Source organism: Primulina huaijiensis, chromosome 1 (genome assembly GCF_012295235.1).
Source record: "Primulina huaijiensis isolate GDHJ02 chromosome 1, ASM1229523v2, whole genome shotgun sequence".
Lineage (NCBI taxonomy): Eukaryota > Viridiplantae > Streptophyta > Magnoliopsida > Lamiales > Gesneriaceae > Primulina > Primulina huaijiensis.
This window is the reverse complement of record NC_133306.1, coordinates 17,687,764-17,759,852: the sequence shown is the minus strand read 5'-3', so window position 1 is coordinate 17,759,852 and position 72,089 is coordinate 17,687,764. Positions and strand designations below refer to the sequence as shown.

At 33.8% G+C, this 72,089-nt stretch overlaps 4 protein-coding genes, 1 long non-coding RNA gene and 1 pseudogene across 7 annotated transcripts; 2 read left to right on the top strand and 4 right to left on the bottom strand.

Moving 5' to 3' along the window:
- Positions 1–14,687: 14,687 nt before the first annotated feature.
- On the bottom strand, positions 14,688–18,018 carry LOC140971855 (cation/H(+) antiporter 14-like). Its single transcript, XM_073434389.1, has 3 exons — positions 17,773–18,018; positions 16,460–17,461; positions 14,688–16,056 (listed from the first exon to the last, which is right to left on the bottom strand). The coding sequence occupies exons 1-3, from the start codon at positions 18,016–18,018 to the stop codon at positions 14,821–14,823; spliced, it is 2,484 nt and encodes an 827-aa protein (XP_073290490.1). The 3' UTR covers positions 14,688–14,820.
- A 3,513-nt stretch (positions 18,019–21,531) lies between these two features.
- Positions 21,532–23,084, top strand: LOC140971848 (uncharacterized; annotated as a pseudogene).
- Positions 23,085–39,963: 16,879 nt separating this feature from the next.
- Positions 39,964–41,451, bottom strand: LOC140971842 (uncharacterized). The gene is made up of 4 exons (XM_073434364.1): positions 41,297–41,451; positions 40,978–41,248; positions 40,336–40,857; positions 39,964–39,990 (listed from the first exon to the last, which is right to left on the bottom strand). The coding sequence occupies exons 1-4, from the start codon at positions 41,449–41,451 to the stop codon at positions 39,964–39,966; spliced, it is 975 nt and encodes a 324-aa protein (XP_073290465.1).
- A 10,376-nt stretch (positions 41,452–51,827) lies between these two features.
- On the top strand, positions 51,828–55,519 carry LOC140982169 (uncharacterized). Of its 3 annotated transcripts, XM_073448594.1 has the most exons (10): positions 51,840–52,142; positions 52,243–52,328; positions 52,436–52,483; positions 52,572–52,660; positions 53,181–53,234; positions 53,741–53,808; positions 53,925–53,974; positions 54,094–54,182; positions 54,829–54,960; positions 55,296–55,519. In XM_073448594.1, the coding sequence occupies exons 1-9, from the start codon at positions 52,084–52,086 to the stop codon at positions 54,928–54,930; spliced, it is 645 nt and encodes a 214-aa protein (XP_073304695.1). In that variant the 5' UTR covers positions 51,840–52,083; the 3' UTR covers positions 54,931–54,960; positions 55,296–55,519. The 3 variants fall into 3 exon arrangements, with proteins under 3 accessions (XP_073304700.1, XP_073304695.1, XP_073304691.1); XM_073448590.1 differs by lacking the exon at positions 55,296–55,519 and having other exon boundaries at positions 51,843–52,142; positions 54,829–55,270; XM_073448599.1 differs by lacking the exons at positions 53,181–53,234; positions 55,296–55,519 and having other exon boundaries at positions 51,828–52,142; positions 54,829–55,275.
- LOC140982188 (uncharacterized) lies at positions 52,394–53,171 on the bottom strand. Its single transcript, XR_012176217.1, has 2 exons — positions 52,770–53,171; positions 52,394–52,718 (listed from the first exon to the last, which is right to left on the bottom strand). It is a non-coding gene; the product is annotated as an uncharacterized lncRNA (long non-coding RNA).
- A 5,805-nt stretch (positions 55,520–61,324) lies between the features above and the next one.
- LOC140971835 (3-ketoacyl-CoA synthase 12-like) lies at positions 61,325–66,510 on the bottom strand. Its single transcript, XM_073434351.1, has 3 exons — positions 65,112–66,510; positions 61,510–61,770; positions 61,325–61,425 (listed from the first exon to the last, which is right to left on the bottom strand). The coding sequence occupies exons 1-3, from the start codon at positions 66,484–66,486 to the stop codon at positions 61,325–61,327; spliced, it is 1,737 nt and encodes a 578-aa protein (XP_073290452.1). The 5' UTR covers positions 66,487–66,510.
- Between the last annotated feature and the right edge of the window lie 5,579 nt (positions 66,511–72,089).

The following is a 72,089-nucleotide window of genomic DNA, read 5'->3' as shown; positions in this document are numbered from 1 at the left end:
ACATTCGAATATAAAAATTTCAGTCATGGATTATTTTTTTTCAGGATTTCGAGATAATAGATCTATTGATGCACATGTAATTTTAGATCTAAAATTTTTTTCATCTTTTTCGAGTGTTTAATCTTCACGCCGAAACTCATGGCGTGTACAGATGCATACTCAAATTTTTGATCTCAGAAAAAATCTTACTGTTGTATAATATAGTTAGATTTATCGTCGATATTTCTGAGTAAATATTTAATGTCATTTTTGTTTTTTTTATAATTATTTTGACTTCTTTGCGTAGGATTATATTATTTTCGAAATAAGGATTTTCAGATATGTTAAAGAAAGCTTTAAATCAAAAAATAGTTGTATTAAAAAACTCATTTTATCCGAAATAGGAATGCTTTAAAACATGTTTTAAAGCATTATTCATCCTTTTTCGAAAAGGATCTAAAGATCTGTTTCTGGGGCATAAGATCTATTTAGATCTGGTCAAGTTCCACCCAAATCTTCATGGTTATTATTTCTGTACCTCAGAAAAAATGAAAACGGTGACTAATTTATTTAGATCTACTACCAAGTTTTCTGATAAAATATTCCTATAATTTTATATTTTTTTCTTAACTTTTGACATTATTCCGAAATTTTTTTTCGGAATAATTATTTTCGGATCTCGCAATATTGATAAAAATAGCACTTAGATCTGAAAATGTTTTTTTGTCAAATAACACTATTTTTTTGGTTAAAATAATCTATAGATCTGGTTCACGGGATACCATATTTTGACGTTCCTTGTTAGGATTCCATAAAGTTTGGAATCATATTTTTTCAGATCAACTCATAGCGATAAAGATATCGTTTAAATCCGAAAAGTGTTATAGGAAAATCATTTTTTTCTTGAAATAGACCTATGACTTCAGATGTTTTTAACGTATTCTATATTTTCGTTATTTTTGCATATTAAAGTTTTGATAGTAAAGTTAATTTATCTTGAAGGTGAAACTACAGTATGACAAACATATTATCAAAGGCTAAAGGCACCTTCTCCGAAAGAGTTAAATCAGGGTGGGTACTTTCAGATCATTATAATTTGTTAAGAACTTAGAAAATAAGGTATACTACATCTTTGCCACATTTGCTTATTTTTTTTTAATTAAAAGCATGATAAAAAAAACCTTTTGCTTGGTCGTCACTCTTCTGTCGCTTGCCACTTAGAACACTTGATTTTGTCAGTCGCTTCATTGTTGGTTGGAGCCTTCGAAATTCAACTTTTGTATGAAATATTTTGAAAGTATGTGTTTGATTGTTAAAACTATGAGTGGATAGGATTTGTGATTCTGTTTTGAACAAATTGGATTTCAGTGGGGAAATTCAAACACTTGATTTTGAGAATGAGTGGATTCAAAGAAAAAGAAAGATGGGTAAAATATGTTGTAAAATAAATCTTGAAGTATAGTTTTGAATTTATTATAAAGCAGCAATCAAGCATCTTTCATTAATGTCTATATTTTGAAACTTGAAATTAGTTTTGCTAATAATGAAAAACAGTTGCATTTACTTGTTATTTTTTAGTTTTAATTATCGATATTGAAAAATCAAATATTAGATAAGCATAATTTAATGCCGTATATTATACAGATTTCAAAATTTTAATAATTTTATTTTGAGAAAAATGTATTAGTTGATGCAGTATATAATTAAGTTTTTTTAATTAAGAGATTTTAATTTTACAAAGCAATTATTAGTTAATCAGGTAATTGAAAATATAATATTGGGCTGTATGGTATAATGTATACAATAGTTGAATGAATATCGGTTAAGTTGATTGATATGCTAGAAGTTAAAATATGATATTTGTATCTTAGAGAATTGTCTTGAGTTAATTTTAATGGCATTAATTAAAAATTTATCATTAGTAGCTCTTTTGAAACTCTAAAGGCAGCTATATATTTTAATTTTTGAATTTTTAAGCCTTTATTTCGAAAAGACAAATATTAGTTAATGCAGTACATTAAATTTCAAGAATCTAATTTTTGGAATAAGGAAAAATTTGATTGTTTGGCCTGAATTTTTGAATTTATGTTCGATTTATTTGATATCAATCTTAATTGAAATATTTTCACCATTTTATTTTTACTCGCCTTCTTGTTTTTTTTAATGTGTGTTTGAGTATCTACCTAATGCCTTAATTGGTAATATATTGCTTGATTATATGTGAAAAAAAGTATTTAATATGTTTTGGAATATGGGTTGATTGTGGAACCATTTTCCAAAAATAGGTTGATTGTGGAACCATTTTCCAAAAAATATTAATATTTGTTTTTTGGCTGACATCAATCTTAATTTAAACGCATGCATAATTTTATGTTTGCTGGTCGTGTTCCAATTTTCAATATATACTCAAGTACCTCAAAATTTTAGTAGTTAACATTTTTAATATAACAAAAATTATGATTATGAATTGTATTGCCTTTTGATAGATTGTAGTCACAATTTTTTTTAATTACATCACTAAAAAATATTTTTTAATATTAATTATTTATCTGCATTAATTATTATATTTGTAAATTTTGTGAAGAAAATTAAAATATTGAATATGAAAATGATAAATTTCGAAACACATTCAATCGAACAATGAAACTTCATTCTAATAAAGTCGACAATAACAATATAATTAAAATTTAACAAAAGCAAATGTTTGAAACCAAGACAAAAATGTCTCATGAAATCTTAATTCTTAAATAATACTTAGAATAATATAAATCATAGTATTATAGAAAACATATTTCAGTCTCTCTCTTGCTTGATGATAGTTTTAAACTTTTTATCTAGTGCAGTTGATGAGAACTCATCAATAAGGATTCTCTTCAATGTAGAATCATTTAATACATCTTTTGATGGAACTTCCTTGATGGTAGACTTTATAGGTGTAGAGACTTTATCTCCAGACGAAATAACCTAAAAAGAATAATTTAACTTGGTTTTTTACAAATTCATATAGAATATATATTTAATTTCGTGATATTTACCTCAACATCTCTTGTGTCAATGTTGTTGAGTTTGGAGAACAAATCAGATTCCTGTAGTAAACGAAAAATTTTAACCACCCATATATTAAAATTTAAATAAGGACATCAATGTAATAGACAATATAATACCTGGCTATCAAGAAATTCTTTACTGTAATTTTCAAAAATAGTAGGGTCAGAAATCAATTTAATGATAGTGTATGTCCCATTATATTCGCGAATCTGATTGGATGTAACTTGAACTTTGAATAAAATATTTTGATCTACTAAATTTTCAAAATCTTTCGGAATTTCTACCGATTCCGTACCCTGAAATATTATATAGATGATTAATATTTTATATAAAAATAATTTATGTATATCATGAAAAACCAAGAAAGAAAACCTGATTTTCCATTTCAGTCTTCAATTCCAGTGCAATTTTTCTGATCAGTTGAATAGACTCTCTATCCCAAAGTAAGAAAATTGCATTTCCAGTATTGTCTACAACTCTAACATGAATCTTAAACCTAGAAAACAATTTTTTTCAAATATTTTAGGTAAATAAATCATAAAAAAATAAAATAAAGAAGCAAAGTCCCTTGTACATAAAACACACCTAATATTTCCTGTAGTATCAAATTTGTCACAATTTTCATAGTAAAATTTATCACCCACCACAATCATCTTCTTGGGACATTTTTTACATGACAAATACCACCAACTTCCATGAGTATCAACAGATACAATTCTTGCATAAACCCAAAAACTCCCCACCTGGAAATAGACAAAATAATTTAAGCAAGTATCAATTGTATATACTGAAATGAACAAAATTTTTAGTGAAACTCTTATTAATAAAAAAGAATATAAAAAAAATATACCTCATTATTTCCTGAAAATGTTCTATGATCTTGAAAATGTTCTTCGCATTCGAAACTTCTTACATGATAATTGGGGCAGATTTCACTAAAATGGTGCTAATTGAATTTGTTGGGGTCTTGCAATCAGAATTCAACCTAAATTGGAAATGTTAAAATAATTCAATAATGAGAAAAGATAAATTAATTTATAAACAAAAAGAAGTAAATTTAAATACTTGTTTCGAAATTCAAGAAATTCAACTACGTTTCCATTTATTATCATTTTGGTGACAAAAAATGTAATTTGAACTCGCACTTCACCCCTAAATCGTCTTGCACGACACATTTGAAGAATCGTAACAACTGGTTCATCACCGATAGTGCCCAAATATGTCATGATTTCATCAACAAAGTTTCCCCAAAAGTACATGGTAATTTGTTTTTCTAACAAACAATAAATATATAATTTGAAATGCCAAATCGAGAAGTTTTGTAGCACGTCCACTAATTTCTTTATTTTGAGGTGAGTCTCTTGCTATTATTTCTCCAATGACATCTAGAAATAAATATAAAAAAATATAAGTAAACATAAAAATAATAAAAAACTTGATAGATCTCTAAGCAAATAAATAAAAAATCAGCTTACCAAAAATTTCATTCTCATCAATTACATCTTCATTCTTCAAATTTCTAAAGCTTTTGAATTAAAACATACTTGATGAAAAAGTATCATCGAAAATCTCGCAGACGTTAGTTTTATTCACAAACATGAGTTTGTATTTATGTGTTGTTGTCTGGTATTTCAGACGATTATCTGCAAAAATTACGTTTTTAATTCCAAAAAGATGACCTTCTTTGAGAATTGGTTTCATTTTCTGTATGAGGCCTTCTTTTATTGTTGCATGTATGCGCGAACCCTAAAAAAACTAGAGAGAATCTATATATTATATTTACGTGTTTAGAGGATTTCAATATCAAATATAAGAAAATTTGTTACCTCCTGATCATGAAAGATGCATTCGAAAGTAGGTCCACTGTTTCTATATGGAGGAAGATCGTAACAACGAATCAGCCGTAGTTTGAACGTCCACTGTCAGGTTGAAGATTTCATTTCACGAACATAACTGAATAAAGGGATCATTAGGTATGAAAGACTTATTGGCTACAAAATGAATTTGAGCACGGTCCTGGAATTTGGCAAAATATTTGCAATCTGGCTGTTGTGTTTGATGATAATATATCTTGCAAATTTATATATGTATTTATAGATTAAAAAAACATTAGTTTTCAATTAATAAAATGATTTCAAACGAAGCAAAATTTTTGGAACATTTGTCAAATTTCAGAATTCAGATGTAAATTCTGATTTGTATTTGGTTTTTAGTGCCGACTTGTATTAGGTTTATAATTCCCAAAAAAGAATTTAATTTTTGGATTTGAAATTTGAAATGTAATTTAATTTGGTTTGTTATTCCTAGAAGAGATTCAATTTTCAAGTATTATACATACACATACATTAATATACAGTTTTAATAATGAATTAAATATCTTTAATCATTTATTATAATAACATTTATCGATTATTTCCTTTTTTAGAATGTCTATTTAGGTGAGAAATTACTTAAAATAGCAGACAACTCTGTTTTTATATATATAGATATGATAAATTTCCGAAAAGAAGAATGCATACTCTATATATATATTCAAATTGCTTTTTGTTTTGATTAAACTTAATTTTTTTTTAAAAATATGATAAATTTCCGAATTGCTTTTTGTTTTGATTAAACATAATTTTTTTTAAAAAATATGATAAATTTCCGAAAAGAAGAATGCATAATATATANTTCTGTATGAGGCCTTCTTTTATTGTTGCATGTATGCGCGAACCCTAAAAAAACTAGAGAGAATCTATATATTATATTTACGTGTTTAGAGGATTTCAATATCAAATATAAGAAAATTTGTTACCTCCTGATCATGAAAGATGCATTCGAAAGTAGGTCCACTGTTTCTATATGGAGGAAGATCGTAACAACGAATCAGCCGTAGTTTGAACGTCCACTGTCAGGTTGAAGATTTCATTTCACGAACATAACTGAATAAAGGGATCATTAGGTATGAAAGACTTATTGGCTACAAAATGAATTTGAGCACGGTCCTGGAATTTGGCAAAATATTTGCAATCTGGCTGTTGTGTTTGATGATAATATATCTTGCAAATTTATATATGTATTTATAGATTAAAAAAACATTAGTTTTCAATTAATAAAATGATTTCAAACGAAGCAAAATTTTTGGAACATTTGTCAAATTTCAGAATTCAGATGTAAATTCTGATTTGTATTTGGTTTTTAGTGCCGACTTGTATTAGGTTTATAATTCCCAAAAAAGAATTTAATTTTTGGATTTGAAATTTGAAATGTAATTTAATTTGGTTTGTTATTCCTAGAAGAGATTCAATTTTCAAGTATTATACATACACATACATTAATATACAGTTTTAATAATGAATTAAATATCTTTAATCATTTATTATAATAACATTTATCGATTATTTCCTTTTTTAGAATGTCTATTTAGGTGAGAAATTACTTAAAATAGCAGACAACTCTGTTTTTATATATATAGATATGATAAATTTCCGAAAAGAAGAATGCATACTCTATATATATATTCAAATTGCTTTTTGTTTTGATTAAACTTAATTTTTTTTTAAAAATATGATAAATTTCCGAATTGCTTTTTGTTTTGATTAAACATAATTTTTTTTAAAAAATATGATAAATTTCCGAAAAGAAGAATGCATAATANCGTACATAGGATTTACAACAAGAGTTACGTTCGTTTATACCGGCGTAGTTGGAGCCAAGTGAAAATTCATTAAGGTAAAATTTTTAAATATCATATGTATGTTTATTCGATTAAAACCATATGAGTACACAAACAATATCTTGAATGTCAAGATTTAAAATTTTTAAAACTTCCGCGACGTTTGTGCACGAGAAAATATGATTCACAACAGTGGTATCAGAGTCAAGTTCTCTATATCGTATATTTTTAAATATTGAATAATATATTCTGACCACACAATAAAATTTTTCAGAAAATTGTTGCACCATAAAATTTTGATTTAAAAAAAAATCGGAACAATTCTGGGCAGAGAGCACGCGCAGCGCACTGCGCGCACCGTGCGGAGCGTTCGCATGCGGTGCACACCTGTGCACAGGACTCCTGCGACTGCCTGAAACGTTCTGGCAGTTGGCGGGCAACGCGGGCAGCTGTCCAGGAATGTCTTGGGCACTGTGTTGAATAATGGGTTTGAATTGTTTGGGCATATGGTACGATTTTCTGATTTTTCAAAACTTTAGACAAAATTGATATTTTATGAAAATAAGTTCAATTTCTCTTTTGAAAAATTAGTTTTTGAAAAATTAATAATTTTCTTGTAAATTAAATAATTAGAATATGATTTTAATTATTTATGGTAAAAGTGAGTTTTACAAGAGAACATTTATTATTGAATTAATTAGAAATTAAATAAAATGTGTTTATTTAATTTATTAAATTCTTTAATAATTGTGGTGGTTAGTGATAATATTATTAGATGCATAATTTATCAATTAATTAAATTTGTTTAATTAATTGATGTTAATATTTTATATTAAATGCATAAAAGATGATCAAGAGCCTTGATCAATGTGTTATGTGTATGTTAGGATATTTTACTGTTTTATTCATTTTGTTAATATTTGATATTATCAAAGTGGACCTAGTTTATGGCCCGTTCCCACCCCATGAGATGTATCCCTTATGCGACATGACTATTTAAATGTAATTATTAGAAATAGTAGGAGATCAAGACTGGAAGATGGTGGCTCTGATGCACAAGACTCGACCGAAGTTTTTATTCAAAAAAACCGAAAATCGCATATGCATAAACCAAAATTTTAATTTTAAAAACAGCCCACTTACAATAATTATTGATGCTAAAAACGTGGTGGCTTGGCTTCGGGATTAGGGTCGTTTCTTGTTCCTTCTTCGGACAGAACTTCGGCTTAATTTCTTGGACGAATTTGAGTAGATTTTCGACTTGGGAGAACTGCTGAATTTCGAAAATATGCAGCAAGGGTTTCGAATTTTGTGGTGTGTGAGTGGCTAGGTATGGTGGACTATTTATCGGTGAAGGGAGGGGAGCCAAATTTTGTACTCAAATCATACCAAAACTCATGCCAAATCTCATAGATTGACTCCAATATTCCTTGCAAATTTTCGAAAATCTTGATGCATAATCAGTGAGATTTATTCCTTGATCTCATGCTCTCCATTGGTTTTGAGATTTAGGTTGCTAGGTGGGAAGGATTTTGGTCAACCTTGGGATTCCATGTACACTAGTATCTATCCACCACAACAATTAGGTAATTAATCTAGGAGGATTTTCGAAAATTCCTAACAATAATCGTGCCTTAATTCTTTTAATTTGCATGATATTCAAATCTTGCAAGAATTTCCTTCCAAATTCGAAAATTGCATGCCTTGATGTATTATTATTGACTTGGCAAAACTATATCCAACAATTGATTTCCAAAGTGCATATCTTTATTATTATTATTTATACAAAGAATCAAATCCTAAAAATTTCCTTACAATTTATTAAATACATTATTGAAAATTTTCGGTTCTCACAGGTTAAGTTATGAATTGGGCTCGAGTTTACGTCTAGGAATGCTTTTAAAAATGTTTTGGGACATTTTAAGTAGTTTGGTAAGATTCGGGTCAATTTAAGAGGTCCATGAATGAAACGAAATTTTTTGGGTTTCCAGGTCATTTTGCACCCTGGGTGAGATTTTGGTCCTTGTAGCGCCCTGAGCACAAATTTATGATATTTTGAATGTTATGCATCATGATTCATGATTTTTAAGATTTTATGAAAATATACGTTGCATGCTTGAATTTAAAGAAAATTGCATTTGCGCATGACTTTTATAAGTGATGTAAATGATGATGTTTTGAATGAAGGGAATTAGTTGTGGCTATCAAAGTATATGTAAATGTTTAAGATGTATAAGTAAATACCAATGATGAGGCCTAAGCACAGTGAATGGGTAATCCTGTCACTGATGTTTGACAGCCGCGGGGTATCGCGGTTCTATGTATGATGGATCCATCGTAAATGATGATGTACGATAGTCACCTCTAATGAACTGAATGATGAATGATAAATGATTAATGATGATTAACGATGAGCTGTTTTGACACGTCACGATTTATATGACACGTTTATGTTAAATTTTTAAAGTTCATAAAAGATATGTTGAATATGATATTTTTCACTGCTGTGTGCTATGTATAGGTATTTGTTATTTATGGTACAGGTGTGTTGAGTTTTTAGAATCACTAGACGTGTGTGATGCAGGTGAGTTCGATGTCGAGGAGACTGGAGGTGCTGGACTCTGAGTCAGCGGGCCTGGTGGGCGACACGGCCCGAGGACCTTATGATTTTTCCGCACATTTACGATTTTACGTTTTGGAGAGGATATGAGGATTTTATACACTGTTCTATTTTATTGTTGGATGTTTTGATTTTACTCATTTCTTTTACTCCATTATATTTTTATTGGTAATTGCTTGTGATGATTTTTTTAAAGATGTTTTTAAGTAGGATTGCATGCATGCGATTTATTTACATGTTTATTTTTTCGAATGAGAGCTTTTTTAAAAATATATATATATTTCATCACTTTTAAAAAAGAGTAGACGTTTCATTACTATATGTTAATCATAACCGACTAGTTCGTGCAGATATTATCAGTGATATCTAGGGAATCATGGGGCGATGCTACTAGACGCTCTTATAATGATTCGATGGGTTTAATCAGAAATATGATTTCTGATATTCTCATGATCAATTGTTTATACATATAATGAGAAAAATTAGGGTAAGCCCGAATAAAGGATCATATCCTGAATCACAAAGAGTTGTGAACCCACGGCTAGCTGTATCCCTGAACCATTGAGGGTCACACAAGTACTGGATTATTTTGTCTCCGTTGAGATAATAAATTCAAGGAGTTGAATTTATAGAAAACATTGAGAAATAAATTCAAGAGGTAGAATTTATGACTATTAAATTTTGGAGGTAAATTCAAGGGGTTTAATTAAAACACATGATGCAAGCTTAGGCCCCTTAAGCCCAATAAGTAATATTTAAAATATTTTGTTTGGGAAAGTTTGTGAAAATATTAGCCGAGTTTATGCACTCAACCAAGAGCAGGCAGAGGCTGAGAATGAGAGGCTTATCGCATGTACATTAATTTTATGTGATATTACTTCATATGTTCTCGTAGATAATATAGCATCTCATTCATTCATATTATCTCGATTCATTAATAATTATAAACTATCATATGTCTCATTAGATATTTTGATGTTTGTATCTACACCCATGGTTTAGAGGTTCTTGCTGAACGCTTAGTATTAGACTGTCAGAGTTTGAAGGGAAAAATCTACATGTGAATCTGACGATTCTTTATAAGGATGACTTTGATTGCATCATGGGTATTGACTTGTTGACCAAGTATAAAGCAACAGTGGATTTATACTAATGACTTGTCCAATTCTGTACAGAAAAAAGATGAAAGTTGGTTCTTCTACGGTGAGGGTACTCGACCTGCTATGCTGGTGATTTTTGCTTCGATAGTACAACAAGCTTTGAAGAAAGGAGGGGAAGGTTACCTCATCTATGTTATTGACATGTCAACAGAAGGTGATGACATCCAAAGTAACCAAGTGGTAGATGAGTTTCCTGATGTATTTCTAGATGAAATTCCAGGTTTAACTCTTGCACGAGAAGTGGATTTTAGAATAGAATCGATGTCGGGGATCGTGCTTTTTTGTAGGGCACCATACAGACTAACACCATCATAAATGCGAGAGTTGAAACAACAACTATAGGATCTAATTGACAAAGGATAGAGTTGACCTAGCGTGTTTCCTTGAGGAGCATCGGTTCTATTTGTTAAGAAGAAAGACAGTTCGATGAGGCTCTGTATAGAGTACAAATAGTTGAATCACGTGACAGTAAAGAAAAAATATCATTTGCCTTGCATCTACAATATATTTGATTAACTTAAAGGACTTCAATTTATTCCAAGATTGACTTGCAATTTGGTTATTTTCAGTTTTGAGTTCGATGATGTTCCAAAAACAATATTACGAACTAGATATGAGTATTATGAGTTCTTAGTGAAGCCTTTCGAGTCAACAAAATCCCCATCCGTTTTTATAGACTTGATGAATAGAGTCTTCAGATACTTCCGTGACAAGTTCTTCATAGCCTTCATTCACGACATACTAGTATAGTCCCAATCCAGATGAGCACGCATAAAAGAACGTTTATGTTCTTGTCAGACCTTTTTCTTCAAGTCAGTATTGCACAGGAGGACAACAAGTCAAAGATAAACTCTACATCAATGTAGAACATATTTAAGCATATCAAAAGAACTGAGGAAATTTTGTCAATAAGAGCACATCAGCTGTTAGACGAACGCCTTAGAAGTCTCATCAGTTCTGAAAAAGCTGCTTCATATCAATCTTCTTATTGAAGATTACTCTTATCTTAAGACATATCCAAAGAAGTGTGCAAAGATATTTAGTCTTTGTTTGACCAAAAGGTGGGGATGATAGATATAAAGTTTTGATGAAAACAGTTAGTTAATAAATACAATATCAGTCTTGAGAAAATCATCATTTCCAATCTCGAAGTTCAAAAGAGAAAGAACAGATGAAATTCACAATTTAAATATATTCGTTGAGAACAAATTATAAAAAAAACTTTCAATGCGGCTACAATCCAAGGACATAGGCTTCCAACAAATGTTACATAGTTTTGAGAATATCAAATATTACCATTCGAAGAGGCTGATTTAAATGGGAGAAATCCTGAAGAAGAAAAAAAGTGAGTGATGGAGAACACAAGGAATGATTAATCACCATTATCATAATGCACCATCATTCTCCACTCACTATAGATTTCAATCTCTCAAACAGAGATGCATCCAAATATATGCATATACTTCACAGCCATATCTGCTCAACCAAAGGGCACAACAGAACATCAAAGCACAATGTAACTTCCAAATCAGATCATCAAGGATCAACATACTAATTGTCTTCTCAAAAGTAATAGAAGAACAGTTGTAGAAGTAGTACTGAATCACCAGGCTTGTCGTTTAGTTTATCGTTAGTAGCTCAGTTATGACTTGTTGTCCTGTCTGACTGACTATGCTAGGAGTTCAAATTAAGAGTGTGATTTCAGCTGGAGTGAATATGTACAACAGACTTGTACAAATCAAAGTCTTTTAGTAAAACATTCTTGATATGGAAAAAAAAGAGACATAATGGGATTTAGTCTTCGAACTTTTTACACAATTAGTTCTGACACACACACTTCGTTTCCATACATCACATCAGTTTGACCAAAATATTCTTTATATTAATCCGAGTTATTTTGCGATACTTTTATATAAAATTACTCGACCGACGAGTTTAGATCGAGAATAGTTTCATCGGTTACTAACCTAAACTTGAAGCATGCACTTTTAAAAAGTCCCAAACCGATGATAACATATACAATAATTCAAACTCAAAATTTATACTTTTATTAAACTTTTATTATTAATATAAATTAACAAAAACTAAATAAATTTAATTATAAAAACAAATCCAAATAATACCCTAGTGAAAAAAAAAATCTAATAAAATATGTAATAGCTCCTTATATAATTATATGAGAATTTACTTATTATAATTATGTCAAAAGTATATTTTAAAAATAGTATCTTTACTAAATATATTATGCAATATATCATTTTATAACTTAACACTCCTAAAAATTTTTCTCTCCATCATTTTTCCTCATATCAATAAATTGCTGTAACTCAGTGAGATACGATCTATTTTTCAATATAAATGAAATAAATTAATTTCATCATGCATTATTTCTTTTCTTAACTAATCATTTATAACAAACAACAACTATAATAATAATCTGACCTAATAAAACTTTAATTCATACCTGATCCAGATGGAGTTTAACGGGTTGGATGTGCTAAGTCGTCAGATAATTATATTTATACTATATTTTGACATATCCAATTTTTAATTAATAAAATCATCACAATTTTTTTTTTTTAAGTTCTTCCCAATCGTGAAACATTGTATGACCTCTCTAATAGACTCTTCAACATTCTTCTTGAAGTTTGTCCTCTTCGTCAAACATCGTACGACATGTTCATATATATTTTTACTTTTGAAACTTTATCTATAAATAGACTGATGTGACAGGTAAAAATGGTTGCGAGATGCGTGGATAATTTCATCGGGTCGGGTTGTGAAAATTATGAGAAATGAAAGCCTAGCGAGATATGTCCAAACCAGAAGCTTCTTCTTTCGAGAAAGACCAGTGATGACCTGTAAACACGAAAATAACCAAGTGAATGGGGCATTGGAGGGATGTCCGACGTTACCACTGCGATGTTAAAGTCAGCAGGTGGGTGAAGAAAAAGCCATGTAGCAAAGAGAAATGCTATAGAAAATGGTGTATAATTTTTAGAGTAAAATGATGTGGGTTAAATATATATGTGTGAATCAATCTTTTAAATTTGAGCAAACCTGATATTTATAGCTAGAAGGTCAATGATAAACTTGTTTTGAGTGTCCACTTATTAATTATTGCAAGATGGTTGCCCATACTCTACTTTTTGACATCAACTTTTCTGAGCATATTGCTTTGTCAAATCCACGTGTTTTTGTCCGTAATAATTACCAAGATAAGATATCATATACTTGTATACTCGAGTGCGGTGCTATTATCGAGGTAACTCGGGTAGAAAGCCATCACCGGGAACTTGTTTAGAAGCCCGAGCTTCTGGTAGCCCTGGAAGATATTGTCTCGGGAATATATTTGCCCGGCTGCTGGTAGGATTGCCCCAAAACTTCTCAAACCTGATCCATGACTCGTGATCATCTGATACCTATGACCCGGGCCTCCTCGGGGTATCACCATAGACGAAAAGAAAGATATATATATATATTTAAATGATATAACTTATTAAATTATTATGAAAGAAGAATTAAAACTATATATTTACGAATATCATCGTTCTAGGCTTTACAAATATAAAAACACACCCACATTGCCTAAATATATTATACACACATACATACATATGTATGTATATATCTATATATGTATGTATTACCTCACAGGTCAGGCCCCAATACTCATTTTCCAAAATTAAACCCACCCCAACAGATCGGGTCTAGGTCAGATACTGCTTAGACCCTGACCCATTGCCATCTTTATGTTAAATACAAAATAAAAGGAATACAAGTAATGTGGAAAATAATAATACTACAAGTTCCCACTATTGTTATATCCCTAATTAGAAAGGTACCAAAACATAAATGTTTAAAAAACTTACACTCAATACCATAATATTCTTGTGAATAAGTTATATATTGTTCTAGAGTAGGTCTCTTGTGACACAGTTTCACGAATTTTTATCTGTGAGACGGGTCAACCCTACCGATATTCACAATAAAAAGTAATACTCTTAGCATAAAAAGTAATACTTTTTCATGAATGACCCAAATAAGATATCTGTCTCACAAAATACGACCTTATGAGACCGTCTCACGCAAGTTTTTGTCATTGTTCTAACTGTAAAAAATATTATTTTCAATGAGTATAAAAACACATTTGAACAATATATGAATCAAGTAGTCTTATCTACTATTAATTTACGTTTGTGCAAAAAATTTTAATCTCCATAATTTACTTTGATATATTTTTATGAACATTTTTAAAATTACTATCAACTATATACCGGTTCAAATCCTTTGATTGTCAAATGTTTCGATTATAAATAGGTCTCCAAATCCGAATAGTCCGATCCAAATGTTGCTTAAATTCTTTTAGAATGCTCAAAACCTCCCTGAAAGGAGTAAGAACGATGGTGTTGGTATTGATCATCATAACATGGCGACGAGCTGTAGCCACACGCGATGGGTTGAAGTCGGTGACTGTAAACAAAATCTGCACCCAAGGGCTGCTGCTGCACCACCAGCACTGAGAAATTGAAGTCAGAAGTGGCTAACATATCTCCAATAAGACCTAATTCAGGACACTCACTCCATTCTGTAAGCCCAAATACCAGTGGAGAATCAGCCTCATGATATCTACCTACTATGCACAAATCACATCCATCTTCTATTGACCTGATCACTTTTGTTGTCCCTATTGCATCTTTTACTAACTCTTCTCTGTATACGACTTTTTCATTACCAATAGTCTTAGCTCTGAACTGATTAACCATCTGTGTATCCATGCTCTTCTCTGTTTCTTCACCATACTTCTTATGATCCCACGGCCTAATCCACACGAATGTTAGGATGATTTGCGGGTTTTCAATGAAACGACTAGCATATGCAAGCGCCTCACAGTCGTCGGGACCGCCGAGGAATAGAACAGTGATTTGGAACATGGAGTGTCCTTTCAAAACTGACTGGTTTCCAGCTACCTGCCCCCGATCAATGAGGACTCCTACTGAACAAGGAGCTTTCGAGATAACGTTTTGGTTTACCATCCTGATGGAAGAAAAGTTTGACCCAACTTTACCATCTATAGTCCATTGCTTGTGAAATGGAAGGATCACAATATTTGCATTTTGGTCAAGAGCGAGCGAGCATATGTCATTGTGCATGCTGGCATACGGTGCGATAGAATTGAAGTGGCGCACGACACATCCGTGGTTGCGCTCTGCAAACAAGTTGATGGCATTGGCAACATGTTTTGACCAGCTTCTTGAGGCTGTTAGCTTGCTTCTGCGAGTGGTTGACTCGAGCACGGATGCTCCCTGGCCCTTGAGTTCCATAAGATTTAGGACAAAAACAGCAAGAGGTCTGTGACTTAGAGGAGTTGAGGCATCGAGAAGGTTTATGATAATCGGCACGTTCTCTTCATTATGGATGCAGACCATCATCCTTAGCTCGTCGTTTGGATTATTACTCAGAATAGAGTTCTTTCGTTGGCCTAGGTAACTAGCTGATGGGTCGTAGAGATGCCATATCAGAGGCCTAGCAATCCCTGTTACGATCAGCATTGAGATTAACAGAAAGGCATATGCTTCATTGTTTATGATCTGTACATGGTGAAATAACACTCCATTAGACCACAAAGTACGTTGTCTGTCAGCATCTTATATTGCGAAAAATTTAATCTCACCACTATACTGTCACCGAGAACATTGGTAAACAGACTAAACTGAAGAATAAACATGGTACTGACAACAATTTTGGTAGGAGAGCCTATTATTCTTAAGAATATATAGTTAACTACATATTCACCAAACACGACTCGACTTGAGGCCTAATTCATTAAGTAAACCAACTGCGTCACTACTAGACTAATCGGTTTGCCACATTATAAGCATATTTTCATTGGTCAAACACAATAGTATGTTGATTTCCGGAAATTCACCTGCAGACTTGCTTAATGCTTGCATATTTAGCTAGTTTTAGAATTAAAAAGGAAACGACGCCTACCCCATCCTTCATCAAGGTAATGTATATAACAGCTTCAATGATACCTCTGCAACACATTATGAGAGCAAGAGTGACAGCATGGCGTAACGGGATACTGTAAAAGAGCGCAGGAATGAGGGTGGATGTAAACTTTGCCGAATAAGTAATAATGATTACCAATCCATATGTGGCTCCAGAAACCCCTCCTATGGAGAACATGTCCATGCTCAAACCACTTATCACTAACTTGGCTGGAACAAGCAATCCAGTATTAATTGTATCAAGCTTATTTACTAAAGAAGATCCCAATGGCGGTCCATCGGGTGTAATCACGCCCAAAAAGAAGGCACCAAGGGCTGCTGGGTGCCCAAAAGTTTCAGAACCCAGACCGCAGAGTAAGATTATGACCACAATGGATATAAAATGGATCTCTTTCATCTGTTGTCCCTCAGGCACATGTCTGACAATAAGTAAAAGTACGGTTCGAAGGACAAACACAATGATGAGGAGGACGAAAACGGGCCACAAGACAATCGAAACAGCATTCCACTCAACGCTGTGTAAGCCTGTTATAATCCCACAAAATATCACTGTAACAATGTAGTTGCATATTTCACAGATCAATGATGCCAATGTAGCTACTCTACCAAGCTCCGAGTTAAGAATGTTGAGATCGATTAACAGGCTCGTGATTACTGGAAATGATGACATAGCATTTAAATATGCAACATAAGGGAGGGAACGTTTCGCCGAGGCCTCTACCTCCATAAGTTGATTTAAGATGAAGATGAGTGTTAGCCCTATTGTGAAAGGCAGGAAATAAGAGATGACGCCAATTACCACAGCACTTTTCCCAATCTTTTTAATCAGGGATAAATCAACTTGTACTCCTAATATAAACAGATGGAACATGAAGCCCATGTCTGCTAATGTTTCAAGTATCAATCTCCCTCCAAGAGGAAATAACTTGTCACTGTAAGAGTCTATGCGCCCCAGAAAAGATCGGCCCATAATGATGCCGGCCTGTTTAAAATCATTCATGCACAGAAATTAGGCAACAAACTAAAGATCAAGATCAGTGAAAACAACAATGTTGTCTAGCATTCTGCATCTAGTTCATTGGATTCAGACTCAAAATTTCTGTCCAATCAAGAAATATATACTATTCCTTCTAACACGTAGCATGCTGAAATAAGTGAGTTTTTATTATTTCGGAATTTTCTAGGGAATTGGTAAAATAGACAATTTACCGATGCTGATGATCCAAAACAATAAAAAATGAATTCATTGCAGCACTTTTCCAGAAAGAAATACCTAGAGAAGAGAAGGCTTACGATAAGTTGCGCACTGATCAGACCTTGCTTAAGAGGTTTGAGAAGGAACCAAACTATACTTATTATGGAAAAAATAAAAATCAGTTGCAACAACAGAACCGGTAAATTGAAGGCAAAGGGATCTCCTCCGAACCATGCTCGCCCTTGCGCATTTGTCATATGAGTGAACTGGCACACTAAAGTTTCTTGAGAATCATATGGCCCTTGGACATACCCCATCGAAGATGTAACTTTTCTCGATGACATTTGTTGTCTGTATAATTTGAGAGGCGTCAAGGGTCCTACAAAGAGAAGAGTCAATAGATTTCACCCCACAATACGAAAACAAACCAGTTAAAAAAATAAAGACAGCGATATAAGAGTTAAGAAAGTGAAAGAAACGTGAAAATGACACTGACCAGATGCAGAAGGAAAAAGAAATCAAGGTGAGAAGTGAAGATAAAGGAGGGAAAAGTGGAGTTTGTTATTCAAATTGACTATTTCCTTAGAGGACATAGGGATTGCTTCTATTTGCATGGTTTAATAGTAAAGTTAGCCATGCAAGAAGGATAACCACTCGTGACACAAATATAGGCTGCTTTAATGTAGTTCAATTTCCAACCTAATGACTCTTGTGCCCCCTGACAATATGTTCTATATGTATTCCATATCTCATCAAGAGTCCCTATAACTTTTATTATTTCATTATAATAAAATTATCATATTATTATGATTACGTCATGTGTTTATCAACTTTTGATAATACATGATGTATTAATATTATATATACACATATTTTATATCTTCATATAAAGCATATATATATATTAGAACATTAAGACATTTATACAAGCACAATTAATACTTGCATAGACATATTAATTATTTAATTTTTATAATTAACTCATTAGTTAATTAATTATAGACTCCTCTAGAATACTTTATTAGAATTTGTACATATTAGTAGTTATCACTACTAGTACCATCATTTAATCAGTAGATTATAAATCCACCAAATAAATGATTCGAAACTCATCATAACCCCGTGTATCAAGGATACAGGTTTTGTTCATAAAATCAAAATAAAAAATTTTGAAGATAAAAAATTTTACTTACCATATTGTACAGTTGCCAGTTTAGTGAATTCCTTTACCAAAACAGACAATTTCACTCTCCTTACTTAATTAGCAATTAAGCTAACTTCCATTTCTTCCATATTAAAGAATCAACTTATAAAATCTTTTATAAACATTTTGTTTGATCTTTATCAAATTATAGTCGTCAAATTCAACTACTTGAATTTTGACTTTCTCAATAGGAACACATAGTCCGATACTTGTGTAACCCTCAATAGTTCAGAGATACAACATTCGTGGATTCACATCTCCATGTGATTCAGTATAACATCTATTCTTATTTGAGCCTATCCTAATTAGACTCATTCTTTTTATCAACTCCTTGATCAAAAATGTCAAAACTAATTTCTAATTGAACCCATCAGATCATGGTAAAAGCATCTAGTAGCATCATCCCATGATCCAATAGGTATCTTTAATAGTGCCTACAAGAAGCTAAAGTCATGGTTAGCGTACAATACGGTCCCTTCAACACATATATCCCGATCAAATATGCAATCATTGGTATATCGAGAGTTGCATATGAATTCAATAACAATGTGATTTATCTTTGAGTAGTAATAGTGGTATGGTATGTGCAACTAGGAAATATCTTTCCCTAAAGCACATTTCTTGCTCTGGTCAGAGACTTCATTCACTATTAACTCATCAGATCACATAGAATATCTTCACCTGTAGACAAATGGTGAATCCTCGACTACAATGTATTTTTTCCTACTTATTTCAAAACTACACCCAACCTCGCCACATGATGACCCTCAATGGAGTCGATAAACGGATCAAAGTGTATGCTAGTACGTATAGCCTCTATATTGTCCCAGGTCAAAGGACTAATGATGTACAACCATAACTGCGAAATATTCCAATCGATAAGTGAGAACCACTTGGACAGTCCGAGGGAAAGTTGTTCAGTACATCATCATATGATCACCCATATGTATGAATGGACATCTCCACGCCCTTTCCAATGAAACATGGTATTTACATCACAGATGTAGTCTCAAGATCAAGTAACATTTATCCTTTATTTTTTGAAATAATAAGCATGAATGCTAGAATTGAATTGAGATGCATGGAACTTGATGACTTAGAATTGCGTTTCTCAAATTCTAGGATTTAAGGAATTGAATTCTTGCAAACACTAATTATTTGGATCAAATTGTAGAAGATTGAAAATTAAAAGGACTAAATAGCAATTTTAAAAACCCCTAGAAGTAAAATGGCAAAAAAAAAAAACTCGAAATTTCCAAGCGTTAAATCGCAAATTTTCAAAATTTAAGGGGTCACTTGGCAATTTTCGAAACTTAAGGGGCTAATTAGCAATTTACAAAAGTTCAAGGGGTTGAAATGATAATACGAGAACTAGAAGGGCCTAGATGATAGGAAAACTTTTGAAACTTTATGGCCTTAATCTAGAATTATCACCAGGACGAATATTGCTAGCGGGAATAGCTACTTACGCTTTGCTAGATTCCGGAGCTACGCATTCTTTCATATCTGAATCCTTCATGAAGAAATTGAGAATCTTACCAGTGGACGTAGAGTTGGGATTCCGAGTTACAATGCCTTCTGGTGAACATATGGTCTCTAGTCGCATGCTTAAGGATGTGGAACTTAAATTGCAAAAGAATATTATACGAGCGGACCTTATAGTATTACCAATTCGCGAGTTCGACATTATTTTAAGAATTTTCTTGATGTATTTCTCGACGATATTTCCGGCATCCCACCCGAGAGAGAGAAGGAATTTGCTATTGAATTGATGCACGGTATCGTGCCGATCTCTAAGACACCATATCGCTTACCACCTGCTGAAATGAAAGAATTAAAAAATCAAATTCAAGATCTACTAGACAAAAGATTTATTCGTCCTAGTTTTTCTCCATGGGGCACACCACTACTATTTGTGAAGAAAAAAGATGGGAGCATGAGACTGTGCATCGATTATAGAGAGCTAAATAGAGTGACAGTAAAGAATAAGTATCCATTACCCCGAATCGAAGATTTGTTTGATCAATTGCAAGGAGCTTCGGTATTTTCAAATATAGATTTACGGTCTTGATATCACCAGTTGAGAGTAAAAGAGACGGATGTGCATAAGACAGCTTTCAGAACGTGTTATGGGTATTATGAGTTTTTAGTGATGCTTTCTGGATTGACTAATGCTTCGACAATCTTCATGGATCTCATGAATCTCGTATTTCAGTCGTACCTTGATCAGTTTATTATTGTTTTCATCGATGACATTTTGATATGTTCCAAGAGCCGAGAGGTGCATGAGCATCACTTGAAGACGACCTTGTAAGTTTTACGAGATCGAAAATTATATGCAAAGTTCAGCAAGCGCGAATTTTTGTTAGAGAGGGTGGCATTCTTAGGCCACATCGTGTCAAAAGAGGGAGTAGAGGTCGACTCATCTAAGGTCGAGTCAGTCAAGCAGTGGCTAGTTCCTAAAAGTGTGATGGAAATCCATAGTTTCTTCGGTCTGGCTAGCTAATATCATCAGTTCATCAAGCGTTTTTCGTCTATTGCAGTACCCTTGACATCTTTGACGAAGAAGAATACGAAATTTATTTGGGGACTGGAATGTCAAAATAGCTTTGATCGGTTGAAGCAAGCACTCACTACCGCGCTAGTTCTAGCGATGCCGACAGAACAAAGGGAATATGTGGTGTACACCGATGCTTCGAAGCTAGGATTGGGCACAGTTCTTATGCAGCAGCATGAGCGAGTCATAGCGTATGTAGCTAGACAGCTGAAAGTACATGAAAAGAATTATCCAACGCATGATCTTGAGCTTGCAGCAGTCGTATTCGCATTGAAAATTTGGAGGCACTACCTGTATGTTGAGAGATGCAAGATCTTTACGGACCAAAAATCTGGTGGAAGTATGTACACCCTCAGGGATGAACATGATCTTCAAACCAGATTTACTTCTTTGGCAAGAAAAATTGAGGCGAATTGAAAAAGAATGCTCAATTAAAATATGTTCAGTAAATTGTGTGTCACATTTGTGATACAAATGATCATTGTACAAAAGATTGTCTCACTTTGTCCTCTTTTAAAGAATGTCTCCATGAACAATCTAATGTTTTGAACAATTTCAAAATGCCAAATTTTGAACCATTTTCTCAAAGTTACAATCCAGGTTGGCGAAATCATCCAAATTTTAGTTGGAAAAATGATAATGTTGCACAATTTTCACAACCACATTTTCAAAATCAACAAAATTTTCAAACTTATGCATCTTATGTTCCTCCACCTAAAAGAAACTCGAAAGATATATTAAATACTTTCATTGCAAAGCAATAGTCTATCAATATCAAACTGCTCAAACCATGACAAATTTGAAAGATACTCTTGCTAAATTTGCATCTGCACTTAATGTTCATGAAAAAGGTAAATTTCTTTCACAACCACTGCCTAATCCCAAGGATCATCATTCACAAACTGGAACTTCTGGAACTCAACTGATGGATCAGGTAAAATCTGTTATTACCCTTCGCAGTGGTAAGATTGTGGAAAAATCCATTCTTGAACCTTGTGAAAATGATGATAAATCAACTCCAAAGGGTAAGGAAGTGGAACCCATAACTTGCGAAGAGGAGGATCAACAGACAGTGTCACCACCATTCCCTCATGCATTGAAAAATACAAAAAAATCAAATTTGAATTCTGATATATATGATATTTTTAAACAAATAAAAGTTAATATTCCTTTATTAGATGAAATAAAACAGGTACCATCATATGCCAAATTTTTGAAAGACTTGTGCACTGTGAAAAGAAAATTTAATGTGAAAAAGAAAGCATTTTTAGCCGAACAAGTAAGTGCAGTCATTCAAAATAAAAATACTTTGAAACACAAAGACCCTGGTTGTCCTACTATTTCATGTATTATTGGAGAACGAAAGATTAAAAAAGCCTTGCTTGATCTTGGAGCTAGTGTGAATTTACTTCCATATTCGATTTATCTAGAACTCAATCTAAGCGAGTTAAAACCTATTTTGGTAACACTTTTACTTGATGATTGATCTGTTAAAGTGCCAAGAGGTATGGTAGAAGACGTGTTGGTCCAAGTTGATAACTTTGTATATTCTGTCGATTTTATAGTTTTAGATACACAACCTATAGAATCTTGTAATGCAATTCTTGTAATTTTGGGTCTTCCATTTTTAGAAACTTCTAATGCTCTAATAAATTGCAGGAATGGAATAATGAAGTTGTCATTTGGTAACATGACCTTGGAGTTTAATGTTTTTAATCTTTGTAAGCAACCACATGAAAAAGGAGATGAAAGTGAAGATGAAAATCTTATTGAAACTCTTGTGGAAGAAAACATTCAAGAAGGGAGTACTCATGACCAATTAAATATTTGTTCAATTGATACTGTTAAAGAAAATATTGAATTTAATGATTTTATCAGGTATCACTCGTTACTAGGATCAAAGAAAGAATTTGAGGCAAAATATGAGAACAAAGATGAACCACCCATATTGGAGTTAAAACCCTTGCCAGAAGAATTGAAGTATGCATTTCTTGGAGAAGATGAAACATATCTCGTGCTAATTTCTTCCAAACAAGCAAGTGATCAAGAAGTTAAATTAGTTGACATGCTTAAAAGACATAAAAATACAATTGGTTGGACACTAAAAGATCTCAAGGGCATTAATCCACTAATTTGCACTCACAAAATTCACTTAGAAGAAAATATTAAAACATCTCAACAACCACAAAGGACATTAAATCCACACATGAAAGATGTTGTGAAAACTAAAGTTCTCAAACTACTTGATGTTGGGATTATCTACCCTATTTCTGATAATAAGTGGGTAAGCCCAACACAAGTAGTTCCAAAAAAATCTGGCGTCACAGTGATAAAAAATGTAAAAGGTGAATTGTTAGCAAAGTCGAGTCTCATCTAGTTGGCGGATGTGTATTGATTATAAAAAATTAAATGACGCAACTACAAAAGATCATTTTCCATTACCATTTTTGGATCAAATTTTAGAAAGAGTAGTAGGTCATCCCTACTACTGCTTTCTTGATGGATATTCAGGCTATTATCAAATTCTCATTGCACTCGAAGATCAACATAAAACTACATTCACATGTCTTTTTGGAACTTTTGCATTCAGAAGGATGCCATTTGGTTTATGCAATGCCCCATCAACATTTCAAAGATGCATGCTAAGTATTTTTAGCGACATGGTTGAAAATTGTTTGGAGATTTTCATGGATGATTTAACTGTTTTTGGGAATACGTTTGATAATTGTCTTGAAAATTTAGAAAAATTTTAAATTGCGAGGAAAAAGGTCTTATTTTAAATTGGGAAAAATGTCAAGTATTGTCCAGATCAAATTTTTATTGCGATGATCCGTATCTGTTCAAGTATTGTCCAGATCAAATTTTTAATCCGTATCTGTTCAAGTATCTGTTTAAATGAGGTAAAAACTTTTATTGCGATGATCCGTATCTGTTCAAGTATTGTCCAGATCAAATTTTTCGACGTTGCATACCCGACAATGAGGTAAGTAGTGTCATTAAATTTTGTCATTTTGAAGCATGCGGATGACATTTTTCTTCAAAGAAAACAGTTGCAAAAATCTTACAGTGTGGATTTTATTGGCCCACTTTATTTAAAGACACCCACGAAATCTGTAATATCTGTGAAATTTGTCAAAAATTGGGTGCGATTTCAAAAAAAAAAACATGATGCCTTCGAATCCTATCATTGAAATTGAAATCTATGACTGTTGGGGAATTGATTTTATGGGACCTTTTCCACCATCGTTTGGATACTTATATATTTTAGTTGCAGTTGTTTATGTTTCCAAATAGATAGAGGCAATTCCAAGTCGAACAAATGATCATAAAATCGTCATCAAATTTTTGAAAGAAAATATTTTTTGTAGATTTGGAATTCCTCGAGCTATGATAGGTGATGGAGGAACTCACTTTTTTAATAAACCATTTGCTTCATTAATGAAAAAATATAGTATTACTCACAAAGTAACTACTCCTTATCATCCTCAAACAAATGGACAAGTGAATTAGTTAATAGGGAGATAAAGCAAATTTTGAAAAAAACTGTTAACCTAAATAGAAAAGACTGGTCTCTGCGACTTAACGATGCACTATGGATATATCAAACAACTTTTAAAAATCATTGAATATGTCTCCTTATAGGTTGGTTTACGGAAAAATTGTCATTTGCCTGTCGAATTGGAACATAAAAATTATTGGGCGATCAAAACTTTTAATTCAAGCATGGATGATGCCAACAAATTGCAACTTAATGAACTTGATGAACTCAGAAATGACGCGTATAGGAATTCAAGGATTTATAAAGTAAAAATCAAATCATTTCATGATAGAACAATTCTTAGAAAATCATTTGAGATTGGTAAACAAGTTTTACTTTATAATTCTCGACTTCACATATTCCCAGGAAAATTACGATCAAGATGGACAGGCCTATATGTTGTAAAACATGTGTATTCTTATGGAGCTGTGAACATTGAAAATCCATACCATGGTGATGTTTTTAAAGTAAATGGATATAGGCTTAAACCATTTTTAAAAAATGAAATCTTTCAAGAAAAGTCTATTTCTCTTTCCGATCCTTGAGTTTTTGTGTTGCATTTAATTTTTTTTGTTTTTATTTGAGGTTTCCTTAATCTTTTTATTTTCTCGGTTAAATGGCGGATAACGGTACTCCGTAACTCTAATAGTTGGTTAAATCAGTTTCCCACAATTGCTGATACAAGAAAAAAAAATCATTTTTTTCTTTTCAAAATGGATGAAATTCTCTCAAAAATTTGTAAATATTTTCCCTCTGTTTTTAAAAATGTTCTAAAACAAATTTATGTAAGTAGATGTGAAATATTGAGATTGCTAATGCAAAAAAGAATTCCAGAAGATATTCATCTTGTAATAGAAGCTAAGGTCCGATTAGGAGGAGAAGTTTCACAATCATTGCTCATTCGGTATTTTCCTGGATTAGGAAAAAACACTTATGCGAAAAAACGAAGGGCCAATACGTTAGGGGTTTGTCATAACTGTGCAAAATAGACTTGTGATAAACGATGCAGATATTTGGGATATGTATCCAATAACAGAGAAGATAAAATTGGTTTCATTAAGAATGGGCTGAGTAAGGAGTCTTTAGATAACATCTTATCGACTCTTGAGACGCATTCTAGTGAACACGTGCATATTGAAATTCTTTGTTTATGGAAACAATTCCAAGATCAGTGTCACCATAATAGTCTTGGGAATCCGACTAAAAAAGACCATGTTTGCCAATTTATAAGAAAATTGGATGGGAAGCATATCCTCTACTCATAGAAGGCATTGAAGCCGTTTCTGGACGTAAAACCAGAGGAAAATTTTGAGCCACAATCACACTACTGTCTATATGCATGTGTGTCATTATTGTTTTTACTGTTTATTTTGCTTACAGCTGTGACCCATAGTTTTGTCATGATAACATATTACCCCTATAAAAATCTCTCATCTTTCTCTCTATTTTCGCAGACCAAAAAGAAAGTAAAAACATGGCTGGATCTTCTGCACAAACATTGAAAAGTGTTTGTGTATTTTGTGGGTCGAGTACTGAAAAAATGAAGTGTTTGAAAAAGAAGCGAATAATCTTGGAAAGATATTGGCTGAGAGAAAAATTCACTTGGTATATGGGGGAGGTAATATTAGGTTAATGGGATCTGTTTCAACATCTGCTCATCTTGGAGGTAGTCAGGTTTTGGGTATTATTCCTATAGCCTTAGCTGAAGGAAATATAACAGGTGTTACGATTGGGGAGGAATTAAAAGTTTCTTCTATATATAAAAGAATCACCAAAATGATTGAAAATTCTGATGCTTTTATCGCACTACCAGGTGGTTTTGGTACATTAGAAGAAATTTTTCACATTGTTTATTGGGCACAACTTAATATCCATGATAAACCTGTGAGCTTGTTAAATATCAATAATTATTATGACTGTTTGTTGACATTTCTTGATAAAGTTGTGGAACAGAATTTTATTTCAGAAAATTCACGACGGATGCTCATCTCTGCTTCGTCTGCCGACCAATTAATTGATGATTTGGAAGCTTTTGTTCATAAGCCTGATCTGATGATAACAAAGATCAATTGGTCGCAATCAAGCATTAGGAAAAGAAAGTTGGATCATTGATTCAAAAGTCGTGGATTGGTTTGTGTTTGTCTCAGTCTGTTATCTTCAATTAAATTCAAGGTGATATCTCTTTCATTATGTACTCTTTATTAGTAGTTAGTTTTATATTAGGGACAATGTCATATTCTGATTGGGGGGAGAACAAACTTAAAATTTTTTTAAAAAAATATATTATTTTAAAATAAAACTGTTTCTATTGTTTGTATCTTATTAATTTTTGCAAAAATATCATACATTACATGTTTGAAAGGTTTAAATTAGAAAATGTATTAATCTATCTAAGGATGTTTAAATTTTTATTTGAAAAACAGTCAATTTTAATACTCTGATCACTATAAAAATATGATTTATGGAATTTTTTTGAGTGATTAACCATTGTGATAAGATCAGATATTAAAGTACAGCTCAAGATATACCTTATAAGAGTGCCTAAAATTTTAAACTCACACATATTTTGTGAGTGAGTGGAGAGGACTAAGAAAACAGCTTTCGAGCCTTTATTGATCATTAGAGAGGCTATATATTGTTTAGATCTTGAGTTCTTATTTTGAAAAAATAGATATTTCCTGAAAAAAAAAAAGAGGAAAAGAAAAAAGATTTTGAAGATCTATGTAATTTTAAAGTTATATGCTACGATTCAATTATCTCTAATAAAAAAAGAAAAAAAGAAAGAAAAAATAGAAATAAAAAATAGAAAAAGAGAAATATATTGTACAAATTAAATAAATATGTGGTCAAGGAGTATAAACTTAGTCTGATTCCATGATGTTATGAAAAAAAGATCAGGAAATATATATNCCCATGAATTGAAACATTTATTAACCAGTGAGAATATGGAGTTGAGACTCTTACTAGGAATTTTTAAAGGACATATACATTTAATTACCTGAAAATAAGCTTTAAATTGATCAGTTCAGATTATTTCATAAATTATAATAATGATCTTGATATAACTTTGACAGTTTTCAACTTTAATTTAAACACTTGGATAGTTCTGATTACATTTCTATTTAAATTAATCAATATATTTTATATTGCTATTAACGCTTAAATTGCTAGGGACTAGCAATAAGCTGGTTGGGGGGTGATAAACATAAAAAATTGTACATTAATTAAATGTTTTATAATATAAATTTATAGTTTTTGTTTTATTAAATTTTTAAATATTATATGTTTTATAATAAATTGTAAAAAATATTAGTTGTTGTTCAATTATAAGTTTTTACTATTTTTACAGGTTCGATAAAACAAGAATAACCTTGGCATTGCAAATGGGATTAAGATGACTCTTGGACCTGTAGAAAATTGATGATAATATCTACAATATTGGAGACAATCATTAGATAAAAATCCTCTCACAATTGGGATCAAATTAAGCAACAAATAAAGTTACCAAAGGAGTGGCAGTTTTACCATGCTCTAGCATTTTGACTATATCTCTCAAATTACTTAGTCAAATGGTAAAAAAAATACCACAATTCAAACAACTCAATTATCTACATGTTTTGTTTTATGTGAAAAAGAAAATTTGTATGGAAATATTTTCAAAAGTGACGTGTATGATGACATCATTTCTTGGAACACCAATGAAGGCTTGTGTGTAAAAAAATAATATTTTATTTGTGGTTGTCTCCCCAAATTTGGCTATAAATAGGGGTGCATTGTAATGTATGGAGATATCCCTATTTTTATGAACAAACTCTTGAGTTCATAATATTTTTCTCTTTGTTTTTCTTTTATTTCTTCATTTAAATATAATTAGCATGTTAATTTCATATTCAAAGTTTTATACTTTGATTAATGAGTAGCTAACTTCCCAAAGTTGAGATAAAAAGGTGAAACTCTTGGTATGATAATAAGGTTATTAAAAGAGAATAATATATGTTTTATATTATTTAATCATTATTTATTGTCTATGTTATATTTATTTCTTTATGCATTATTATACCCTACTTATAAGTGAGAGTTTTGATTTATTGTTGCTATATGTTACACTAAATTCTTGGAATCATTTAAATGTTAGTTTTATATTACCAACCATTTAAAGTAGGAACATTGATTTAGTGTTTACAAATATATATATATATATAGCACAATAAATACTTGATCATATTTATTAGTCTTGGTATATATTATATACTTATAAGATAATAATATATAACATAATATAAATATGATTATTTAATATATTAGAACCATTTTATTAAGTGGATTTCAATAATGTTAACTTTATTAAAATACCAAGAGTGAATCTTCTAATCTCAACTACTTAAATTAAAATTTGAACAATTAAAAATTATCAACTAAAGATTCAAACAATTAAAAGGAAAAAAACAAAAGAAAACAAAAAGACATTGTAGTGGACTTGTAATTACCTTAGCTTCCATGTAGATACGATATTCGAACTCATCGAATTATACTACTTGTGGACAACCTGCTCTTGGGAGTGCAACAATTAAAATCGCATCAATTTTTAAGAATCTTCTTCTTTTGTATCATGTCATCCGTAGTTTCCAGTTCAACTTCAGAAGTCTCCGGCTCAACATCTGTCATGAGACACTGGCCTTTTCATCATCACTTCACTTGATGAGGTCTTTGAACTAGATTGTTCTGCATCTTAATCGGCTCATTTGTTTTTCTCTCCTAAGTAACAAGAACTCTTTGATGTTTATTCTTATTGAAAGATATTCTTTCATCTTTGGGTCTCAATATCTCAAATGGTTTTTTTTCTTTGGCAATTTACAGTCTGCAATGAAATGCTCTTGTTTCTCACATTTAAAGCAAGCTTGATTTTTCATCATCTTTGTCCTTTTACGATAAGAATTGAATTTGGACTGATTCTTTCTAAAAAATTTGCCAATTTTTTTAACAAATAAAGACATAACCACATTGAATATCTGAACAACAAATTTTCTGCTTGAGGCTTCTTTATTGAAGGTTTGAGTTGATTTTCTGATGGCCAGAGTTGTTGTGGGCTGAGCAGTGGATGGCTCCTCTTCTGTCCCGATCCTCATCTCAAACTCGTAAGCTTTCAAGTCAATAAACAAATCATGCGGCTCTAGTTTGTTGTGGTATTTGGATTCTCTCATGAACATTGTCTTTACATTCCATTCTTTGGGAAGTGCTCTTATTACCTTCAAAAAAATCTCACGGTTAGAACATTCTTTACCGAGAGATGTTAATTCAATACTGATATTGCTAAACCATTTATCAAACTCATTTAGAGTTTCGTTGGGCTTCATTTTGACATTTATCAAACTTCTTGATAGCAACAATTAATTTGTTCTCCTTGGTCTGATCATTTTTTCGTAAAGTTGTGTCAGTCTTGTAAATGATATCTTTTGCCACATTGTCAAGATTGGCCTTCTTACCATGAGTCGTCCACTCGAACCGGTGCTTCTCCACCATCTATGGAGCACCATCAGATACTTCTACGACTAGATTTTCTTTTAATATCTTCATTAGACTGTTTGTAATGACGTACTACATGTCTTCATCTTGATTCAATAAGTGTGTCTGTATACATAAATTTCCAGTCTTCATAATCTTATTTGGAAAACATAGTAATTTTTTAAACGGTCATTTGAAAGTAATTATCTGAGTTCAAGAAAACCATATTTGTCACAACTTGTTGGGATTGAAAATGTGTTTAGAGGAGGGTAAATAAACAATTTAAAATATTCTTTGAACTTATAAACCGTTTTTAACAATTTTTAAGATGTCTTGAACGGATAGCTTTACTGGACCAATTTAATATAGATTAATTGTGGAAACCGTCTCCGACTTGACTATTCATAAAGAACTTGCTGGCATTTTAATAAGAAACGGTCGGAAAACTTGAATATGAAAAAATGTGAAGTGCGTAGGTAAATGACACAAAGCTTTTATGGATTACAGAGATAAAACTTCTATGTCACATCTTCTTCTATTTAGGAAGGTTTCCACCAAAAAGCTTTGACTTAACGTCTTGTAACAGCCCACTTCAATTAGAACTTATCACACTTCCTAAACTGAAACTCTTCGTGATCATTTTAAGATGCATAGATGTTTAAGAATTCTCGGTTCACCAGACAGCACAACAAACAAACCAGAAGACCCAACAGTCAACTTGAAATTCTTGAATTGGTTGAGATAGCAAAAATTCTTAGAAGATCTGATGTAGATAGATGAGTGTATGCTTAGTTGAGCACCTTGAAATAAGAATTGTTATAAGTGCTCTAGTAATCTTGAAGAATACAAATGATAATATTTAATTTAGGATTTTGAAAACTTTCAGAATAACTGAGGTCTTCTCTTTGAAAGTATGGATATATGTAGGTGAAAATCTCAAACGGTCAGATTTTTTTCAACAATTTCTTGTACTATTTCCTGAAAAAATGGAAAAGTACTACTCAATTTCCGTACATATCATTAAATTCTCTTTAATGTTCTTGTCGTTTTTTTGACTTTAAGTTCATGCTTTTCAAAATTTGACAAACCATAAATCAAAGAGGTAACTTCTGCCACTTTGAAATTTTATTTTTACACCTTTCGTCCGAGGAGCTTGACGTTACAAAGTACTGTTTGAAATGCTATTTTCTGACCATTTGCAATATATTACAGCTTTAGAGGCTTGAACACGTGTACTGCAATAAATAATCGAATTGATCAGAAATAGTAAGCGATCTCTTGTAGTTGGAGTTCAGCGGTTGATTTCTTTTTACAGAACGACTTGAACTTCTAAACGACTTGAAAAGCCTACTTTGATCCAGCGGTCTGAAAAAACTTATTTACAAATAAAAAAGTAGCTGGATCTTAAATAGTTCGATATTGTTTATTTTATCAATGACCAAAACTTAAAGATAATAAAAATATTATATCACCATAGAAAACGAGATGAAATAATAGTGCAATATGATTCTGAATACCAATAAGAATAAGATATGAATATGATATGTCCATGTTATGTTTATCATAAGTTTTGAGCTATGTTTTGCATTCTACCTATTGCAAGTCCGAACACTTGATGTGAATTGTTATTGCGACATGATACTTTCAAATCTTCATGATTATATATATGTATATTTTGTTGTTTTGTATTCTGTCAACCTCCACTTGCTTAGTATTTCACAAAATACTCACTCATTAAACTCTCTCCATAGATGAGAAATAGTAAAAAGTCGAAGAGGAGCAATAATACTTTTGGAGATGGTGATGAAACCTCATTTGATCAAGATTTTTTTTCATCTATGTTATCATTTGTTTTCCACGTTGTACGCTTCCGTACTCTTTTGATTTTTATCGCATTGTAAAGACAATGATTTGGTCGCGATATAAACTAGATTTTGGAAATATTTGTACTACGAGAATTGTTGTTTTAAGTTTGTGTGATTATTAAACAATGATAGGTGTCAAACGTCTCTGTATCGGGGCGTGGCACATTATTTATTTGTACCCCCATCCAAAATTATGACAATAATATCAGATAGCATTATCCCAATGCTGACTTTTTTTTATGTCAAGTTGATTTGTTGAATAATTCAGTCTGAGATTGCTAAATTCGTAATCTCTCAATGTTTATAAATTTTTAGAACATTTTCCTTCAAGACTCAATACTTGGCTGCAGGATTCAGTTTATATTTTAAAAAAATATTAGGTGTATCACAAAACTTTTGGCAGTTGGAAAAGTGACAACTTGCATCTGTCATCTAATATTATTTTTACAAGTAAAATGATAAAAAAAAAATAAAAAAAATCAGTTAATGTTGTAAAGGGTGTATTAAAGCACTTAACATGATTAGGATTATAAAATCTTTTGATTTTGTAAGAAGTTGTCTGCCAGGTCTCATAATCATTACTAGTAAATAATAGCTTACATTTATCGAAAATTATAGTAAGTGGTAATTATATAACTCAAATTTTTTTAAACTATACAACAAATCAAGCATTATGTTTCGATCATTCTCTGAACATTAACGATTATTACTTCTCAAGAATTATCATCTCAATAATTGTATTTCTTGCAATACAAGAGAATCGAACATTTTAACATAGACTTTGATATCGATTGTATTATCGAACTTTTGTCGTTAGTCAAAAGTTATATCTAATAATACCGACATTTCAAATTTCATGTCAAGATCACTCTCCTACCAGAGACAATCTTTTGAATCAAAACTTCGTTACAAACAAAGTTCTAGGGAGTGTATTTAGTTGTAATCATGACCTGTATCGTACCAAAAGTCCAAAATTATATATTATTCAACGTATTCTTGTATTGAGAGTCATGTGTAAACCTTGAAACTTGAAATTTCCATATAATGTGCAAATATGAAAACGAAAATTTAATCAACGTGATTCGAATAATATATATCCTAAAAGATATTAAATCCAAAAATTTGATTGTATATAATAGAGTGAATCTGTAAAAAGCCATATTTCCGATAGACATAGGCACTGATATATAGCTGATTATAAGTTTTTTAATCTGCCAGGGATGTGATTCTAACAAGTAACATATCTCATATTAAATACAACAAAATGAGGCATTTCAGGACGTTCTTCCCTCACATAATAAAACAGCGTAAATTTTTATTAAGATCAGTATGCTATTATTGTAATTAATATGTGTCCGTCGGCAGCAAGATTTTTTTTTTAAAAAAAAAAACAAAAACAAAAAAGATGGGAATTAACAATAACTAATTCCAAAAGAAAAATGTAGTAAAATATATATACTTGTTCCAACAAATGTCAATACATCAAATTGCAACCATCGCCCCAAAATCCCATTTCATATTTTATATGGTGTTAGGGAAAATCCACATAACCACATAATGAATCATGTTAAATTATTAAGAATTCGACCGAAAATCTTAAGTGAAAGCGTATTTGAAGCCATAATCCTTAATTTCATTAGAACTAGTATTGATCTTTAAGATTTAAACGTTCTTATTTGGAGATTCATTTAGTTTTCTCTTCAAATATATTCCTATAATAGGGATAAAGAATTGCAAATGTGATAACACACGATCCGAGGACCATAACCATTATATAGATAAGGTCTATTATTATCTTTTGATATTTCTGTTTTATTCCATCATAAAAACAAAAATTATATTTTTGTCTCTGCACATTAAAAGCTCACAACCTATCAAATGCATTAAAGCTCATTAACCAAAACCTTAACCGATCACGTTAAGTTTTGAGTAGGTCTCTTGTGAGACGGTCTCACGAATTTTTATATTTGAGACGGGTCAACACTACCGATATTCACAATAAAAAATAATACTCTTAGCATAAAAAATTATACTTTTTCATGGATGACCCAAATAAGAGATCCGTCTCACAAAATACGATCCGTGATACCATCTCACACAAGTTTTTGTCTTAAGATTTAGATTTCACTTTTTAACATACAAGCCACGTCATATAGTAATTCATATGTAAGCCATATAACTGAAATTGACTCAAACATGGCCCATCCCTTTCATCTATAAATACACACTTGTACTTCTCATTTCTCCTCGCACCATCATTTCCATAAAACAATCCAAGCCTTATTATTTTCTACATATAAATATATTTTCACCACTTGATCATATATACATTAGAATTAGGACGGAGGATCTTTGATGGTATTCTAATCTGCACTTGGTAGGTATATAGGATGAAGGATCTGTAAAGCTCAGGAGGGATAGCGCCATCGTTTTATGATCGACCGTTAATGAATCACAGTGGTGCTATCCATCCTGAGTTTCATAGCTTCTTCTTTTTTAGTGTTCTTCGATCCGTAAATCAAAATTGTATCACTCAAAGATCGAGTGTGTCCAGTTCATCTTTGCATAAAGTAAGACATGCATACAATTTCATAGCTTCAATTCTTGCTGCTGCAGATCTCTAATACCTTTTTGTTGTCTAGATTTATGAGATTTTACTGGACTCAAACAAAAGCTAGCCAGTTAGAAGTAAGCTCTCCCAACTTCCATTTTTCGTCATTCTCAAGAGTCGATTTCAAGATCAAACTTCATACCAATCCTATCAAACGGTATTGATTGGTGCAGATCTTGTACTAGTTGGGCTTTTTCTGCATTTGAAGATGATTGTTTTCTTTCAACTTTAAATCTTTGAGTTCAAACAAATCTTGACCTTTTTCAAGCTTTTCTGTTTCCTTCTTGTTTTCAGTCCAATTATATTTCTTTTTTCTTAGTCAAAAACGGGCATGAGCAGCTCTCTCACCCTCTCTTTTCCATGAATACAAGTGTTTTTCCCTTTTTTTATTTGCATGGTTAAAAAGTATGGATTAAAATTGAAGTATTCTTTACTAGCTCACATAATGAATTTTTTTTACTAATATATCAACAATTATGATTAATTTTTGGGGGGAAAGTTTGGTTAATGATTATCAATATAACTAAAAATGTTTGGCCACCTTGATAATTAGGAGAAGACAATGTGAATGTGTAGCACTAGTGACTGGTGTTATTTCATTTGTGGTTCTCAGACATATCAACAAATTAATTATAACATAGTTTTCAACTTTTATAGATCATGGTATGTCTCCACTATGTTTTGTTTGTTTGTTTGTTTTTTTTTTTTTGTGTTCATGTTTTTCAAGTGCAACGGAAAAATACGTGTACAATTTCTAGAAAAACACATTTGTAGGTGTAACATCATTTTTTGTGTAAAACCAATAGAAATTCAAAAAAAAAAAAATTTCCTACGCTAGGACAATAAGGAGGAAGAAAGGAGATAACAGTTATAAATGCACATTAATTAATTGTACATCGCATCAGTAAAATGTATAATATAAACATGATAGATAAATATATAAATAACATAATTATATATGACTCATTTGAGTCAAACGTTGAATCAAACAATAATATATATATATATATATAATCAATTCATTTTCTTCTATATCATTCACACCAAATTTATACAAAAGAAACGTATATTCCATAATCTAACAGCTTATACATAGATATATGCTATCTGGATTTTACCTTGCTAACGTGACGTGCGACAATATTTATAGGCCATGTTTTGCAGTTCAGATTCTCAAACCCACCATATATATGGCCTTAGGGAAAAGGTCAAAAAAGTTTTCATTTATTTCTCTGGAAAATCAATGGGCATTCAAAGATCCAGAAATATGTAAGATCTAGTCAAATATTAGTTGCAGATTGCAATTGATGATGAATATTTAATGACTGGGATTTAGGGTTTTTATGATTTGACTGAATTGAGTTTGAATTTGTGGCAGCTTTTTGAACAAATAGTGGCGATGAATAAAAAATACCAAATGGATGTTGACTCCTCCTCCAATGTACTACCCTATGTCAAGTCTTCTAACTAATATTGTCCATTTACACATATTTTCTTTTTCTAATCTACTTCTTTCATTTATTTATTGTTATTTATTTTCGAATTCCTACCATAACTAGGCAGATAGTTAAAGCATGTAAAACGATATTTATTTTAATAATATTTTACAATTTTATCAAATTATGACATTTACTTTATCTTTATACTCATGCAAGCTGCATATATAAAATCATTGAATATATAATAGTTACCATGATATATATATCTCAACGTAAGATTATGAAACTCATTAGAAAGTGTATTATATATCTAAACAAATTCTTAGTCAAATAGCAGTCTAAAATAAGAATAAAAGTCGATTGTACGTGCTTAAAACTAGCATTTGTGATGTACGTCATGTTTCATTAGTAAGAGCATGTAGATGTACATTTTGATGATTCACTGAACAAAGCTCCAACATATTGTCCAAGTAGTTATCATTTATCGAGTGAAATAGTTTGCGGTTATTATTGTATACCATTAGTCATTTGACACTGGACAACGTAAATGGTCTACGTACTAGCATGCACTTTGATTCATTTACCGACTTCATTAGGGTCATCAAGTGGCGAGGTTGAGTGTAGTTTCGAAATACGTATGAGCAAATAGATTATAATCAGTTATTCACTGTTTGCCTATGGCTATGGGTGAAGAAATATTATGTGATATAATGAGTTAATATTGCGAGAAATCTCTAACCAGAGTAAGAAATGTGCATTTTGGAAAGAAGTTTTCTCAGTTGCACATACCATGTCACTATTAATAGTCAAATATACATCATATCGTTATCAAATTCATATGCAACTCTCGATATACCAATGATTGCAGATTCGATCGAGATATATGAGTTGAAGGGACCGTACTATAAGATAACCATAACTTAAGGCTCTTGCAGACACTATTAGTGATACCTAAGGGATCATGAGACGATGCTACTAGACGCTCTTACCACGATCCGATTAGTGTAATCAGAAATGAGTTCTGACATTCTTAATCAAGATGTTATTGAAAAGAATGAGGCTAATTAGAGTAAACTCGAATAAGAATAAATGTTATTCTGAATCACAAGAAATTGTGAATCATGGCTAGCTGTATCCCTTAACCATTGATGATCACACAAGTATCGGATTTTGTGTTCCCGTTGAGATAGTCAAAGCTCAAGGAGTTAAATTTGACAACTGTAGTTTGATGGAAATCAAACAGAATGCTTAGAAAGGAGTTTATAAGTTGATTCTATAGGATGAAACAAGTTGAAGTTAGCTTAACGGTTATTTAAGAATGAGAGTGAAACTGCTTGTTTTGGTGAAAGAGTTCACAGAACTAGCCGCTGTCAAAATGGTCAGTAGAAATTTTGATTTTGGAAATTTTTAATTTTCATTATATAAAAAATATTTGTATCTTTGTTACACCAGCACTGTCAGATCATAGATCGAAGTTATAACGAGTTCACTTATTTATTAAGTAACTTTGAAATTTACTAATTAAATAATAGTATTAGCAGTAGTGACTACTAATATATTCAAAATTCTCAAAAAATATTCTAAAGGGGTTATAATTAATTAACTAATAAGTTAATTGAGCTAATTAAATAATGATTATTTAATTTTTGTTTTTATATCTATGCATATAATATAATGTGCAAGTATAGATTATATATATANTATATATATCATGCATCATCAATATTTGATTAATACATGAAATAATAAACATAACAATTTTATATAATAAAAATAATGAATCCTAATGGGATTATGATTATAAATTTTATATATATCATGCATCATCAATATTTGATTAATACATGAAATAATAAACATAACAATTTTATATAATAAAAATAATGAATCCTAATGGGAGTATGATTATAAATTTTAATAGGGGAGAAACTCCTGATGTAATCGCGAATCAAGCTCTATAAATATTTTACCGAGGGTCATTAATAAAATTATATTTGCACACAAAAATTTGTTCACAAAAATTTTTATCCTTCTCCTCCCATGCACAATTTTCGGCCACTTGAGTTTTTCTACAAGAAAAATTCACAATTACTTCTACAGCCATCGTCGCCGCAAGATCTCTGAAATTACGGCGATTCAGTATCTACGCAAAGTTTTTTTAGGATCTCTAGTGCGATCTAGAAAGCAATCCAGTCTCCGATCGTGGACTTGATTATGCGATCAAAAGGGTGGAGATCCATTCGAATGCATATATAATAACGACCAACTCCGTTAATCCGGGACTCGTTTGAGGTCCAGTGTTATATACGCAAAGTAATAATTCTAAACACCTTATGGATATTTAAATTCATACGACGTCTAAAGAACGTTTCGAACGTCGAAACCACAAATTGTAAACTTCTGCTTTGCTTTGGTTGCAAGAAAACAATACTCTAACAGAAAATTGTTGAACAACATAAATTTCTCGTGTCTTATTTTTCATTATTTGCTCGCATATATAATTTTTTACAAGATGCATCACATCGAAGTTCAACACACGTATGTTTGTCTATATTACACAACGTATGGTTAGTTTGCACGAAATGCAAATGAGCATTTCAATATGGTAATGCATTGGCTAAAGTGTCAAAATAACCTAAAATTTATCAATCTTCAACAAGAAGGTGATTTTTTTGGGGGAAAAACTTCCAAATTAACAGCCCTCAAAATTTTAATTTCATTTGAAATTAAGGATGTTTAATCACACTTTCATTTCATAGTGTTAGGATAATGCGTTTAACTCTAGGCCAAAAATTGTTGCTGTTAGCTAAGACGTAACTTTATTTCATTATACTTGTGGCAGCAGAGTGCACCTACTTGGGTGTTAATGAGTCAGCTGTCAGGCCCATGAATCCGAGAGGTGTGTGTCTATCTTCTGGTGATATCTCATATATATTATAGATCAATCTTACCATTTTCCTACTGCATGCCATGTACCCAGCAAAGAAAGTATTACCCGTTAATATATGACGTCACTCTTTTATGGGCCATCTAGTCAACCAGATCAAGCGACGCAACGTCAGCATCTTGATGCACGAGAACTTTCCAAGAAGCCATTCATCTCAGTACTACTCTTACTAATGCACGCTTAACCCATCACATAATTTGAAAAAGAATAAAAGTTGAATGCTATTGAGTTTAAACACAAATATATAAAAATTTTAAGAAAAATGATTGATTTGTTTTATTTTTGAAAGTAGTAATGGTTTAGTATCAAATACTTTAGATCATGAATCGTACAACGATAAAATAAAAAATAAAAAAATTCAGAAAAATGTTGTATTTTTTGTGCGTGTTTTGTCTATACAGAAATGCATACCAAACATGATCGTCCGAAATTTTTAATCATGTACAATATATACTTTACACCTTAAATAAATACCAATTTGTAGTATCAAAATTTCAATTACTATTTTAGAGTTTGAATAAATTAAAATTTTAATCATATAAAATTTGAACTAAATTAAATTAAAATTCTATAGAAAAAATAATAATCTTATCTTCTTTACTACGTACACTTAAATAGTGTGACTTTTATGGATTAATATCGAACACTTTAAGCTAAAATATAACAAAATTGTACAAGGAGTTAAAAAAAATCAATTCAAGGAAAATATCATATTTTTGTGTCCATAGGCAAATACTGTTAGCCAAATATGCTAATAACAAACGAACTCGTAAAGATAAAACAATAATCGAAACAAGTGTGATGTCTACAGTATGAATATCGTGCAAAGGAAAACAAAACCAAATCGAGACCTGTAACGTGTACAGTTTCCTTAAAACAGATTCGTCCCCTTCAGTATGTGCTTTGAGGATCGTCTTGGACGTCTGTTTCCCATGATACAACGGAAAAACCAACAGTGACTTAGCATGAGACACTACTACGGCGAACTGCAAACATACCTTTACTTTATCACCGACGGAATTTCCCATGAATAGCTTTTCTCCATTCATAGATTCCTCAAGAGTAGCAAACATCTCCTTGTCGGAGCAAACATGGCGAGTGGCACCAGTGTCGATCCACCACTCCCTTGGGTTAGAACCCACCAAGTTAACCTCTGATATTACAGCACAGAGATTCATGTTCGAAACCTCCTGAGCAATGTTCTCTACCACATTCACCTCTCGGTTTCTATTCGGCTTCTTACACTCAGAGGCCTTGTGACCCATACCATCACAGTTGTAGCATTTCTCAGAAAACTTTTTCTTCGAAATGCCTCCTTTGGGTCTCAGGTTCAACCTTTTGGAGGAGGAAAATGTTCTCTTTTTCGAGCTTTGACCATGCTCGACAACATTTGCTTTAGCAGCGACAGGAGAAAACAATCGTCTTTCCGAACTCTTGTTATCTTCCTCGATACGAAGTCGAACAATGAGTTCTTCAACATTCATCTCCTTCCGCTTGTACTTCAAGTAATTTTTGAAATCCTTCCAAGCCGGTGGTAGCTTCTCAACAATAGCAGCCACTTGGAATGATTCGCTCAAAGCCATCCCCTCACCGTGAATCTCGTGAAGAATAACTTGGAGTTCATGAACTTGGCTGATAACCGGCTTTGAATCCACGATTTTAAAGTCCAGAAAGCGGCCAACAAGAAACTTTTTGGCCCCGGCATCATCGGTTTTGTACTTTCTGTCAAGGGATTCCCATACTTCTTTAGACGTTTTCTTTTTGCAAAACACGTTGTAGAGCGAATCGGCCAATCCGTTTAGTACATAGTTTAGGCATAAAAAATCAGAATGATTCCATGCCTCCACCGCACTAACAGATTCAACATCTCCCTCACCCTCTTGGTGCTTAGGAGCATCCTCAGAGAGTAATCTTTCCAGGTTCAACATCGTCAAGTAAAACAGCATCTTCTGCTACCACCTTTTAAAGTCCACACCAGTGAACTTCTTAGGTTTTTCACCATGACTGGCTGGGACAGCAACCGCAGCAGCACGTGGGGTAGCATGAGGGACAACCTGAGGCACAGTAGGGACAACATGACCAGTTTCCCTTTGCACACTGGTTTCAGTAGCCATATCTGAAACAAACTACGTAATGAGTAAAATCTATTTTAGGTTTGTTAGCCAAATATGCTAATAACAAACGAACTCGTAAAGATAAAGCAATAATCAAAACAAGTGTGATGTTTAAAGTATGAATATCGTGCAGAGGAAAACAAAACCAAACCGAGGCCTGTAGCATGTACAGTTTCCTTAAAACAGATTTGTCCCCTTCAGTATATGCTTTGAGGATCGTCTTTTTCCCAGGATACAACGGAAAAACCAGCAGTGACTTAGCATGAGACACTGCTACGGTGAATTGAAAACGTACCTTTACTTTATCACTGAGATTTAACGGAGTTCAAATGGAAAGATCACAATCTGAAATGCAAGAAAGTGCTTGAAAAAGATAAAATTTTCATGTGTATGAAATGATGAAATGAACCCACTATTTATAAGCCCCCAAAATGTACACCAAGAGTCGTGCAAGATTAATTAACTCAATTAATCTTCTCATTAACTCAAGAATATGAAAAGCCAAAAGTTTTCAACTAACTCGAGAATGTGGAGAGCCAAAAGACACTCCAACATTCATGAGACATAATTTTTATTTAAACTCTAAATTTGATTCAAATTTCCAACAAATACATGGATATTGAATATTTAAGTTGTATCGAAACACACAATTTTTTCAACGGAAAGCTAAATAATAACAAACCAATATTAACCAAGAGAAATATTCTTTGACATCATCATTTTCATATACATGAAAAGGGCATTAATTAATGTTCGTTCAAATGAATATTTAATTCATAGATTGACTTAAGTAGCAAATGAAAAGTAATATTATTCATGTCACATTAGTCCTTTGTCTCCACTTTTTTATAATATTATTTTATTTATCATTATCATATCATGATATTTAAATCGTTAAAATGGTTTTTTTTTCTTTTTGAATTATGAATTCACAATAATTGGATAGGGAACATGAAACGTCCACTACTCGTTTTTTTAAAAAGTACTAGAAATTTTTTTTCCTATCCTACAAGATTCGGCCAAAATAAAATAGATACATATATATATACTTTAAAATACCTTGCACCATTTTACAAATAAAACAACCAACTATATTTGAAAATCCAAAAGAAATAGTTTAAAAATATAAAAGCGTCAAATGTTTGCAAATCGTAACTTAGCAATAAAGCTAAATCTATCAACCTTTCAAAAATCACTCAAAAGCATAAATAAAAGTCGTAAAAATCTTTAACATAAACTTAAAATCATAAGTCATAATCAAATGCGAAAACTACTAGTCCCGCTAGTCCTCGGGTTATGTGTACCTTCAGTCCAGTTATATCAACCATCAAGACCTCCACTAGCATCAACATCATACTCACCTGCATCGATCACACCTAATGAGTCTAAAGACTCAACACACCATATTCTTGATAACAAATAATGCGTATAAATATCACATGCAACAGTGAAAATACTTTTATTTGAAATAACATTTCATAATTATGCATAAACTTAAACATTTTAATAAAATCATAAACATATTCATATTCATCATAAACATATACGTATTCTTTTTTCGTTGAATTCAGATCGTTAATTGTGACTTTCGTATTCGTATTGGGGGTCGATGGATCCATATACATGTAACCACAGTACTGGGTGACGGGGACATCATCGACACTGTCACCCGTCAACTAAGCCTTGGCATTATGTATTCACATATCATCGTATTCGTATTAATCATAATTACTTCACATCCTTCGACATTTCATATTTCCATTACTTTATAAAATCCATGCATATAAATATCAATTTTCTTTTAAACCAAGCATGCAACATATCTTTTAGCGTCAAAATTTTATCATAAAAATCCATAAATATTTAAAATAATCATTTTAACATATAAAACAACATTCAGAGCACTGTCATGACGTTTACCAATTTTTAGGTGTAAAATTATCGTTTTACCCCTAGACGTAAAATTTCACGATTTTTGACTTTTTCTTACTTTCATTGACTCTAGACCTTCTCAATTAATTATTTAAGCTTAAATTAAATTTTTCATAATTTTATTTATCTTAAATTCTAGGCTTTTTAATTATTATTTAATTATTAATTGACGAAGCGTTTAATTCTCGAATTAATTCAAACTTTAATATAAAATTCTCAAATTTTAAACATAGACTTTTTATATTTAATTTACCCTCGTGAATCGTGATTCGGCTCTCGTTGAACCACGATTCAAACCATAATCGTTTAAACCCTAATTCTCAAACCATATACGAAACCCTCAAGCCATCTTACGTTTTCCAGAAGCCATGCTCAAGCCACCCCGATCCAACCCTGACCAGACCTCTCATGTACCCTACCAAACCCTTAGAACCCCTAGGACTCGACTGTAACTCACCCGAAGCCCCTACACAGCAGCAAGTTTTGCGTTCGAGACCTCATGTGCACTAGGAATATACGTTCTACTGGCTAGGACTCTAACCACCGAGCCAGCCCCTGACCCAACCCTTCGTGAACCCTCTCAGGACCCTAGAGACCTAGCCGAGCCACAGCCCTGACCACCCTGGCCGAGCCACAGCCCCTGCGCACATCCGCCTCCCTCGATATGTCGTGGTTAAAGTCCTAGCTTGCTAGGACTCCTGCCCAGCCACTGTGCTCAAGTCCTAGCATGGCTATGACTCTTATCCTAACCCAACCATGTCTTAGCCCAGCCCTGGTCGTGCCCAAACCGAGCCATGCATGGTTTAACCCCTTAACCAATAACCTTAAACAAAAACTGTGCATCCATGGTTCCAGCTCGTTCCCAATTCATGAGTAGCCTATCAACGTGCATTCTAGGATCGGTAACTCGTGTAAAAACGTTCCATATACATTCTTTAATCATGGCAGCCCCTTCATGTAAGTAATTAACAAGTTTTGATGCAAAAACCATACTTTAAAACACATGTTTTGCATAAAAACGAAAATAATAAAAAGGATACTTGTTTTTCATGCAAATCATATCAAATACATATTTAGGGTGTGATAGATGAGAAAAAAAAGAATTATGGCGTGCCTTTGCGTATATAACGCACGAAATTCCGTTGACGATGCGAATAACGACGACGAGAAACTCTAGGCTCAAATTATCTTGCAAAAACCGAAGCCTCTTGTCTTGAAATTTTGTGTGCCGTGAGGGTTGCTAGGAGTCTTGTGAGGTTTGGGGTAGAGGGCATGTAGTTTTACATAGAAAAAGGTCGGGATTTGGGCTTTATTATTTGATAAATAAAAAGTGTGCAAGCTTGGGCCCATTAGTGAGCTATACTATGCCCAATAAGCCCAATTGTACATAAATAAAATATTTCGTTTAGGAAAGTTCGTGAAATTATTAGTCGAATTGTCAAAAAGTTCGTATTTTTGATGAAAATCGAATACCGGTAAAATTTACGCCTGGGCGTATAAAATCACCTCAAAATTCTTTATTTTAAAAAATAATAAAAAGCATCAACCTTAATTTAAATAATTAAAAACAATTATTTAATAAAAATATTTTCCATTTTTCGGCCATCGGTCTCCGTTGCTCGATCGCATCTCGAATAACCTTAAAAATACAGTTTTATGCATTTAAGTAGAAGCTACTTTAAAATCACCTAAACATATCACACATAATAATTTAAGCAATTAAAACAATTTAATTAGCTATTATTCATTTTTCCTAGATTTGCATGCAGTTCGATTACGTCGTCTTATTTTTTGACCTTACAATTCCTCCTCCCCCCCCCCCTTAAATAAAATCTCTTCATCGAAAATAGAACTTACCACGTCGTCTTGAGCCAATTATGGCCAACTTCCGGATCAAAGGTTGGGATTCGGTTCTTTTGGAGTAAATCATAGTGGTATTTAATACCACGTGGTTGAGGTTCTGGTGGTGTCTAGTTGGCATTTAGATTCATAAACCCTTGTAGTGCTGCGGTCACAATGGTTGCAATTGCCATCATGTCTTCTTGGCTAAGGTTAACCCATGATGGTGGAGGTTGAGATAAGTTCTCGCTTCATTTTCGTTGCGGTTGCCATAGCGTGGGTTACAATTGTTTTTTGGTGGTCTGCACGAATTTTCTATAGCCATAAAGTTTTCTATGTCTTCTGTCAAGTCTTCATATCACTATCTTCTACAATTACATCCATAGGCTCTTCTTCTTCCATTTTTTCCACGACGAGGTGCATATAGTTATTTTGTTCTTGCGGTCTATCCATAGCGCCATGAAGCTTGGCGATGTAACGTTCTTGTTTGCTAGCAAGGTCTTCGTGCTGATGACGAGAGCAGTTAGCAAGGTCCTTCTAAGTTTGAATCCTTTCTATCAACTCTCGGTTAAGGGTAACTAGTCATACCACGTGAGATGGGTTATGTGGGGTTAGGGCGAGATGGCTTTATGCTCGATCAAGATGATGGGTGAGATGTTGTATGTCAGTTTGAAGCAGGTCCTTAATCTCCGTGAGTTGTTTCTCTCTAGCGAGTTGAGTTTTTAGGGTTGCCATATCTCGGGTTTGGTTGTCAATGATAAGATGACACATGCGAAGTACGGCTTGAGCACGAGTACGAGGGGCAACCATCGCCTAGACAAATTGAATAAAAAGGCTTAGAATAATGGCAAATATCAAAGTTACTACATTAGTAAAATATTTGAAGCGAACAAAATATTTTTGTGAGATTTTCCAAAAAGGACAAGTTAAAAAATTTTCTCATAGATTGAGAGTGTTGAATAATTGACGAGATCGAGTTTTGAGATTTCTTTTCGAAGATATAAGTCATTCAAATGTGCTCACAATTGACAATAACTTGAATTTGGAAATCTAAACGATAAAAGCTGATTTTGATTTGTCGGAATGATTTGGACATGAAGGCATGCGACTTTTGCCAAAATCCAAGTGAGATTATGAACCTAGCAGCTCTGATACCATTTAAATGTCACAACCTAAGACCGAGCAATAGATGACATCTGACATTGTTTAACAATTTCAATGAAAACAATAAGCTTCGTAGCAAATAGCCAAAAATTAGTCTAATTCATAAAAGAACAATGTCTTTACATATGTAAAATACGAATTCAGAAGCAGTTCTTACAAAGAGAAGTGCGAAATGTGAAAGCGAATAAACTATAATCATGAAATCAAGGACTTGATCTTCATAACTCTGTATTTTTTCACCAGTTCCAAAATTAATCTTGTTCCATCTCTTCCACATGTTCTTCATTATTATCCAGGTAAGACGTAATGGGGTGAGAGTTTTGGAAATACTTGGCAAGTTGGGGCCAATCTAATACCAGAATAACAAGTTATACATATACATATCTTTAAATTGATCATTTTTCTGAGCAGATGTCGAAAACGAAACAGACTGAGTTCAGAACTTGTATCGATCAAATCATATCAAACATAACAAAATATTAACAAAACAAAGTCTTATCAAATCATAATTACATACTGAACACAGATCTTATAATAATGACCATGAGCTATCTTGATATTGGTCTCCCTCTAGGACCTTCTCCTGTAAATGAGCTCCCTCTAGGGTCTTTTCTCGCATCCGAGCTCCCTCTAGGGCCTTCTCCCATAGACAGACTCTCTTTGGGGCCTTTTCCCTCACAGTATTTCCCAATGCGCCATCATTCGAATCATATCAAACAAAACTTATCCCATTGGGACGAAACAAACGGATCGAACGGATCTAATCGAAACAAAATGGATAGAACAAATCAGATCGGAACAAAACTTAGCAAAAGATGCAAATGCGAAGCATATAATAATATAAACGATTCATAGCATAACATACAATATACAATCGAATTTTAACACATACATAAGCCTTTAAAACATATATAAGCTCACTTCAACTTTGTTCAACTGTACTATTCGAACTTAAACGATACTTAGGCAAACTTGGGTCGAACACGGGCAGCCTTTCGAGCGAACTTGAGCAGCACCTCGGTCAAGATTTGGGCAGAACCTTGTCACGGTTAGGGTAGCACTTGGACAATTCTACAATGACCTAATGCAGCCTTTCTTCTTTGCTTTAAGTGGCCGAAACTTGGAGGGATTTTGTGGAGGATTTTGGTGTGTCAATTCTCAACACATGATGTGGTATTTATAGATGAAAAAAATGGTAGGTCTCCCCCCAAATTATCCAAATTTGGCCTCCCAAATGCCCAAAAGTGATGGTCTAATTAGCCTCAATGTGGTCAAAGTTTATCAACCACCAAAAGTTATCTTGGTGCACCTAACGGTAATTTCTCACACAAAAAATTTGTTCAATATTTTAGCTCTTCGATTGGCTGTATTTTTTGGTTTATTTAGGACATGAAAAGAGAGATTCTTTGAGCTAAATTTTTGAGTTCATGAGCTAGGGGTTTTCTTCTCCGATCAGCAATATTTTGGTCCTTGCGGTTTTGCGACGTCTCGAGCTCCATTATGTTGTATTTTGCACATCTTGAGCTAAAATTTCAAGTCTAATTGTTGAGCTTTTAATTTGACAAGATTGAGCTAAAATTTTCCGAGGTTTATTGTTTATGTGATTTGCTTCAAAAATCCGAGTCCTAAAAAAATTGTGCGTAGTTTGGTGGTCTTTGTCGTGCGGTGGCATAATACTAGCACATGGATGTACGGGTGGCACGCAACTGCTGTCCCGTGTGAAGTGTTTGTTGAACGGGCATAGGGATGCGCCTTGGGAACACGCGGGTGCACTTGTAGGACTGTATTCTTGGTCCTCTAATGCTTGGTTTCTCAACATGATTCCATGAAATGCATCCTTGAACCCCTTTAATCGCTTGACTATGCTTGATGATTCATATTCAATCACTATCAATTAAGTTTATACGATTGAGACAATAAATATTCCTAAAATTCCTTCAAAAAATTAGGACATCATGCCTGATTAGATTCATATCATAAATGATATGATTCCTCGTGAACATGAAAAACAAATTCGAATATTTGGATGAATCGAGCCCTCGATCCAAAAACACAATGAATATTTAATTTATCCAGATCTTTGAGACAAGTATATTGTGATATTCAAACCTAAACCATAAAAACCTAGTGACAAATAACACGGATATTAAAATCGCTCTCAAAAGAACCTCCAAAGAAATTGTATTTGACAATCCTCATGAAAGAACAATTGACAAACATCACCAATATAAAACTTTGATTAGTTTAATTTGAAAAACACAAAAGGTGTACGTAACAAAGCCAAGCTTTGAATTAAGAGATAACTCTGAAAATATCAATAATAATCTAAATAACAATGTTTACAATTTTGATTATATGTAAGAAATGCAACAAAGCATGTAAATCTAGAAAACTAGGGTTTCTGACCGACAATTTCGACTAATTTAGCAAGCGGACTAGGTCAAGTTGTAGTAAATGGACGACAAGTCCAAGTATCGATCTCACAGAGACTATTATTTAAGTACTAAGATTTAACTTATTCGATTTAATCTAGACAAATAATAACAAGTGATTTGATGATAATTTAAATTAGTTAAATTAAATTAAATTATGTTAAATTAATAACTAAAATTGAATTTGCAGAACAGCTTGGAACTTGGGGGTTTTCAAATTTAAGAAAATGATCGGGAACACACAACGGTACCAAACTTTGATTATTGTCACGTATTGGAATTAATTAACCACAGATTATCCGATGTCACAATGAAATTCCCTGAATTAACTATAAATCTACTTCTAGAATTTATAATCCTATTTTCATTTAATAGTCCAATATGATCGGGAACATACAACGGTACCAAACTTTGATTATTGTCACGTATTGGAATTAATTAACCATAGATTATCCGATGTCACGATGAAATTCCCTGAATTAACTATAAATCTACTTCTAGAATTTATAATCCTATTTTCATTTAACAGTCCAATTAATTCTAGTTGAATTTAATCAAACAAAAACGCATTATTCAACGGTGGAATCACAGCTGTCGCCTAAAATCGCACATTGAAACCGAATACTATATCTAGTCGATTTTAACCATGTGTTGATTAATATTTTTTAAGCTAAATTCAATCTATTCTCTTTCGAGTCAAGATCAAACAACAAACATAAAAGTAATTGGCCAAATTAAGAGCACGAAAATTACGCAAACATTAATCAATAACATAGAATTAATTCATAAATCAAATAATCCAATGCACGAACAGAATCAATAGTTTGTCCCTATCGTGGTCCCGATCATAAGAAAAACTACTCCATAAATTCAAAACTAGAGTCAAATATAATATTCGAATTCATGAATAAAAATAAGAAAACAAGAGAGGAGAAAATCTTAGTGATGGTGCGCGGATCTTGCGTAGGAAATGCGCGGTTTTCTCCTTTTTTCCCAAGCCGTCTCCGTCTTGCTCTCTTTTTCTCCCAAGTCGTTTTGTTTCCAGTTCTGTCAAAAGTCCCCGAAATCTTTCCTTTCTTTTCTTTTTATCTCCCTTTCCCCAAAATCCTCTCCAAAATCTCCATAAAATATTCGGCAAATCTGATTATGATATGAAGGGCACGGACCCCGTGTATGCATCCGGGTATGGGTCCGTGTAGACACTGTGATATTCATTCTCGGGAAAACACGGGACACGGACCCTGTGTAGAGGTCCGTCTTGGGGTCCGTGTAGGATCTGTCAAAATCTTCTTTCGGCTTCTAAGGCACGGACCCTTAGACGGGGTCTCTGTAGGGGTCTGGATACTCTCCTTGTGCTATTTTTCTATTTTTTCGGGTATTTCTGACATGGCATTGTGAAGCTTGACTTTTTTTTCCCTTTCGTTGGCTTTAATCATCTTTCGGTCAAAACACGAATTAAGCGCAAAACTCGGAGTAAAAACGCCAGATAAGCACGAATACGACAAAATAAAGTCCCTAAAACGCTATATAATTCGTGCTTATTAGTTTCCTTTTTAAATTTTCATCGCGGCACGTTGTAGCGCACTGAAAACGTGTTGTGCATCGCGTGCTGAAGTTTCGCACATGTTTGGTAGACTTTGGAACGCGGTTGCGCGCCTTCTGTTGTCCCGTGTGCAGTATTTGTTGCATGGGAACATGCGGGTGCACTTCTAGAATTGTATTCTTGGTCATCTAGCACTCGAATGCTTGGTTGCTCGACACAATTCTATGAAATGATTCACTGAACCCCTTTAATCACTTGACTATACTTGATGCTTAATCTTCAATCACCATGAAGCTTGTTAAAATTTATTCCAAAAATTAGTACATCCTGCTTGATGAGATTCATATCAGAATATAAACTTCATTAATGAGCTATTTAAATTCAAAATGATAAATTCATATGGTTTTCGGTAACGTTCGGCAGCTAACAAATCCTCATTTCAGGTGCCAAATGAATAAAAAATTGTTTCAAATGTACAAAACTTATGCTGGAAAGTTGGAGGGTGATGGACAAGTCATTACATAGTTTCTTCTATATATTTATATATATTTTTCTTTCCATGACGTGAAACTCGCAGCTGTTACCATTCGGTACGCACCAGATAAAACATTGAACTAATGCAATAGTTTGCAAACAACGTCACTCAAGTAAACCACAATGGACATGTTTTGTGTGACAAGTGCGCCCAAGAAAGAATTGGCAGGGAGAATGAAACTCATAATTATTGAACAAACGCTCTAATTCGAGACTTATGCCCCACAATTTGTTCAAGTATCGATAAAACTAGTAGGACAAATTTATAAATATACGGAGAGAATATTTTTTAAAATCAAATCATGTATTTGTAATACAAGATTAGTCTTTCATTTTTATTAATGATGTATTTTCTGTTTGAAAAATAAAAAATATGTATCTTCAAAATTAAAATTATTAGTGAAAATAGATGCGTACATACTTTTGCCAGCTAAATCCACAAAGGTGGTGGTGTTGTTCAAGGCTAGTCGGATAAGGACACTAGCCAAGTTGTGGTATTCAATGCACTATGCATTTTCAGTCGAGTCTATGTATTTGTTCTATTTTTTCAGACAAATGTATTTGTTTAAACAATTTTTTTTTTAACTATGAGATTGATATGTTACCATATCGATCCAAACCTCGTTTTAAATTAAAAATTTTCATAACATATGATCTATAAATCATGGACAATTAGTAATTTAAAATAGCATTTTATATCATTATTTAATTTATCTAGATAATTTCGAAACTAGTCCCTATTGTTTTGTGCTGAAACCGTTGTGGTCCCTTTTGTCAATATGCCGAAAACAACTTTTTAACCTGCGACTTCAAGACATTTTGATCCTCCATGTGACATAATTCTTAAAAATTAATGAAATAGGAAACATGCTCCACATATGTGATATGTCCATGCTTTACCAAGATCAAGGATAATTAGATTTTTCTTCTTTGGGACTAAAAACGTTTTGATCCATTTTACTTGTCCACCTCTCCTTCTACTGTTACTTTTATCCATGAACAAATCCTCTAAAACTAAAAAGTTAGCAAACTTGTTTTTGGCAAATGACAATAAAAAAGGACTAAAACCAATTTAAGTTTCGAAACAATTATATAAGGACTGATTTTTTAAATGGAAAGATACCATGTCAGTCCGGCACCTTTATATAGATGATGATATCATACAAGCGACGGTCCACAAATCTTTGAATGGCCCAGCTGCGGAGTTCGTATCTCATCTCCTACAATCTCCTTCAAGCTTTGGGATGGTAAGAACAAAAATCTTTGTCTCCCATTTCTCATACTCCCACACTGAGATGCACACGAATGTGTATGTGGAAGGAGACTCAGTTTGTATGTTATGCGCAGGTCCTTTTCTCTTTTCAGGATTTTGAGAGGCTTCCTCTCCACTCAATCTATTCATGGCGCTTATGCTTCTGCGGGTGAACTAATCTGTGAGTAACCCAGATGTAATTTAGAAGGGATGACCCATAAAAGGCGTATCTTGATTCTTTCTTTCTTTTCTTTTTTTTTTTTTCATGAATTTTATGTGTATGTATAGGTTGGTTGCAAACTCTGGCATTCTTGGAAGTTATTCATGGGGCTATAGGTGACTTAGAAAATCATGGATTTGTTGTTTGATTTCATAGAATTGTAGTGATTTTCTGTGGGTACAATTTCTGCTTTTGGATTTAAAGGAATTGTTCCGAGTGGTGTGGTGTTTCCTCTGATGCAATGGGGTGGGAGGACTCATTTTTTGCTCGCTATTGTCTGTCGTATTCACGAGGTTCGTACTCTACTCCGGATTTAGCAGTCAGTGTGGGGAATGACATTTACCATTGATTCTTCTATTTGAATCCTGTTTGGCCTATAACCATTTTATCAACCACACCAACAATATTTTTTATATCTTCTTTTACGCTTGTCAGATTAAATAATTCGAGAGAAAAAACAAATTAAATGAGCGGGAGTTTACAAATAACAGATGGAGAATAATGAGATATAATAATTAGTATTGAAATTATGTTGGTTATTTTGAATAAAGAGCATTACTTTCTTGAAAGATTCAATGAGATCTTAGTAGCTTATTCTTATATGTTATAAGATTTTTAAATTTGGATAGTACCCTTGATTTAATTGCTTAGGAACAAAATTTCATACAAAAGCAGGATTAGAATAGAGGAAGAAGGAGAATGTTTGCAAAAAGTTTAGTTTTTCTTCGAAAAAATCAGTCACCGTAGTTTTTCTTGGGGCTGAATGAAATTTTACCTGAAAATTATTGAAATATAATCATTCTGTTAATGCAGGTGCAGAATCTACCTTCGGTTTCCATAGCTTTCTTTGCTTGGAGCTTATCTGAGGTAATCTTATTCGTTTCGTTTATGGTTTTGTTTGGGCTAGTATGTTTGAGATTTATTAAACGTAAAAGTATAAAATCAATGTGTGCTTAGATGAGGAGCTTTATACTTGATTGGTGTCTAAGGCTGGGCTTTATCAAGACATGCTTATTCAAGGCAATTTTTAGACTCGTGCATACCATGCTACTGCAAACAAGAGTTATGAAGAATCTTTATATAAAACCAAATCGGTTCAAAGATCTGATTTTTTAAAAAAGTATCAATTACAATTTGGAAATCTTTCATTGATTTATGAATAGCCATTACTATCTACTATGTTTATGGTGCAATACATAACTCACTTGGATCCAGAAATCGATAATTAATTAATATCTTTTTAATTACCAGTCTTGTTCCTGCAATCTCCTCATTTGTTTCTCATCAGGTCTTCATCAATTTACTTCTTTACAATCTTCTAAACTTCTATACCAGTAAGTTTTTCATTTTCTTTACTGGCTATTTGGATGTAGGTGATCAGATATTCACATTATGCGTTGAATCTGACCGGAAGTACTCCAAAGTGGATCACTTTAATGAGGTGAGAGTTCTTCTACTATCCAAGATGCTTGAACTTCTGCAAGGAAATGGTCGAGAAAAGAATCCAAGAAACTCTCCAGATTATGATTTTGATTTTTATGTCATATTGTTTTTTAGGTACAATGTGTTTATTTTCTTGTATCCCATTGGAGTTTTTCCCGGTGAAAGTAAGCCATTTATCACTGTAGATTCACATCCACCCTTTCCTTCTTGTGTATACTAGGATTCATTTTTTCCTATCAATGCTATGCCTATTTTATGTTAATGATACTACAATCCGTTGCAGTGTGGCTCATGTACGAAGCTCTGCCATTTATAAAAAAGAAAAAGCTCTACACGGACCACCTCCCATTTAGCTATTATAACTTTGTCGTGGTATGTATTATTTCCTTATACATCCCAACTACTTAGGTTTTTATTCAGCCTATAAGCTTAACCTAGATTCATCTAATCCAGTGGCAAAATGCGGAAGACTTCTCCAATTTAGCTTTTCATTTCAGTCTCTAGTTACAGTCCATTAAACAAGGGGAAATTCGTGTTTGCTATTACAATGTCTAGCTAGGTATAGTCGTTTGATATATTTTACGATTGAGTGCCCTGATATTACGAGTATCACAACAACGTCTGAATGCATTTACAAATATTTTTGGTGTATAGATTTGTCTATTGCCGAGTAGATACACAAGCGTGCATTTGAGTTAGTTATTTTGATCAGCTTATGAGAATTCCTATTTGCTACATTGGAATTACCATGTAAACGCAATCCAGATGCCTGTAATAGTTTTTTTTTTGGGCCTTAAATATGTTGTTTACTTCATCAGAGGCATTGATACCCTAGTAAATGATACAGATTGCTATTAATTTTGCCTCAACTTGATCAAATGTGCTTCAAATGGCTAATTTCTAACTTGACATAATTTTTCGAGATTTATACATATGAAACCCAAAGAAAATGGCATTTCTCTTCAAATATTTTCGTTGTTCAGTTTCTCATGGTTTACCATTTCTATTTCTTGTGCAGTTGCTGCTTTTTTGCTATCCGTTTCTGTGGTTGAAACTTTACCTTCATTTATTCAAGCAAAGGCGTTCAAAACTCGGCAAAAGCAAGAGGAAGAAAAACTGAAAAATGGAATTTCATTCTCCGAAATGCAAGGTATGGTAAGCCTACAATAAGCTATACCAGAGGGCATACAGAAAAAAACTGAAAAAATGCAAGCTTTTCTGGAGAATAACTTATCCGTTTTTGTGAAGGAATCTCACTGTTGCCTTTCAAACTTTGAGTACATATGCAATGTAATGGGGTCTAAAAGTATAAAACAAAGTTATGGTTAAAAACTTGGAGTCCATGTTTGATGTACTTTGCATTTGACATAAAGAAAAGTCGGGAGGGACAAAAATTATGTTCCAATTTATTCATCAAGAATACTGTTCCAAAAAATTTGGTGGTTTTTGTATTTATCTTTGTTTATTTAAACCGATGTATCATAGTTTGTGGTCGAAGGGGCCTTGTTTTGATGGTGATTGCCTCCACCAGCCCGTTCGCAGCGTCGCTCCACCGGTTCCCTCCCTTTGTTAATAACGATTCTATTATTTTTATGATGCATTGAGTTGGGAGATGAGTTGTTCATTGAATTCTACTCCTTTGTACTATTAGTCAAGTTTAACTCATATTGACCAAGTTGCTAATTTCTACTTGCAATGGAAATTTACAAGTATATTAGAGTACAAATTTTATACGTGTATTTAGGAAAAAATAAAATAATTTTCTCTTTAATATGATAAATAAATAAAAGTTAAATCATTGCATAAATTTGGTCCAACATCAGTTGTAAAGTTAGCAGTAGTATTGTAGCTTAAAACGGAAATTAGAATTAAGTTGTTGAAATTCTTATCAACTAATTTATTAAACTATTTTTATATCAGGATCCATTGGTGTATCTACTAGTTTACATCCCAATATGTATGTTTCTTTCAAGAGGTCTAGGACATATCCTTTGAAATAATTTATATGCCAATGGATGATGTTGCGACTTCTATATTCTCATGAAACATTTCACGTTTCCCAGATATGTCATTTCACATTGTCTTGATAGCAAAGTTTTTAGCTCTTGCTATTATTTCACCTTCTTCTGAGTGTTTAAAAAACTGACTATGATCGGATTGACATTGTGTATATCTATATCCTTTCAAAACATTTGTGAATCGGTAAAACCTTGCACAAGGTGGTTGCTTGAAGACATAATACGACTTGCTTATCATGCATACCTTGTTATTTGTTATCTCTGATTCAAATCCTGGTGGAATATCCACGTACACTTCCTCCTCCAGATCTTCATTAATAAACACATTCTTGATATCAAATTGGTAGTGGAAGAAAAGCAGGAGGAAGTGAGTTTGGTCCATGGCCAACCCGAGAAAATCACCAAGGTGGTCTGGGATCTTGAACCTTTATACCCGGGCCAAGTTACTGGCTTGTTTATAGGAAAATGTTGACATGTTCACACGATCTCCTTCAGAGCTTTTCGGGATCCTTGTCCATGTTGTTGAACATAAATTGAACATTCTCCCGGGCTCCAAACCCATGATGCAAATTAAAGTCACTTTGGGTCCGAGAAAGACAATGTGATAGCTGAGTAGTGCAAGAGTTACTGAAATCTGGGCAGGTCTATGAAGTTCAATTCCCTACTTTGTTGTTAAATGTGGTCCTGGTCCAAAGGCCACGGGCAAGTGAAAAATGTGCATGGACTTTAGGGACTTGAATAAAGCTTGCTACCCCTTGCCCCGGATCGATCAACTGGTGGACTCCACCTCGGAGTACGAGGAGTTGTGTTTCATGGATGCCTATTAGGGATACCACCAAATTCCCTTGGCCCGGGACGACCAGGATAAAGTCAGTTTTGTAACCTCATGTGACACATTCTGCTATGTAGTTATGCCATTTGGTTTAAAGATTGAAAGGACCAGGACCACTTATCATCGGCTGATGGATAAGATCTTTGAGAAGAAGGTTGGGAGAAACATCGAAGTACATGTTGATGATATCATGATTAAATCCAAGGAAAATATGGGGTGAAATTAAATCCATTCAAGTGTACATTTGGTGTCAAAAGTGGCAAATTTCTCGGTTTCAATGTCATTGAGAGCGGGATTGAGGTCAACCTGGAAAAGGTAAAAGCTATCATAGAAATGACTTATCCTAATACTGTTAAAGAAGTGCATAAGCTCACAGAGAGGATTGTTGCTATGTACCAATTCATATCTAGATCGGCACATCTAAGTTATACCTTATTACAAGTATAGAGAAGGGCCCAAATATATGGATGGGATGATAAGTCTGAACATGCTTTCCAGGATACGAAAAGTCACCTGGCCGAGCTACCCATCTTGGTGAAACCTTAGCTAGGAGAGAGGTTGTGGGTTTACATGTCTACGACTGAGCATGTTTTCAGCTCGGTCCTTATCCGGGAAGAGAGAGCTGATCAAAAGCTTGTTTATTATGTAAGCCAAGCCCTCAAAGGACCTGAACTGAGATGTATTGAGCTTGAGAAGATAACCTTGGCCTTAGTCATTACTGTGAGAAAAATTAAGACACTATTTTTTTGTCTCATCCTATCATCGTTCTCACTGATAGCCCACTCGACAGAATCATGACCAACCCGGATATCTCAGGAATATTGGTGAAGTGGACAGTAAAACTTGAGGAGTATGATATCGTTTACCAACTGAGGGATGCAATCAAAGCTCAAGTCATGTCAGACTTCTTGACCGAAATGAATCAGCCCGGTCATGAAGAAGTTTGGAGAATATTTGTGGATGATGCTACCAGCAAGGAAGGAAGCCAGCGGGAGTTGTCCTAATCTCTCCAACTGGGAAAAATATCAAAGTTGCTGTGAGATTGGATTTTCGAGCTTCCAACAATAAAACTGAGTATGAATTTGTTCTAGTCGGAATGAGATTAGCCTAGGAAACCGGGCCACTCGGGTCATTATTTATTCAGATTCAGAGTTGGTCACGCAGCAGATGAAGGATTCTTAAAAAGTTAGGGAATAGAGATTGATGAAGTATTTGAGGGTTATTCATGAGTTGTCAGAAAATTTTACATATTGAAGTGTGAAGAAAATCCCGAGAAAAGAAAATATAGAAGCCGACAGCTTGGCCAAAATGGCATCTTCTCTAACCGGAGTGAATGAAAGAAGTATTATTCTTCAAACCCAGCTCGTGTCTATGATAGAAACTGATCTAGTCCCCTATGATGGCACATGGACAATACCTTGCTCAAATACATTTTGACAGCTAAGTATCCCGAGGATCTTGGACATGCTCGAAAAATTAAGAGACATGTTCCTCGTTTCTTCGTATCAAATGAAGTGTTGTATCGATGGTCATACCGAGGCCCGATGCTCAAATGTTTGACCGGGGAAAAAGCCATGTATGTGCTTAGGAAAATTCATGAAGGATATTGTGAGGATCATATCGAGGCTATAAAACTTAGTCGGAAAACATTTTTAGTCAGATTCTGATGGCCTACTATGAACTCAGCATTCAAATAGTTCGAGCCTGTGAAATGCCAACGACTTCTATTATAATCTGGTCACAGTCATGGAACCTGTCCAAGAATCCTGCCCATTTGATCAGTGGGGCCTGGATATTAAAGGACCTCTTCCAACAGCCCGAGCACAGAAGAAGTTCATGTTGGTTGCAATTGATTATTTCTACAAGTGGGTTGAGGTCGAGCCCCTGGACAAAATCATAGAAGATGAATTTTTGAAATTTTCATAGAAGAAATACTTTGTTGATTTGGCATGTCGAGGAAGTTGATATCTAACAAAGGTCGGTAGTTTTAGTAATGAAAAGTGACAGCCTGGTGTGAAAAAATGAAAATAGCCCAGTCTTTCAATTCAGTTGCCTACCCATGGGTTAATGGGCATACTAACGTCACCAACCGCACAATATAGTTCAAGCTTTGAGATCTAGGATGCAAGGAATCAGGAGAATTAGGTAGAAAAATTTCATGTGTTTTATAGGCTTATCGGACCGCTCCCCATACTGCTACTGGGGAAACGACTTTCAGTTTGGTGTATGGATCTGAAGCCGTGATACCTACCGAGATTGGGTAAACATCAGCCCGAGTCGAAGACTAACCTAAGAAAGAATGATGCGGCTCGGTCTCAAGAATTAGAATTTGTGGAAGATAGAAGAGAAAGAGTTCTCATCCGAATGGATGCCTATCGAAGTCGAGTCATAAGAGCATACAACAAGAGAGTCTAACAACGAGATTTTCAAGTCGACGATCTTGTCTTAAGAAAAGCCAATCTAGCTGGAGATATTGGCAGATTAGAAGTCTGGTGGGAGGGGCATTACAAAGTCATTCGAAAAGTTAGTTCAGGAGCATTGTATTTAGAGGATAACCAGGTCCGAGCTCTCAAAAGACCATAGAACGCCTTTAATTTTAAAAAAGTATTATGCCTGAGTTTTGTTGATCATCTGATTATGATGTTATCTGTACATATGTGTGAAATCTTATCAAAGTCCTGGAGTTTTGAGGCCCCGGCACTTTATCTGATATAGACCTGGGAGGAATAATGCCTGGGTTCTCAAGCTTCCTATCAAAGCCCCGGAGTTTTGAGGCATCGACACTTATCTTATATAGGCCCTGGAGGATAAGGCCCCGGCTTCCTATCAAAGCACGAGAGTTTTGAGGCCCCGACACTTTATCTTATACAGGTCTGAGAGGCAAAGGCCCCGGCTTGCTATCAAAGACTGGGATTTTTTAGGCCCCGACATTTTATCTTATATAGGACCGAGAGGCCTGAGGCTCTGGCTTCCTATCAAAGCCCGGGAGTTTTTAAGCCCCGAAACTTTATCTTATATAGGCCAAGAGGCATGATGTCCGGCTTTCTACCAAAACTCGGGAGTTTTAAGGCCCGGATATTTTATGTTACCTGGGGAAAAAGAGGTTCGAAGCCTTATTCCACCATGTGTTAATTAATCAAGCCGGTATAATTATCCCCCAACACTTAAAAGATTTTTCGAGCTTTAAGCTCATCTCTCAAAGTGTCTCAGTTATATTAGCTTAACCTTGAAGTCCTGTTTACTTCTCGACACTAAGAATTTTTTGGAATGTGTTTATTTTAGTCTACTTATCGGTTCAAATTGAGAAAGGCAAATAACATAACTAAATAAGGTAATTTTAATGTGTTGGGAAAAAAGAGGTATAAAGTGAGGCCAAAGGCCGGAAATGCAAAAAGAAAACAAAATTTTTACAAGCCTAATCTACTGATGGATCGTGTGCTCAACACCTTTGAGGTGCTTCGAACACAATAATCTCAATGCAAAAAGAAAACACAATTTTTACAAGCCTAATAATGTTTACACCGATGAATTAAATCGAGTTTGGTTTAAAACCAAGCGGAAAAATACTCGAATTAATCCTTCGTTAAGAAGACTGTTAAATTTTACAGACTTTTAGCTTGTGTAAACTGATCGACTGAAATACGGGGAATCAGTTCTGGCTTGTATCAGTTCAGTTATGGTGATAACTGAACTGAATAATGAACACTACAAGAAAGTGTTCTCACACACTAAGAGAAATAAGCTTGTAAACTAAGATGATATGATTTTGAAGTGTTTCTTCGACTGGGCTAATTGCTTCCTTGTGAGCTGATATGCAATATGCATGCCCTTTTCTTTGTATCTTCACACACTTGTATATTTCATTGATGGTCTTGATCTTGTATATATAGAAGCAGTGTGACCGTACACCAAGACTCATCAAATGTGATCGTTGCAGCTTGAATATGTTTCTTGAGACTTGTGTCTCGACTTTTCTGACAAGCATTCAGGAACCTCTCGACTTTAATCTTTGCTGCAACGTCCATTATTATACTATTCATAGTACAGATATTTTACTCAGTACATACAGCTGGATTCCATAAGATAAGCTTGTAGCGTTCTACAAACTGATTGATTCCTAACTGATGCTCTGAACTGGTCAGTTGAACTGGTTTGGTGAAATCAGTTGGCTCGTCAGCTGAACTGATTTCACTGATTCAGTTGAACTGGTCAGTTGGGCTTTTCATCAGTTGAGCTCTTCATCAGCTGGTCGGGCTTCTGAAGGTCTTATACCGAACCACTTATCAACTGATCAATCAGTGGAACTGGTCTTTGATACTTCAGTTGGACTGTTTCAATTTGGGCAGTCAGTTGGTACTTTCAGTTTGCTTCTCGAAAGCTTCAGTTTTAGCTCGATAACTGATCATTTCGAAGCATGATCAGTTTCAGCTTCCTGCGCACTTAGGTAAATAATTAGAAACAAAATAACAAGTTTTATTAACATCAAAATCAAGATTGCGAACATGAAATGTTTCAACATCTACATTTTTCGAGCCTATATACCCTGCAGCATCGACGACCTTCCTCTGTCTCAAGATCACCGATATCCTTTCTCTTCCGACGAATGAGGGGGATTGCGTCCTCGGTGTCTGAGGGGGGAAGGGGCTGCTCGGGATCTCGTTCCTCTACCCGAGCCTCTGCAACAGCTTTCTGAGTAGCTCATTTCTTTTCCTCTTCCGCTTTATCAGCAGCCCATCTCTTGGCGAAGGCTTCCTGCATCTCAGGACTACATGCAAAATAAAAGTGTTAACAACAGAATATTATAAGATAAGAGAAAATGAAGGGAAGAAAAAGGTATCGGGTTGAGCACCTGAGGCTTCGAATTCACCAATCACCTTGTCTAAAGGGTCCTCAACCCGGGTACCCAACCCATAAGCCTGAAGATTCTCCTCTGAAATCAGCAGTGAAGAGGAGAACTTCTGCCCTTCTACTAGCTCTTGGCTCCAGATATAAGGTTTTTCATACTTATACGTCCTGGGGAGTTTGGGCTGTACAGGAAGACTGGAAAGAATAACTATTGGACACTTGGGAGGGGAGGGAAAACTAACATAGAAGAATGTTTTTCCCATCCCTTCAGAGAAGAAAGAATATCATCAAGAAAACATTTTTTGATCCGAGCAGTTAAAGAAAAAGCACACTAATTAAACTGGAAAATGTAATAGTATTGAAGGATGGGGGGGTTGATACAGACATTCATTTTAAAAAAGTACGTAGGCCTAGGTCATTATACGGAAAGAGTTGGGGTGGAGTTGATATATAGGGACCCCGAGAAATTGGGACACATCTATGTAGAAAGAGAGGATGGGGAACCGAAAGCCACTGCGGACCTTGTCCGGAAAAAAGCGTAAAAATCCTCTGAGAGTTGGTCAGCTCGGTCTAAGGGACCGAGAATAAGGACATAGTGAAAGGAGGGAGGGGATAGACCCAAGGACTCGGAGGGTCCTCGTAGACCTCAGGATGAAAAGTGCCCACCATGGTGGAGAACCAATGGGTACTCAGGGTAAGAGTTTGGGATTTGACAGGAGGAGGGGCTTTGCCCTTGCCCTTTTCCCCAAAACTAGTGGAGCCTGGCAGCTTGGTGGACGATTTTGGCTTTCTAAGACTTCTTAGAAAGAAGGGCGAGGATTGGTTTTTTAGAAAGAACTGTGAGGAAGGGGATAACAGACGCAAAAGTGGTAGAATATGAGTGCAGCATGGCAGACTCTAGGTCCTATGAGCCACGAGCGTTGGCACCCGAAGTGGAGGAGACATATCTAGGAAAAAAGAGAACTTACGAGTGAATTGGATAATAAACTAGTCGGAAAGGAGATCTTAAGTTCGCCAGAGAATAAGCAAGGTACGCCAGAATTTCGGAAGTAGGAAAGTAGAACTCAAGAATGCAAAAGTGTGAAATGGAGTGGATCGATCGATATTTATGTACGAGGGAACGTGAACTCAACCGTTAATCTGAAATAAACAAATGGACAAGATATACCTCGGAAATAGCACCGGGTAGTTGAAAAGATTGGTCCGGAATACGACGCGAAGTCTGTCAGACACCTATCATTTATATTGTTAAGGATAACTTCATGCCGACATCAGCCCTTGCCCGCTCAAATTAAATAATATCGACTCACTTCCTGCCCAAGGCAAACTTTAACCACTCGAGACAACAAATGAGACTCTAGCCCGAATATTTATTCATCGAATAATCATTGGGACTTAGGCCGGGGATGGGTTGACAAGGTGAGGGATGTAGGGTAAGAATCAATCCGGGGAAAGGAATTACTCATTTATAAACCATCCTTGGGTTTGCGACACTAGAGAAACTGATCAAACCAGTATATGCTCGAGTGAACTCGGGCTTTGAGCTTAGCCCGGGCAAGGTAATAGAACTTAGATGACCAAGGGTCCTATCCACGTTCCCGCACAGTGATCATCTGCCTGAGCATCTTGGTGCATGTGTCAATTCTAAGTCCATAGATATGAGACGCCATGCTTCGAAATCATTGGCATGTCACTCAGCGCATTTAGAGATGACGTGATTAGACTAGAGGTAGTATGAACTGTGAGATATGGCAGTGCGAGGAGGCAAGGTATGGACAGTCAACTTGCCATAAGTAGCAAGCAAGGACTGAAAACAAGAACATCATTATCTTTTCCCCTATAAATACTCAAGTTTACTTGATCTAAAGAGGATATTCACTTAACCGGTTTGCACAAGTACTCAATACATATTATCTATATTGCACTTTCTTTTGCGAAAGACACTCGACTGATTTGAAAGGAGTTGCTACGTCGAAAGACCTTCTGGTACCATACTAACGTTATTTGCTCTTAAAGTGTGCAGATTCCTCATCCCAGGTACCATTTGTTAGGTCTTCTATGTGTCCGAGAAAAACCTACATACCCGGCCTGGTGAATCGGTCACCTAGCTCACCCGATTTACCCAACCAGCATCAATATCTGCTACTAAGGTATATAAGATATCACGAATGGATTTATCAAAATCATTCATTTAAATTCGTGTATAAGTTATAATTATATTAGGAAATATCAACTTATATAAGATTCATTAATATCAGGAAAACTAAACTAAAACATGATTTATATAGTAAAACTGATCATCCTCAAAAAAAATTCCAGATACATATTTTTATTCCAAAGGATCTTGAGATCTCATCTATTTCTTTGCATGCCCCACCGTTTCATTAATTGAAGATAACTTTTTCTTCCGATGCTTCAACTAAAAATGTTCAGGTATTGGAGTGATTTCTGCATTGATCCGAGCCCATCTCTTTAATATTTGACATGTTTGAAATTCATCCCTTTTCTAACAGGTAGATGAGATCCTACTTATGTGAGCAATACATTCACTTCATTTCAACGGGTAAGATCTTGCACACATACAATTTAAAAAAAAAATATGTCCTATATATGTATAGGCAAATCTTGGCCATCCATAGGATGAAATAAACCTTTCTAACACATGGTTTACAGATACTTTTACACACGAATTAATGCAAAATTACCAAATTTAACATCCATTACAATAAAATTAGGAAATTGAAATGTAGAGCTTAGAAACCGATTTTCCTTTCTGGGATTTTCAGATATATATGCACACTCTGAGACGTGTGGAAGGGCAATTTCAAGAAGCTACTTCACTCACCAACCGCTGCTACCACACATATCATGTAGCTGCTGCAGTCTCACACCTAAATCTGTACCATTGTATATGTTACTCGATCCCCTAACACTAAATATTACGTGTCACGCTCTTATTTGCTAGAAATGTCATATTTGTATGTTTATAAAGAAATATAATATAACACATATGATTTATATCAAATTTTTTAGAATTTGAGTAAATGTCGAATGAAACAAAAATATTTGGTCAATTAATGATTTATGATCATTTGTACTAACTGTAGATATGAATTGGATAGCTTATGAACATGACGAGCCCATTTTATGCGAAAACGTAGTTAACAAATTTCATTATTTGATCTTGAGAAATTATAAAATTATTTTGTCAACTCAAATAGATATATGATTTTCCTCACGAGTTCAATTCGCTTCTTCAGGTATATGAGTTAAACTTGAGCTCGTGAAATTGATGAAAATATTTTATGAAATTGAAGATAACAAGTTTGAGTTTTTTTTAATAAAAAAATAGAGTTAAAATCTTTACTCATGATTTATATCCTACTAGCCATAAACTTGCAAGTCATTCTAGAAATAACACAAGAAAAGTTGAGAAAACCCAAATATTTTGATGACAATTTTCATTCTTCTAACAAAGATAATTAATTCTTGTACTTTCAACCCAAATAACATAAAATTGATGATACACAATTGAAAAACACAATCATTGATCACACCACTTAATTAGTTATCTTGAGTTTTAACTCAATAAACATAAAAAAAAACATATATNAGCAGCATCTGCATTTCGAACCCAACCAAACTTCTCCAAGAAAGGATTATTCAAGTTCTTTGTTGGGTAATTATCGATAAAATTTACCCACACATTCTTGCCTTCCAAATCTCTTATGACTTCCCAGAGGCAGCTGTTGCATTTAAATCCTGCACCAAAACTTACCATGAAAACCCTATCACCTTTCTTCAACCTCTTCTTCGCGTCCATATAAGCTAAAACATACCACAAACTACTCGCCGACGTGTTTCCAAACCGATGCAGTGTCATTCTTGCCGGTTCGACGTCAAACTCGCTTAAATTCAGGCTCTGGCGAATGGCGTCGATTACTGCTTTCCAGCCCGTGTGCAAGCAGAAATGGTCGACCCCCGTCTTGAAATTGATCTCCAACCTTGCGAGCGACGCAGATTTTCTCCATTTTTGTTTCATTTTGGTAGCATATTGTAGCAAAGTGAAGCGAATAAGCTCCCGCACCGGTAAGATTTTGGGAGCTATGTTTTGTATGTTCTCTATGAATGCCCGAGTGGCGGCAGAAGGGAGATTCTTGCCCAAATAGAAACCAACGAACCCTTTATCGTCTTCTTTTTGGACGCAGCAATTGTAGGATTCATCGTTTCCTCCATGATGGGTTCTCACTAAAGATTTGAGCTTGAACATGGCCTTGTGCTTCAATGAGGTTTTGTTCGTCAAAATCATGGCACATCCCCCTGTTCTAAAGAGGCAATTTGCTAAAATCATGGACCTCTCGTTTCCGTTGTACCAATTCGAGCTTAACGACTCTGAGGTTAAAACCAATGCAAGAATATTTTTCCGGGTTTTAAAAATGTTTTCGACAACATTTACGGACACCAAGCTCGCGCTGCATCCCATCCCAGAAAGATTATAAACCTTGATGTCTTCCCTCATGTTGTAATAATTGATAATCCTAGAAGATAAAGATGGGACTGTGGCGAACATGGATATGTTTACGATAAGGAAGTCGATTTCGGAAGGAGAGATGATTGTTCTCTTCATCAGTCTGTCGATACTTTTGTGGAAAAACTCATCCGCTTCAACAATCCTATCATTGATGGTCGGACATGTCTCCCGCCCTTCGAAAACCATCCTCGGGGCGTAAGTTTCCTCACCGATGCCAGAATTTACAATGGCTTTTAAGAGGAACTTGTACTCATCGAGGCCGAGGTGCTTGTTTCTCACGATCACATCACCGGAAAATTTCGTGCTCAGCTTCCTGTCATCTGTGGGCATGTAGCATTCGTAGTCCAAAACGTAGCAGTTTTGGTGCATTTTTTTATCTATATTTCTGTATAGCACGAAGAGGAGAGGTACCAGAGGGAGAGAGTAGAAAAAAATGTGAACAAGATCCATATTTCCTTTTTCTGTTTTAGAGAACCACAAGAAATTGATCGGAGAGAATGAGATAGATGTACAAAGGCAATGTATATATGCAATGAAAGCAATTATACATACGCATAAACATTTACATAATTTGTGCTGTCTCTGCAATTCCTCTGCGTGCATTCAATAAATAATACTACTACTCCAACCCATATCTGTATCCTGAGATCTCATTGATCATTGTGGTTAGTGTTTTTGTCAAGATTCATTTTTATATTAGTTTTTTTTTAAATCTGTTTGGAAATAACTGGGACACTGATGCAAAATCAAAGTTCTAACTTCCGAAAAATTTAGGTGGGGAAATTAGATTTACGTAAATGTAAATGAATGGAAGAAGACTTTGGAAATTGAGGGGGTGAAAGTGGGGACGTAGAAGGGCCACATACACCACTTTTTGAGTACTTGTTCGTCTTTTCTATTTGTGGAAAGGGAGAAAGTGGAAGATATTGGGTGAAGATGGCATTAACTTATGCTGTTGAGCAATGCTTGATGAGAAAGAAAAAAGAAATGTACTTACATCTCTTCAATTATTTAAGATCAGACTCACCCAATTTCTTATATTTCGTGGTAAATTAATTAATTAGAACCTCCTCAAGAAAAATCATTCCAACAAACGACAAAAATCATAGCACATACGCATAAACAAAACACGCATAGATAGATATGCGAACATTTAAATAGAAACATATTCTAATATCTAGTCATTGGTATTGAATTTGAGACGAGAATTGACAAGATCGGACGAACAATGAAAACATTAATCTTCTAACATTTATGTAATTTATGAGATGATGTATTACTGAATAGTTGCACACATTCAGGGACATGTATGTCGTTATTTATAGATATTCTCTAACCATAATATTTTTATCTTCTTTTAGATGTGAGATGTCTATCGTATTTTTCTTTAATGAAATATGTTGACTACAATTAAATTATTTTATAGACTTTAATTTAATAAAATAATCTTACATTCTCTCACTTAGTCTATATATTTCAAATGAACTAAATAATCAAGAAATCAATGAACATCTATTGTTAAGAAATAAATACACGAATCACGAATCATGTAGTATATGAACATTACAAAATATAAGAAATCAAGAATTCAATTATCATCTCAAGAAAACAGAAAAAGTACATTAGTGAATATGAGAAATATAATCATTGAATGATTTTCATAAATCAAAGTGAAATGTGTATACCATAAAATATTTTGAGAACCAAGTTCATAATTAATTACCACATAAACCTTAAACATCTTAATTTGCATGTCTTTAGTTTCTTAGGATCATTCACTAATATCGTTTTCAATGATTGTTTTATTTTGCTTAACACGGTATCCAACAGCTAAAACATTATGTTGATATTTTGAATTCGATTTCCGCTTTATTCACAAAAGCTACAACTTAATTTTCGCTATATAATCTTAATGGCTTAAAAATAAAATTCACAATTTTAAGCCCAAAATAAAACTCCTTAACATACACAATATAATAGTGCTTCAAAATATGAGAAAAATTCAGATTATATAGTGGAAATAGTAAATTACTTCCAAATTGTCAATTTCTCTACTTATGCAATATTTAGTAACATGAAGATATCCCAAAACATTTTGTAGCTTTCTGAAACATTAAATACAACTAATATGAGGCCTTTTTCAATTTATATAGCTTTCTTAATTTTGCATACTAAATACTCATATCATTAGAGAAGAATCATTAAGGTTATTTTATATAATTTTTTTGCTCTAGATAACAATTGAGGAATATTTTTCACACCATCTGACACAAATCTAAATTAAATATTCTATTAATGTCATGACCACATGAAGACAATTTGTGACACCCTGTCTTGAAATTAGACCTCAAGGAATGCCACATTCCCTAATAATACTTCATAAGAGAATTCTGCCTCTTTAAAAGTATCACAGGCAGTAATAAGAACTATTAAAGAACTTTATTAGCGGAAGCGAAACGAACATGTACTAGTAAATTACGATAAAGTTTTACATGTCCAAACTAACATAGACGGTAAGAGTGACAATGACGTAAACATGTCAGACAAACTGACTCATAGACTAAATGACTTATTATGCCTTCCAGCAATTTATTCCAAACAACAACTGACGGATCATACATCGACATTTCTTTCTTTATCCAAATCCTGATTACGTGGCTCTGGAAATTACAATAGATAAAAAAAAATAGAGAGGTTAAGTCTTTAAGGACTTAGTGAGAATTAAATAAAGGTAAATATGATACTCAAATTCGAAAGAATGATACAATAGACAAAATGATCAACATCCGGTTATATGAGTATACAAAAATAATGGTTAGTAAAGAATAACGAGCCAAGTGAATTAATATATTCGGACCAAAGTCACGTTGTTCAATGGACACAATCTCCAGACCAAAGTCTGTTGTCCAGGGCTCTGTTTTGGTCAATCACTTTGTCATTCAGTCATTCTTTCATTTATTCGATGATTAACCAAAACTTCATTTAGTGGAAGCTTGATAAGAATCAAATCTAGTATGATGATATTATAATGAGAATGTTACATTGAAGCATTCAATCATTTCGGAAAGGCAGTATCGGCATGAATAAGGAGTCAGCAGGATAGAAAAAGACATTTAGGATGGGGCATATTTCATATGCATCAAGGCGATTCAAAGATACAAAATTTATGCACACGCGTAAGAAATCAATAATCCGTAGTGAATATCATTAAAGAATATAATACATCATATCATAATTTCCATGCCAAATGCCAAAGGCTATATAGGAAGAACGATAAAAAATTTCCTCACCTTGAGACTTACTATGGATGAGAATGAGAGTTCCAAGTTCAAGTCAATCCTATTGACCAATGTGATTATCATTAGTATAGTAAACACTTTTTGATATAGATTATCCCTAAATTTTTACCAAAATAAAGAATATAACTTTATAAACTTGACTAAAAGTTCATAAAAAATTATTTTATTCATTTAATATTTCTTTGTAAAAATTATTTTCTAATAGTCAAAACTATCTAAAATTTAAAATAATTAATATTTGACTCCAAAAATTACAATATTTTCTATAACAACTCTTATTATAATATTAACTGAAAAAAATTCAAAATAGGTAATATTTGAAATTATTTTATCATTAATCGATATATATAACATTTAATATATAACTCACAAAAATCATAATAAATAACTTGTGAGTCGAAAAATTATAAAACTTCATAGCTACTTCAAATTATATATTTTTCAAGTATTGCAGGCTTTGAACATTTATACAAAGGTTTATATGATCATATAGATAGTATATCATATCCGAAAATCATAGTAATTCTCTTTAAAAATTCACAGTAAATGCAATACTCATCTAAAATTTACGAAACTTGTACAATAGCCTGGAATCATACCAAGAAACGTTCGGAAAATGAAATTTTTGTTTTTCTTCGGCGCGTCCAGCGCATGGCCGGCGTACGGCCACCACGCGTGGCCAAGTTTTTTCCAGCAAACGTAAATTACGATTTCCTACAACTCTTATGTTATAAGTTTTCTGAAATTCCCAGTTGAAAAGTGCCAGAAAAGGATAAACTAGTAAAACTCACACCCCGACTTCGGCTGTCGGATAACACTATTCTCGAGGTCGATTCCGGGAAATCAAAGACATGGATGAGAAGTATGACATACAATGAACAACTTTCGTGTTTATACTAAGGTGAAATACGGTCAGCAAAGTTACGAAAATTGAGAGTGAAAACAGTACCTGAAAAACGAGTTTTCTGGCAATATTCCCTTCCCGGATAGTAACAATTTCTGAATTTTAACGAAAAATCGGCTGATGATTTTTTGACACCTCCTTTTGTGGTATATTTCTGGGTAAGTTGAGAGTGTTGTTGAATTTTTATATAATATTTGGAATGATTTTGGGTATATAAAGATATTTTTGGCCCATTTTCTCTACTTTTTGAGCTAAAAAACTCTCACCACTCCACCCTATACTAGACCAACTCCTTAAACTCGAAAATTCAGGCTGAGAACTCTTGAAATTCCTTAGGTGAAGGGTGCATTTTATAGGCAATGATCAAGCCTTATCTCCAATCTATGATGAACAAATCTCGATCACCGGTTGGGCAAGAAGGGAGGTGGTGTGTTGGTTAAGCAACTATGATGATGGTATGTAGGTCTGTATGCATGTATGAATGTGTATATATAAATATAATATATTAGTTATTTCATTTTATTTTATTTTTAATAAATAAAAAATTATTAGTAATATATAATAATTAAATATATACCTAAATATGGGGTATTACAATCTCCCCACCTTCAAGGAATCTGGTCTCTAGATTCGAATAGCTCTGGGTAATAGCTCGATGGAGAACTCAATCTCTCTTTGCGGAGGCAAGGAATTTATTTCTTCTGGAAAAACCTCGGGAAAGTTTTGAACAACAGAGATTTCAGATACCTTAAGTTGATCATGTGGCTTATTGATTAGATAAGCTAGAAATCCCTTGATAGCCTGAGCTTCTTTGACAACTTTTGGTGTTACGGGAAAAGACTCCACTTTGTGGCTTCCAAATTTTCAGAGTTTTACTTTTTTGGAATAACAATCTAATTGCGCTTGGTGTCTAAACAACCAGTCCATCCCTATAATGACATCGTAACCTTGTATAGGGAGCTCAATTAAATCAGTCATATATGTTTCCCCATCAACTTCTAGAGGACAGTCTTTGTAAAGAAATCACTATTTAACTTATCTGTCACGCCTCGAGCCCAAGCCCGTGCCTGCGTGATTGCACAATGGGCCCCTATAGCAACTACTTCGTATTCGTCCTCGTTTTACGAAAATGATTAACCCAAATTGCTATAGAAGTTCATTGTAAGCCATTATTAACTCATTTTAAATCTTTGATTTTTCAGAAGTGGGACAAGGGTATCACAATCACCCCTCCTTCAGAACGCGACGTCCTCGTCGTGGCCTGACCCCTCGATCCACCAGCACCGAGAATCTAGAGGTGGCTCCTACAGGTTCAAGAGGTGGCTCCCGTCATGTAGCACTTTGCCCCACAGGTTCAAGAGGTGGCTCCCATGCACGTAGCACTTTGCCCTGCATAGCACTTATTTCCCGGTGTTCCATGCCGGTGACCGGCTCTGATACCATTCTATCACGCCCCTAGCCCGAGCCCGCGTCTGTGTGACTGCACAATGGGCCCTTATAGAAACTACTTCGTATTCGTCCTTGCTTTATGAAAATGATTAACCGTGGTAGCTTTACAGATGGTTTCTCTAGATGGTGAACAAAAGTGCTAGAAACAAAGGAGTGTGTCGCTCCAGGATCAAATAAAACTTTTCCAGTTTTTGAAAGCAGAAGAATTGTACCTTCAACTACAGTAGTGGGATCAATATCGTCTTCATTTCCTATGAGTGCAAAAACTCTGGCTGGAATCTTCCGTTTTTTAGCAGTTGGAGCTGGTAAAGGCCGAGATTTTTGTGGACATTCTTGAATACGGTGTTGATCACTTCCAAGAACCAAGCATTTCCCATTCTTTCTCCAGCATTTGTCTTCAT

What these genes read in the sequence shown, in the direction of transcription:
- LOC140971855 (XM_073434389.1), bottom strand. Translation starts at nt 18,018, where the DNA reads ATGTCATCGAGAAAAGTTACATCTTCGATGGGGTATGTCCAAGGGCCA. An exon ending in TGATCAGTGCGCAACTTATC is followed by an intron (nt 17,462 to 17,772) that starts GTAAGCCTTCTC and finishes GATTTTAAACAG; the next exon opens with GCCGGCATCATTATGGGCCG. An exon ending in TTACCTTGATGAAGGATGGG is followed by an intron (nt 16,057 to 16,459) that starts GTAGGCGTCGTT and finishes CACCATGTACAG; the next exon opens with ATCATAAACAATGAAGCATA.
- LOC140971842 (XM_073434364.1), bottom strand. Translation starts at nt 41,451, where the DNA reads ATGGCTACTGAAACCAGTGTGCAAAGGGAAACTGGTCATGTTGTCCCT. An exon ending in AAATCGTGGATTCAAAGCCG is followed by an intron (nt 40,858 to 40,977) that starts GTTATCAGCCAA and finishes CCGGCTTGGAAG; the next exon opens with GATTTCAAAAATTACTTGAA. An exon ending in CCGTCGGTGATAAAGTAAAG is followed by an intron (nt 39,991 to 40,335) that starts GTATGTTTGCAG and finishes GTTATATTTTAG; the next exon opens with CTTAAAGTGTTCGATATTAA.
- LOC140982169 (XM_073448594.1), top strand. Translation starts at nt 52,084, where the DNA reads ATGGCCCAGCTGCGGAGTTCGTATCTCATCTCCTACAATCTCCTTCAA. An exon ending in TTGTCTGTCGTATTCACGAG is followed by an intron (nt 52,661 to 53,180) that starts GTTCGTACTCTA and finishes CTGTTAATGCAG; the next exon opens with GTGCAGAATCTACCTTCGGT. An exon ending in GCTATTATAACTTTGTCGTG is followed by an intron (nt 54,183 to 54,828) that starts GTATGTATTATT and finishes TTTCTTGTGCAG; the next exon opens with TTGCTGCTTTTTTGCTATCC.